Consider the following 72,089-nt stretch of genomic DNA (forward strand, 5'->3'; position numbering starts at 1 on the left):
TGTTGGGAACAGTGGTGATCAGTTATTGGGAATAATGGTGATCAGTGATGGGTGTTGGGAACAGTGGTGATCAGTGATGGTTGTTGGGAACAGTGGTGATCAGTTATTGGGAATAATGGTGATCAGTGATGGTTGTTGGGAACAGTGGTGATCAGTTATTGGGAATAATGGTGATCAGTGATGGGTGTTGGGAACAGTGGTGATCAGTTATTGGGAATAATGGTGATCAGTGATGGGTGTTGGGAACAGTGGTGATCAGTTATTGGGAATAATGGTGATCAGTGATGGTTGTTTGGAATAATGGTGATCAGTGATGGTTGTTGGGAATAATGGTGATCAGTGATGGTTGTTGGGAACAGTGGTGATCAGTTATTGGGAATAATGGTGATCAGTGATGGGTGTTGGGAACAGTGGTGATCAGTGATGGTTGTTGGGAACAGTGGTGATCAGTTATTGGGAATAATGGTGATCAGTGATGGTTGTTGGGAACAGTGGTGATCAGTTATTGGGAATAATGGTGATCAGTGATGGGTGTTGGGAACAGTGGTGATCAGTTATTGGGAACAGTGGTGATCAGTGATGGTTGTTGGGAACAGTGGTGATCAGTTATTGGGAATAATGGTGATCAGTGATGGTTGTTTGGAATAATGGTGATCAGTGATGGTTGTTGGGAATAATGGTGATCAGTGATGGTTGTTGGGAACAGTGGTGATCAGTCATGGTTGTTGGGAACAGTGGTGATCAGTTATTGGGAATAATGGTGATCAGTGATGGGTGTTGGGAACAGTGGTGATCAGTGATGGTTGTTGGGAACAGTGGTGATCAGTTATTGGGAATAATGGTGATCAGTGATGGTTGTTGGGAACAGTGGTGATCAGTTATTGGGAATAATGGTGATCAGTGATGGGTGTTGGGAACAGTGGTGATCAGTTATTGGGAATAATGGTGATCAGTGATGGTTGTTGGGAACAGTGGTGATCAGTGATGGTTGTTGGGAACAGTGGTGATCAGTTATTGGGAATAATGGTGATCAGTGATGGTTGTTTGGAATAATGGTGATCAGTGATGGTTGTTGGGAATAATGGTGATCAGTGATGGTTGTTGGGAACAGTGGTGATCAGTGATGGTTGTTGGGAACAGTGGTGATCAGTTATTGGGAATAATGGTGATCAGTGATGGGTGTTGGGAACAGTGGTGATCAGTGATGGTTGTTGGGAACAGTGGTGATCAGTTATTGGGAATAATGGTGATCAGTGATGGTTGTTGGGAACAGTGGTGATCAGTTATTGGGAATAATGGTGATCAGTGATGGTTGTTGGGAACAGTGGTGATCAGTTATTGGGAATAATGGTGATCAGTGATGGGTGTTGGGAACAGTGGTGATCAGTGATGGTTGTTGGGAACAGTGGTGATCAGTTATTGGGAATAATGGTGATCAGTGATGGGTGTTGGGAACAGTGGTGATCAGTTATTGGGAATAATGGTGATCAGTGATGGGTGTTGGGAACAGTAGTGAGGAGTGATTGGTGGTTGGCTTTACACTATGGTGGTGAGTCGAGTGAACCTGATCTCTCACTCACATAACCAGCAGTTGTAAACTGCCAAAGCTAGTGCCAAAATGACTAAGTTGGAAATACTGCTGCTTAAAGAAAATTACATCAACATATTACAGCCTTCAATGTCGTGATAAATACTAGCAAAAGTATGCTGTGCGGAGTCAGGGTAAAATAATAATAATAATAATATTGGATAATTAATTTTGCCTTGCAGCACATTACAGCGTGAAATGTAATTTCATGCACAGCAAGGCATATAGTGATAAAGATTTTTTCCCCTTTACCTTAATCTGACAAAGAGTTTCTAAAGAATTTTTACTCCTCCCTCCATTGTTACACACACACACACACACACAGAGAGAGAGAGAGAGAGAGAGAGAGAGAGAGAGAGAAGGCTACTCCCCTAAACATGACCACAGTGGCCTGATTAACATTAAGCTCCAACCCAAATCCCTGTAAAGAGTCACAGGGTCACAGCTCTGACGTGTGTAAAACAGCAGGGGATAAATACAGCACAAAAGACTATAACATTTCTGAACTGGTGATTTCTCACATCTGTCTGCTGTAAACAGGCCACACTTAGATTAAACGAGGAAAAAATTTATAACAAAGAAATTCTATTTCCAAACTTTAAAAAAAATCAGGATAGAACCACGTCTACATTTTTTTACTTCCCTTTTTTTCTTTTCTTTCTTAAATGTAGCTTTAAGGTGGCTTAATGCACCCCCTGCTGTTTGCAATGAGAACTGCAGTTGTTATAAGGAACTATGTGGGAGTTTGTTTGTTTTGTTTTGTTTTTGCTGCAGTCCATTGTACTGTACTCAACTCTGAATGTTCTGTGTCAAAGTTCTGAGCTGCTGAAAGCTCAGAAAACATACACGCCCAGACCAAGATCATACTTTTATGGCTCTGAATTTAATACACATAAACAGAAGATCTACATGGACATCCACCTTGGCTGAGTTCTTGGACTGGGAAGTCAAAGTTGAATGACCGTTCCGTTACTCTTTTACACGTGGGAGGTCAGCTGTTTTCCAAGTTTCAGATCGCAGAATTAAGCCTGCTTTATTCTTAACACATGACTGCTTGTGTAGAAACAGCACCTACTCTTAAGTTCAACTTGGCAAAAACAGAGCTTCTTGTCATCCCAACCTGCCCCTCAATCAACCAGAACATCAGCGTATATCTAGGCTCAACCACACTTAAACCAATCAGGACTGGATGAAACCTTGGGGTGACTTCTGATGACCGCTTGAACTTTACAGACCACATTTCAACAACTGCACGGTCCTGCAGGTTCATCCTGTATAACAGCAAGAAAACCAGACCCTATCTCACTGATCATGCCTCACAGCTATTTGTTATCTCAAAACTGGACTACTGCAACATTATACTCCCAGGCCTCCCAGCCAGCTCCAACAAACCCCTTCAGATGATTCAGAATGCAGCAGCACGCCTTGTTCCAACATGCCCAAACGGACCGACGTCACACCCCACTTCGTCTCCCTCCACTGGCTTCCTGAATCCGTCACTTCTTCAAAAAACCAGGTAGAGACCCACCTCTTCTGTGAACACCTAACTAACCCCTAAACTGTCCTCACTAAAAAACAACAACAACAACAAACCCCTGCACTTACTCTGGCCTCCACTCTGTGCACTTTTCTTCTCTAGAACTCAATTAAAAATCATGTACGGTAGCACTACTTGTATTGTTCTCCGCTTGATGTATCACTTTGCTTGTATTTCCTCGTTTGTAAGTAAATGAGTAAATGTAAATGTACACAAGTAGCATTGCTCACATCCTCGCCTGTGTGACTTTTGTACGTACGGAGAATGAATCAGAGCTGAAACGTTCCTGTCCATCAGGTTTCCATGTCAACCTTTTAAACATTTAGAGAGTTCATGCTGCTATTCTGGGACACATAGCTGTCATGAAGCGCTCTATTGTTTCTCTTTAAAACTTTCCACTGCCGTTGTTGTGATTGTTGCCATGAACTGCCCATTCAGTAATGAAATACATGGCGATTTTTATATATGATTTCATAGTTTATTTGAATAAATGTCAAAAATCTTAAAGGTGTGCGTTATAGATGACACCTAGTCGAACACTTTACAGCTGGTTTTATGACTGTAAGTCATTCTCTTCAAATGCTATTGAGCTTTAAATTATGGTATATTTTGTGTAGGAGTCCATACGGCAGGGGTTCCCAAACTTTTCCAGGGCAAGGCCCCCCAAATGGCATTAACATTTGAACGAAGCCCCCCTTTTGCAAGATGTCTTTAAAACACATTAAAAATACAGACTTCTGAATATATCCCCCTTTTTTTTTATTAATAATTACCTCTTTCATCTTTACATTACATTACATTAGGAATTGATTGTGTGTGTGTGTGTGTGTGTGTGTGTGTGTGTGTGTGTGTGTGGTTGTCTGAGAGTGAGAATCATGTATTTATTTATTTTCCACACCAAATTATTGAGAACCCTCGGGCGCCCCCTGGTGGCCCCCACTTTGAAAACCACTGCCATAACGGTATAAAACATCACAATGTTTAGACAGTTTATGAAGTTAAAAACGTGTATACCGATGTCGTATGTAACTTTAGAGACGGTCCCTTAATTTCCGCATATCTGCGAATATCGACCGTCCAACTTCAAGCCAACTTTACACCAGTGTTAATTGTTTGTCAACGGCAGCCATCTTGTGTATGCGTAAACGCAAGTATAATCCCAGCCTTAGGGAAAACATGGCTGAGCTGAGCAGCTTCTCCTGCATTCCACTAAAGCTTGTGACTCAGGATTTCCGAAATCCAGAGAGGACAAAGAACACAAAGAAAATGCCCCCTAAACTTGGAATTCCTACTCGGGAACATCAGAGGCCTGTTTCACAAAGCCGGTTTTGGTGGCTACCCAGGTAAATTTGAGATTAGTTTGAGCAAACGCTTGTTTTTCCCATCAAAGCTTAGTGTTTGTGGCGGTTTTTCCTGATGACCATCTGTACGAAAGATAGGGATTTTGCAGAGATGGTAGAGTTTATCTCTGCCGGCTTTTTGAGCCACGCATTAAAATCCTGACATGCGGAAGCCACGCCCCTTACTGTACCACAAACTGTATGCGGTTCTTTACGAGTGGTACATGACATGCGGTGGCATTATTCCTGTCCTAATATATTTCACAAATTGATATTTATTTCATTCATATTTAATAATAATTTTTTAAAAAAACAACATTTATATTAAATGAAATGAAATTAAACATGTTGGGGTTATAAGCTTTCAATCCGTTTATTCTCATTGTGAGCCTATAAAAGTAAGCTTAGGCATTTACACAATCAGCAGGTTTCCCGAGCTTTGGCTTTTTGCAGTTAATGTAGGTTTAAATTCCTCATCTATCCACTTTCTATAGAGCTTATCCTTTTCAGGGTCACGGGGGAACCTGGAGTCTATCCCAGGGAGCATCGTGCACAAGGCGGGGTTCACCCTGGACGGGGTGCCGATCCATCGCAGGGCACACTCACATACACATTCATACACTACGGACACTTTGGACATGCCGATCAGCCTAACATGCATGTCTTTGGAATGATGGAGGAAACCGGAGTACCCGGAGGAAACCCCCGCAGCACGGGGAGAACATGCAAACTCCGCACATGCAGGGCAGTGGCGGGAATCGAACCCCCGACCCTGGAGGTGTGATTCGAACGTGTTAATCACTAAGCCACCGTGCGGCCTGAAATTCCTCATGTTCCTCACGTCGAACGCTATTGGCTTACCCTGCAACTCTGAGTTTGTTCAACTCGCTTTGTGAAAGAGTGCACTACAGGCCTCTAGTGGTTGAAAATATATATACCTAAATAGGAGTATAAATGTTTTAATGACATGATTATTATTCTTAAACTTTGACTTATCTCAAATTTCTGACTAATTATCCCTAACGCAAGATGTTTTATATATATACGGTAGTGTGCAAAAGTCTTGGGCACATGCAAAGAAATATTGTAGAGCAAAGATGCCTTCAAAAATAAGGAAATGAAATGTTTCTCCATTAAAGAAAATACTATAAAGAGTCATTTAAACTGCAGCGTTACCCTTTGTCCCCCCAATGTCACAAACGACTCGTTCAATGATTCGTGCTGAAGGATTCGTTCTAAACGCCTCCTTTCAGAGAGCATACTCTGCTCCGATTGGTCAGACGTCCCAGTCTTTTGTGATTGGTCCACCGCTGTCAGCGAGCAGCCGATGAAGACCGGAGGCGGGGCTTTTTGTTACAAACCTACAAACGTAGGTTAGTACAGGAAGTAAAGTCTGGAATCACTAACGAGTCATTTCAGCTGTTCAGAATCGGTTCCTTCGTTTGGGTGTCAGTAAGTCCGTTTGTCGTGCGCTTTGATTTTTGAAACTTCGCAGACGTTTTACGTTCACAAACAGCTACGTATATAACACACGACATGAAAGGGAATATCTGAAAAACCATAATAGGTGCACTTTAAGACACACTGAATCAGAGCAACGTGACTGGAAATCCTGTTGTGTGGCTGGTGTGTCAAAAGGAACACGAGTGGTTGTATTATTTTTATTGAAAATGCAAAAGAATCAAAAATTGTACATTCATCGAGCCGGCAACATATTACATATTTTCTTGCAAAACAGAGATAAAAAAGAAAAACACGCACAAGGACGTCACAGTGATGCTCTTATCAGTGATGAAAAACCTGTTTGGATTGTAAGCATTGGACTCGTTGTTCGATTTTAGATTTTATTCCTGTTCCACAGCATGCGTCTTAAAACCTTTAGGAGCCACAGATTAAATGCGTTACTCGCGTACCACCGAATTACCCCGTGGGCCGTGTGATATAACCGTACACGAACATTTTTGACATTATATATAAAATTTTCTGATTTTAAAAGTTAATCCTGTGCACTCTAGCTTTTTGGGGTTTTTTTTATCACATAAAATGTACAGAGGAAGTGCACATGGACTTGGAGGACTGAACAAAGACAGATTTTTATAAATGATTTTATACACACACACACACACACGTATGCACACACACACACACACACACACACACACACACACACACACTTCACATCTTTGTGCCGGAGCAGACGGAATGCAGGACCGTCTATAACGAACTCATCTGCAAAACAAACAAAAATACACAAAATTATATTTAAAAAAAAATGTCACAACACTGACGATAACTCAGATAAAAAGTGTATTACGGAATCGTTTATCATGACATCGATATCACGACTTCATATCGCCCGGTCCTAATGTACACGTTGTGGTTGTTTGGCAACGCGCAAAAAGAAGAGAGAGGTTGACGAGAAAATATTCGACTATTATAACTTGCTAGATATGCAAATGAGAATATTCCACAACATTAAATGTAACTATAAATGGACTTTAAAAAAGTATGACTTCTTGTACTTGTAATGACTAAAAATATTGTTGGGAAATATATGGGATGTGCTGCGATGACTCTGACGTCGCTCCACCCCAAAAGTTGATTATTTTCCAATTGCGGCGTGTCCTGAAGTGTTTTATTACCCCTACACCGCAAGCAGTTTGCCAATGATGATACATTTATATTTATTAATAAATGGCACGTCACACTTTTAATCTGTTTCTTGTCGCATTTCATGTCACGATAGTGAGTGAAGACACGATTTCCATGTCATTTCGATGTGATTTATGTTCCGTTCCAGGAGACGGAGGCTAATAATCCAGGACGGACGAGTAAGAAAACTTACAACGCTTTCGATCTCGTACGGGCTGATGTGCTGGCTGAGCATGTGCGACATTCCCGGGGATAACGGCGGCTCCGGAGACGAGCAAGGAGGAGGAGTGGTGCTGAACAAACACACACACACACACACACACACACACAAACAATTAACACAAGAAGCAACGCACAAGATAACGAGCCAGTGTGCTTTATAATGATCGTGCGTGTTCTGGGACAAAACTCAGACTTACTTCAGAGAGATGGGAATCAAAATAGTTGGGATGTACGGACAAACTGTAAGAGCAGACAGAAAGAGACAGGAAGTCAATGTTTGTTGTGTTTTTGTGTTGTTTTTTTAACCAAAACGTTTGAAACAGCCAACGTTTAGAACTCGCCTCTGTTCGGCTGACTGTTGTAATGTTTCCCGAAAGCGTCGTCTTTAGGAATGTCGGGATAAAGGAACTTCAGCGGGTTCTCAGGGACGATCCCGACCGCAATAACCTTATAATCTCGTATGATATCGGCGATGGGAAGTGCGCTGAGACGGTTTTTGGTATACGGCTCCACAGAGATGAACTTCGCCTCACCTGAGGACATACGCAGTCCGTTAGGACACACGACTATCACAATAACACTTCTGTTATCTGTTCTCCCGTAAACACATTTGATCTGACTGATTTACAACCACACATATGTTTAAATACACACAGTATTCTGTAGAGGTTTATATTTGACTGGTTGCGTGGGAATAACAAATTCATTTTATATTCTTTCTGTCTATTATTTTAAATACCCCGACCTTCAGTGCCCCCTGACCTCACTCGCTCGCTTTGCTGGTCAAGGTCGCGGTGAGTCCGGAGCCAATCCCGGAAACACTGCTCGTGAGGCAGGAATATTCACCCCTGAATTCACACACTCTTTCACACCTGGAGGCAATTTATCTTAACCAATCAACCTACTCGCATGTTTCAGGTAAGTGAGAGGAAACCGGAGAACCTGGAGAACCAGGGAGAATACGTAAAACTCCACAAAGCTCTGTTTTTCTCTACTTTTCTCCGGATGCGACGTTGAAGCGGGAGATCTCATTCTCACCGTTGTCCTGCTCCACCCAGGTGAAGGTGATTCCTCCGAGGTGACTCTCGCTGAAGCGCAACAGGAACGTTCCGGACTCCCGGTCCTTCAGCAGAGCGCGCTCCATCTCCTTACTGACGAACCCCATGATGTATCTGTAGACGCCACAGCACGGCAAGGAGTGGTTATTTATTTATTCATTCATTCATTCATTCATTCAGCAAATACACAGGTACATGTAAAGGCCCCGGCTTTGACGCAAGAGTCACGGCTCGCTAGTGCCACCCGCTGGACAGGTTTAAGCAGAGCCGTGATGTAAAACTTTTATAGTCTGGGATTCTGATTGGTCAGAAGCTGCGACTCACAGGTTTATATTCATATCAATGCGCTCGTTTTAATTCGCTAGCGTTTCTATAGTAACAGCTCGTTCAAAGGGACTTATACGGCGGACGCTCCACGCAAACACGCGTGCAGACTCTTCTGTCACGACGATGTCGGAAAACATCAACGTTACAGCTTTACCTCTGACTGTTACAAAGCGCTGGCACTGGAGACTCCTTCCGTAAACGTTAAATAAACGTCTCCTTACTTACTCAGATCCGGGAGATATATCGATATACGACCGATATCATGATAAACGATTTCTCGATACACTTTTCTGAGATATCGTTGGTACGTCGATGTGTTTTTTACATTTTTAATAATTACACATGAAATGGTATCTTCTTGGTCTTTGTAGGCATAGAAAAGCAAAGAAAGTATTGTCAAACGCATTGTTTTGTTTATTTTACTACTGTTCACGGAATTATAAATCGTGATACGTATCGTGTATCGTAGAAATGTCCTCAAGTTATCGCGATATGATATTTTTGTCGTCTCGCCCAGCCCAACTCCTCACACCTCCGTTTAATATGATAGCGTCGGGGAAAAAAATGTGTCGAAAGGCAACGAGCAACGGCTTTATTAATTCTACCAGGTTCTATCATATAGATTTGTCTTACTGGTAACACACTCTTGTAGCCTGATGTCCCTCTGGTAAGATTTAAAACCGAGCGCTCGCGCTCGCTAAATACTGAAAATGATACACACCCATCAATCCAAACAGGAAGTAAATGTTTCTTAATGAGCTCCAGGATGGAGTCGAGCCACAGCCAGAAACTGAACGACTTCCCTGGAATGTTTTCCTAAACGCAACAACAACAACACCAACAACAACAACAACAACAAAATGTAAACGCAGATCCAGAAAAATAAAAGTACACTTTATTTATACATACATTTAATAGCTCAGGTCTACAGGCTTTTAAAGGTTATTTCCAATTTAAATAAGACCGAGTTTACAGTAATGATAAGAAATCTTAAAAATGCTCTACAAAAATAATAAATAAGAAAAACTCGAATAATATTCATTCCACAGCAAGAAACAAAAACTAGATAATCTGCAGTTGCTTTTAGTTTAGATAATGTACATTTCCTCAGATTGACGTGTCTCTGTGTGTTATTGCTAACTGTGCTAATGCTAGCTGTATTTATTGATTTGTTTGTTTGTTTGTTTGTTCATTCATTCATTCGATTTTTTTTCTTTTCTTTTTTTCCTCCCCAAATTTTTTTATACTTATCAGATTCATCCCACTAGGCAGTCTGAGGACTGACCCGTTCCTCTGGGACGCGTGAACACGACGCAGGGCTAACACTCATCCTTATTTTAACTCACACTCTGCCTCGTGCATGGCCGTGTTTTATCCAACATGTTGTGTGGAAAACACTTCAGAATAGTCTAGAAAGTATTTTTTGAGGACTTTTTAGGATGTCCTGCAGCTAGAAAAGCCAGTGGGAGTCAGACGTGAGGACGTACCTTGCAGAATTTGGACCAGGACACCTGACAGTCGTTATATGAGGCGTGTTGACCTTTAAACAGAACAGTGCATGATTATGAAATACAGTTTACCTTCAGGATATTTCGCATTCACTGACAAAACATTCCTCAACAACAATACCGAAGGGGGGAAACCTCTCGGCTTCATCCCGTGACGTGCCCAGACATGCCCGACTCTCTTTCATTCTCAGCCAGTTCACACATACAGACGTGCAAAAACGTGCAAACAACCCGTGCCAAAAATGATGGAGTCACCACACTTAGACGCTTAGACGACGCGCACCCGTTCTGTTTTGTTTTGTTTTTTAACTTCGTAGCAAATAAACAAATCACAGATATGACACCAAACAACTTTTGTTTAATAGCTGAACATTCTGGCTTCGTGAAACATGCCTCAAACTCATTCAATTGTTTTAATTAATGGGATATTTTTTTAAAAATATATCGTTTTGTGTCCTATCTGTGATTTGTTTATTTGCTACGAAGTAAAAAAAAGCCGGGTGAGCGTCGTCTAAGTGTCTAAGTGTGGTGATTCCATCATTTTTGCCAGTGATGAATTAGATTACACAATGAAAACAGACTCTCTTCTCTCGGAGTCATTACTCACTGCGTGACGTTCATTAATATCAGTAAAGTTCTGACTGATGAACAGAGTGTACGACTGACCCAGAAGTTTATCTCCCAGCATGCTCAGCTGCTCTTTATTAAGTCCACGACCAGCGAAACTGGAGAACTGCCAGCTGATGACCTCTGAGAGTTGGCTCCAGCTGGCTCTGGGTGGATTACTGAAGAACGCCAGGTTCTACAGTACATTCACATCATTGAGAGAGAGAGAGAGAGAGAGAGAGAGAGAGAGAAAACAAGCGATTTAGATTTGTTCTCCAATAAAATTTTAGCACGCTTAACCAGAGGTTCGACAGTTGGCCAGGGCATACTGTCTCCCCTGTCAATCACAGCGACACTAGCCAATCGAGAGCGTCTGCGAGTCACGTATGCAGAAGAGAGCAGATAGCGCTTTCGTCTGAGCGAGTTAGCACGAGCAGCTGTTTGAAAACACGTGGAAGTCCGCTTCACGTGTCTCAGAGGAAGCGTGTGTTTGAGCCTGCACCCTCCCCGGGTGACGTACGATCGGGGAGAGCTGGACGGTGGGTGGGAACTGGCAGGTGACCAAATTTCTATACTTCATTTAATCCGCATTAAAATAAATGACAGCATTATCTGAAAGTTAGCAACTCTGAAGTAGGGTTTAAGCTCCGCCCACTTCCCAATCATGGCATGCCATATATTCCTGAAAAGCTCGTTTCTCACTGTATGAGCTGCATTCATGGTATTCCTAATTCGAAGGATATTACAGAGGTAATAAGTTCTCTCAATGTTGAACATGCGTGGACTTATTTTAGATTTTATACTGAATCGTATAACATTAAACGTTGTGTGTTTTAATGCTTAAACGATAAAGAAATATCCCTTTTTTTGAGCCTCATCACCCGAGGACTAGATTTTTGGTTTTGTTACGTGTTTAATTACATAAAGCCTCATTTGTATAAATGGAAAACGTGGCTTAGGATTAGTTGCGGCATGCATTGTTGTTAAACGTTATTGTATTCGCTCTGAGTGTCTCGCCTCGAGTAACAGAAAGGCTTAATCGGGGAACGTTTAGGTTATAGGGAAGCAGTTAGGGATAGCGGATCCTCATTTGCCTGGCTGTTTCACGCAGCTCGGTTCTATGCAAATGTTCCACGTGATAAGATCAGTGCCCGGGTTCTCCTCGTGTTTCGCTACTGTGTGTTTTCACGTCTCACCTTCGGATCATCTGTCAGCAGGTTATACCACATGACCGAGCCCCAGCCTGCAGGCAGCTGGCTGACGTTGGAGATCACCACCAACGGCAGAGAGCAAGTCTAGATTTTTCAGAAACACACACACACACACACACACACACACACAAATACAATTGCCAGTCAAGTCACCCTTGTGGCCTATAATAAGTTGTTTAGTATCTTTATGTTTTGATATCGTTAAATAGCTTTGCAACGCTTCTATAATGAAATTATATTCTGGTCCTACACGAGGCATCAAGCAAAACAAAGATTTTGGGTGCTACAAATCACAGGTTTATATTAGTTCTAATACGTTTCTATAGTAACGGCTCATTCACAGTGATTGTACAGCACATAAACGGATTTTTTTTAAAAACGCACGTGATCGTATTAATTGTATCGTAAGGTGATGTTATCTTAAAGTAAAGAAAATGTGTATGGAAGGAGTCTCCAGTGCCAGTGCTTTGTAACAGTCAGAGGTAAAGCTGTAACTTTCAGTTTTCCGACATCCCTAAATACAACATCTTTATACCGCCGATATTAACCGCAACTTAAGGTCGAACTGGTTTTGCCACTGACCAGACGTGAGTCTAGAAGTTCACCAACCATCTGATCTGATCTGATCTGATATATAGTGAACATTGTTTTGTCACAAACAGCCACTGAAACACACCTCCAGGTCAATATCCAGCCCCTGCAAACACAGCATGGCCTCAAAGCTGAGCGAGTGGAGCTCCTCCGTCACTGTGAGCGGACCCTGGAACGGACAAACACACTTCCGTCAGCACTTCCTGTGTGCTTTATCACCGCCGTATACTAACGCTTCTGCGCTCTGCTCTTTCGCAGAGACGATGCAGAAGGATAAAGCCGAAGGGACGTTTGAAATCTTCCGTCAGAATTCTTCTCACCTCGTTTCCTTTGGTTCCGTTAGTACATTTCTTCTCTTTCAGCTGCTGTTGAGAAGAGAGACGTTAGCTCATAGCGGCTGAACACGGAACCCACACTTATTCACTGTCACGTCGGCTAGCACTAGCATTACAAGACCTACCGATGGTCAAATTAAAAAAAAATTGGGGGGGGGTCAAAGTGTAAAATTAAGACAACTAACAATCATTAAAACGTTGTGTTTATTTGTATTATACCACAATGCTCGTGAATTATGGATTCGTGGTCAGAAAGTACCGATTAATTTCCTATAACAGCAGCTCGTCAAATCGCAGGTTTATATTCATGCGCTCGTTCTAACATGTTATCGTTTCTATAGTAACGGCTCACTAGCAGGGACCTGTACGACACAAACGGATTGACGCGTTGCTGACGCGGTGACGTCTTCTGTGAGGAGACGTCTATTTAACGTTTATGGAAGGAGTCTCCAGTGCCAGTAAGGAGTCTCCGGTTTCTCGGTAAGAGGCCGATGAAGGAGCGACGGCTCGTAGCTGCTGTAACGTAAGCGAGAACAGGAATTTGTTCCAAGGACGCGCCATGGCGTGTAACTATAAACAGATAAAAAGTACAGCATGTCATTGTTTACTAACTAAAAAAAATGGCTGCGATTGTGATTTGTTGATTTAGGGCGAGTCGAGAGGAAATGGAGGGAGTGGTGAGGCTGTCTGGGGGGGGAGCTGTGTTGGGTCATGGGTAATGGGTTTACAGCAGCAGGCGGAAGTGGACCTGTTTTAATGGACAGGACTACTTTTGGTATACTTTTGGTATTTCAAAAAAAAAAAAAAACTAACCGTGACACAAATTCTTTCAAACTGATCCCGTCCACGTATAACTTTTACAACCTCATCTCGGTCTAAGGTGAACGCTTGTAAGGACAGATTTAGGGGTTAAATACCAGATGTCTGAACTCCACCGATAAACATCCGTTCGACGACTCTTCTACATCCATCACTTTCGTGTTGTTCGTGGGGATGAAGAACTGCCTGGTACTATAGAACAAAAAATACCAGCAAAGTTACCAAAATGGACTGAACACAACACGATCCATCAAAGAGCTGAATGTACAGTAGGTCCATGTATTCAGTGTATTGGTGAATATTTCTAATAAGATTCTATTCAGTTCATTCAGTCTGAATAACTGGTTTCCTCTAAACCACACGTCCTGTAGCTGTGTCAAAACAACGTTCACATTGAGGCTTGGCCTAGAAACGACAGGAAGTCGCTGCTCTCGCTGGTGTTTCGGTGTGTACTCACACTTTGCCGGCTGGGAGGTCCCTGGGTACAGAGAAAACACAGAGAAGTCAACAGAAAAAGAGTTATATTTAGAAAGATTGCATGTGTATCGCTTACATTGCTAAGGGTTAAAGAACAGATTGTGGCTTAAACAACATATTTATGATGGGAGGTGTTAGAGAGTCGTTATATAAATAATGAATCAACAGGAAGTAAAGTTTACGTGAGGACATCAAGCATTTTACATGAGATGAATATTACCGTGGATTATTATTAATATTATTATTATTTTTTTTTTTTAAAAGTCTACACACCCCTTAAAAATGGCTGTTTTTTGTGAAGTGAAAGAATGAAATTAAGATAACGTAGCTGCATACGCGTGCACACCCCTAAACTAATACTTTCTTGAAGCACCTTTTGGTTATATTTAGTTTTTAGATTTTCAGTTGGATTCAGGTCTGGACTGTTTGGTTGTATGCTGTCGGTCATCGTCGTGCTGAAACGTGATATCGGGTGGATGTGCTTCAGGTGCTAGAGCGGTCTGTTCACTAATCGTAGGGTCGGCGTGGTCGATCGCCACGCTGAACCCCAAGTCGTTCCTGATGGCAAGTTAGCGCCCTGCATGGTAGCTGTGCCGCCATATTGATGTGTGAGAATGAGAAACTGCTCAGCTTGAAAAGCGCTATATAAAGCGCAGACTATTCAAATTCTGTTTCCTTTTCAGCTCACCAGCAGACACCTCAAGCGTTTGCACTGAAATCGACTGGTATTCGTAGCCACGATTCCCCATTCCGTCCACCCTGATAAAAAAAAAAACCCCAGTCCTGTCTGAAGAAGCGCAGCGCTAAAGCACGACGCCGATGAACAATAAACTCACTTGTCGAACGTTGTCTTCACTTTAAGCTGATAATCCACTTCAGGTAGTTTAATCAACAATCTGAAAAACAATCAGAAACAGCTTTAAACAGTGTCGGAATTAAAATGTCTTTACATCCAGGCATCAAAATGGGAGAACACGTACAGGAAATACTGTATATAGATGTCAGAGATACGGGGAAATCAAATGTAACCCTATAGCATACCCCCGTAAATGGTAAAAGCTGTCACGGGAATGAATTAAACAATTTTGATGAGGAATTAAATACGTTAATGTGTGTTTTTCATCACAGAACGATTCAAACTTTTCACGAAGGCGACGGTAGAATGTTAACTGTTAATATAAAGCGTAAGCTTATAATACATGCAGTGTATGATATGACGATTGCGAAACACTGGGAATTCCTGAAGAGAACATGGAAGATAACCAAGCCCACACACCTGACCAGGTGTTTATTCACACCTGACCCGCTGGACTTTACTGTCTTGTGAAATCGACGCCGTTTCATACTGCAGGTGAGGTGTGACTCATACATACCTGACTTTAGTGGTGAACTGCACCTGAGTTTTAATGATGAGCGGTTTCTGAGGGTGTGTAGGCATACACGGCTGCTTCTCCACAACAAACGAACTGCAAATCAAGCAAAGAATCCTTAACCTTAAAATGAACTTTAAAAATGAACCGGAATACCGCGGCGCTGTTGAATTCTGGGATTCCGACTGGTCAGAAGGTGTGGATTCATTTTCTGTAACAGCACACTCTTAGACGTAAAAGCTCCAACCAGAGCCAAGAAGGGTTTTCCAACCTGATGCCATAAGAGACCCCTTTTAAATTGAATAAAGAACCCTTTACGTTCAGGTTTTTTATAGAACAGTCTCTTTACTGGTGCTTTAAAGAACCCACAAATGGTTCTTCATGGCAGTGTTACAAGGAACTGTTATCGTAAATTCTCTAAAAAAAAAAAATTGAATTACCAAGTTAAGGTTCTTAAAAGTGATGCCAGGAGAACTTTTTCCAGTCCCACAGAGAACTTTATAGGGTTCACTTAAACCCGTTAAGGGACGATACCTTGAAGAACCTATAATGACCCATTAAGAACTACTTTAATCTAATCCAAACTCAAGAACCATAAGCCTCAATTGCTCAGTTGTATAAATGAAATAAATGTCAGTCTCTCCGGATAAGGGCGTCTGCCAAAAACTGCCATGAATTCAAACTTAAAGCTATAGTTACATCTTGTTGCTAAATTTTATTTATTTAGTTATTTTTACAAAATATCCAACGTGAATTAAACGATAACGTTCGCAGACGTCTTTTGCGTATGATTATATCTAAAGACGTTATTCTTAACAACCGTAGAGCTGTGCTGTGCTTTATTTGGATGCTGCACAATAAGCACAGGGGCCCCGTGTTTCTGTTTTCACTTCTGACTTTTGTCTTTGAGCCTCACTGCGAACGAGTCGAGCGTGTCGTCTGTAGCGTGGGTGCTGTGCTTTACCTCTTGATGAGGTGATATATCAGATATTTGACTTGTTCTTCCATCTGAGGTCTCTGCAGAGGGATGGGGTCACTCTCGTACGTCACTTTCACGATCAGCTCGCCCAGCTTGTCCAGCTGCCGTTTGATCTGGAACAGACTCTGGGCCATCATGGTGAACCTACAGAGACGAAACAAACAACACGCAGGAAAGAGACTGGATAAAGGGCTTTGCCTCCCACTTCTCTCAATTCCTGCTTTTTTATTTATTTATTTTATTCGAATGTTATTTCAACGGCAGTATGACAGCTGTTAGTTATACTGTGAAATGAACCTCCAGGGCTCCGCTTCGATCCTGAGCTCGGGTTAATCTCTGTGCTGGTGGATAAGATATTCGATTACTGTTTGGAAGGTTGTGAGATTAAATCCCAGCACTGCCAAGCTCACACTGCTGGACGCTGGAGCAAGGATCTAAACCCTCAACTGCTCACTTGTATAAATGAGATAAATCTCCCTGGATAAGGGCGTCTGCCAAATTACGTGCCCGTGTGGGTTTTCCTCCACGTTCTCCGGTTTCCTCTCATCTCTCAGAAACATGCCGGTAGATGGACTGGCTACGCAACATCACCCCTGGGTGTGAATCTGGCATCTCATCCATGATTTATTGCCCCCGATAACCAGTGTTCCTCAGACAGACGCCCTAAATAAAACCAAGCCAACGGACATCTACGATACGCCGATGTCACTTCTACCGGATGGATTAAAGAGAGCGGAAAGATATTTGGTAATCTTGTAAAGTGCTTCAAAGGATTTGCTTTTTTTTTTGTGTGTGACTTTCTCCTCGGCGTGGGCTTGTGAACGTAAGGCAGAATCACCTGGGTGTGATTGATTAACGATGCTCTTTTAAAACGCTGTGTGCCTTGCTGTGAAAGGAATCTCTGAGCAGAGAGAGAGAGAGAGAGAGCTGTTGTGTGTGAAAATGGTGGTTTAGTTTTTTGGAGAAGATGCCTGCTCCCTCCTCCTGAGTCCTCATTGTCCTCCCGAAAGCCATGCTGTTACAAGTCATTGTTATTTTAAAAGGTGCGGCCCAGGTTTGCTGGAATCAGATCGACTCTTCTTGTGAGCTTCAGACTAACCCGTATGGAATGTGCGCTGTGGGAACCAGCACACAATGTTTCGCGTAACTCTACCCCGTATTTAATATCTGCTTAGCTGACCCAGGTGTATTAGAAGTTAATATCCGGCAACATCTCGCAGTAGTGTAGAAGAGAAATGTTCCGATTTTCAGAAAGGTCCATACGTACACCTCAAGAAACGTGAATTGAGTAACCATAAACATCATAGTGCTAGTTTCATTAGTGTTGAGTGGTGTGAGGCAGTACCAGTTCTGGAGCTGGTCGAGTCCGGCGAGGACCGGGCCTCCGATGCAGGCGATCTGCTGCCGACGTTTCCACGCCTGCAGCTCAGGCATCAGCTGAGAGACAATCAGGCTGTCTATCTCCTTCAACACGTCTCCCATTTTGGACAAAATCTCCTGTTGAGAGGAAATAAATTCTATTCATTACAGAATTGATTACAGAATTTGAATTTTGATACTAATAACAAAATGACTAAGCTACTCAGGATTAATCAGTCAGGGCCGGCACGGACAGTTTATTCTCATTTCTCTCTCTGTGTATGTTTAAATAGCAGCCGAGACAAGCGTGCATACAGTACATGGCACGCACTTATTCTAGCTAATTCGTTATAATGTTAGCCAGTTGATTTTAAAATAAAAATGAAGTGCATTAGCTAGGTGCATTAGTTAGCTCGGATGGAGTAGGTTGGCAGTGGAGAAAAGCAGGTTTTGTTTCGACTTCTGCACAGCTGGAAATCTGGTTTAGTTTTCGTTGCGTCAGAATCCCTCGTTGCCAATGACGATAGCAGCTGATCATCAACAACATGAACAACGTGCTGGCGATCAGCTGTTCTTCATACTCAACTTGCGTCATCTGTAGGCATTTGTTCCTGCTTAGGGTTAGGGTCAGGGTCGGGGTTAGGGTCGTTTCCGGCTACCAGCGAACTCCTCGTGCTGAGTTTTATATTTAAGATGCTGTAGTTCCTCCTCTTGATATTCTTTGATGTTCATTAACGTGTCAACGTACACTAGGATTACATCACATAATGTCGCCTGGTATACGAGCACGGTAAGGTTCTTTCGAATGGCGTTTCCATGGGGACACATTTTGACACGGTACAGCTCTCAGCATGGTCCCTGAGCATGGCTGGATAAGAAGATACTGATTGGTTGCAACTTTACACCACTTTTATGACATCCTGTTATCACTTCCTGTTGTCAGTGCAGTTTTTCTTAGGGACTTCCTAAGTCACGATTTAACAGCACAAGAGATGGAGAAAAAAACAAAAAACAACCCAACAAACTCTAACCGTTCATACAAATGGCGCTGACGTTTGGGACGTTATCGGTGACCTCAAGTAAAATCTAAGGCAAGCAGGATGGCTTAGTCACCATCTCACCATGCCTGTGGTGTCTCCCCGGAGCTGTAGAGACTTGCTCTGCCGTGAGATTTGTTCAGCTCAGCAATCCGGAGTACATTTTGTCTTGACATTTGACAGGAAATGCTTGGGCAGGCCTTACACTAAGGTGGAGGTGTAAAAACCACAGAGATCATTTCATCTGAACTTGTGTGTTAAAACACCTCGGGTGGGGCAAATTCGAGGCATGATATGAGGAATTAAACGGCTCAGAAGGTTAGATAAAGGCGATGGACGAAAGAAAAACTAAATCGGCGTGTCACTAAAAACTCACCTTCCTTTTGAAGTCCAGACGGTTGAGTATTTCCTGAAGGGTCATGACTTCTTGCTTCATGTTCTGAGAGTTTCTCTCCACTGGGTCTGCAGCAGGGACGCAACCGAGTACGAAAAAATTATTCAGAACGTGGTCTAAACTGACATTCGTTAACGTGGACGACGCACATAGTGTTCCGCAATGCACAGCGTTCGCGCCTTCATCCTCAGTACCTGCCTGGTCAGGGTAGAGGTGGTTTCAATATTTGTTTCTCTTTTGGGAAGTAGGATCAGCTGAATTTGTTGGAAAATATCGCAAGCTGGTACAAATACAGACTCAAATATTAACTGCACATGCAGGATTTAAATAAAAAACAACAACAACAACAACAACAGTCCACGGCACATCGCTTTTTTAAAAACAAAACAAAGCAAAACCACACAATCCTTCCCAATCCTAAGCCATGCCCACTTCGGGTCTAAATCCGGATCCAAATACAGATACAGACAGGGGCTATGTTTACACGCACATCAAATTCAAATTTAAGGTCTATATTCGGGTTGCAGCCATATTCCGAAAACGATGTTTGGAATATTCCTGTATACATGCACGGCTGTTTAAATATGCCCGAGTTGCCGTTCCTAAATACCTAGCCTATAGCTAAGCATCTATAAGTACCCACAATTCCTTGCAGTTTGACCATGCACATAGATCTCATTTCAGTGGAATCAGAATATTGTCTCAATCCGACTCGGGCAATCGGATTGCGGCGTTTACAACATACTAATTCGAATATCGCCAAATTCCGATTCATATCGGAATACCGATATGCATGTAAACGTAGTCAGTGATATTGCTTAACATATCCTACTCTGCCGTCACGAGTAGAAAAGCAAGCAACTCTTATTCGCTCACACAACATCCTGATTACTTTCAATGGAGTTTATGTTCAATCTGTCGATTTGTGGGTTCTCCCCCACTATTTGGTGTTTGGTGTGAAGCTGCTCGGCGATGATATCTATTGTTAAAAGCGCTATACAGGCAAAACTAAACAAACCAAATGGTGAATCGAGAAGGCAAAAGATCATTAAAACTAAAACAACTACAACACACGCACACAAAAGAAAGAAAGAAAGAAAGGTTACCAAAAATCTGCCTAGTCAGATCCAACCTGTAGAGAGCTACTCACTTCCCTATCTGTGTGCTGAACCGAGAAATGACTTCGCATCCATCCAAGTGTGCAAAGCACAGTCTGTACCGGATTTGCCCAGTGACTAATGTAAATATAAATGTGATCAGGCTGTAGTTTCGACCCTACACATACACAAACATTCATTTGCTCGTTAAAATAGCCTACAGACAAGCGCCTACGTGAAACCTGGTCCAGTGGAGCTGTAGATGATCACGTGTGATCACTCACCTCGAAGTTGGAGGGTTTTGTAGCGAAAGTCGAAATCGTCCTGCATGTCCTCCAGATACTTTACAGCTTGGTCCAGAAGCTGAGTACATGTAATGGAAATGTTAAACATTTTCTACAGCTCTCAACATCCCTCTTCGTATACAGTATATACATCATGAGCAGTCATAGCACCACGTTATCACGGAATGGCATGCAGAAACATCTCAAACCCTTTTCTTTTTCTTTTTTTTTTAAAGCATGATCGCTCATGTTTCTAACAGTATTTTTCATTTATGTGGAGTCTTTCTTTCTTTCTTTAGACTGATTGGCCTCACCTGCACACTGCTACGGATCACGGCCACTTTGTTGTCCAGGTTCTTCTGCTTCTCCAAAGCTGCCGAATTTTGCATCGACTTCTCCAGTGGACCCTGACAACAGCATGACGGGCAGGGGATGTTATGTGCTAAGATGGCAAGCTGACACAAAGTAAGAGTGAACTTATATATATATATACATAGGATCCTAACTAGGCTTGTGCGATATAACAATGCTATAATCCCTAAGCACTACACTATTACACTACAAGCATATCCAGTGACGTCTAGGAGCGCTGCAAGTCAACATCACTTAGCTGAGAATTCCAGGAAGCCCCGCCCCCTTTCCCCAATCCTGTTGACGTGTTTGCTTTCTGTGACTGTACATGGAGAAGGTCTTAAATTCATTCATGTGTGCATAATACATATAATAAAACAGATTCAAACAGGCCTACAGCAAAGCGTCTGAAATGCACTGTTATGTAGTATTTTTGATCTGTTTATTGCAAAATCACTAAAAATCCATCATCCAGAGCGTCCTTTATTATTATTATTATTATTATTATTATTATTATTATTATTATTATTATTATTACGTCCTCCTTAAACCTGAAATGGTGAAAATGCACGTCTCCTTGCCTTTTTTTTTTTTTTTTTTTTTTAAAGGCAGTCGGTTCTGGGGTTTTATCACAAGCAGGGAAAAATCAATACCGCACAAGCACGAATCCTAACTAACAGTTTCCATGACTCGTACCTGCTCCTGCATGCTGGCGGCTGATATGATGCGTCTCTCCTCCCGCAGACAGTTGGAGATCACGGCTGACAGGTGCTGAGGGTGGGCTTTGTATTTCAGCTGTGAGACGAATACAGAACGGTTACGGCACTGATTAAAAATTAGCTTTAAAAAAAAAATTTTTTAAAAAATAGCAAAAAACATTCGATCGATGTTCCTGGATGAGTTCCAGATGTTTTTCCATTTAGCAGATGCAAATTTTGACCCAAATGCAGGGAAAGTCCCGTGGACCAGCTTTGAATGAAGACGACTACTGTATAGCTGTGAGCTTGGATCGGCCAAGCCCTCTACTGAATTTAGTTTGGGAATTATATATATATATATATATATATATATATATATATATATATATATATATATATATATATATATATATATATATATATTCACTTTTGAACAGGATGATCAGTGTAAATTGTTATTAGTCTGTCTCCTAGGAAATATCTTATGTAGCTTCCGAAGAGCAGTACTACATAAATTCACACCGATCATCCTGCTAAAAAGTTTACACCCCCCTGGCTCTTAATGTATGGTATTGCCTTCTTGAGCATCAGTGAATGTTTGCACCTTTTGTAATAGTGTATGAGTGTAACTGCTCAGGACAAACGAGGGACTCATGAACAACTACCACGACCCATAAGGACAGTCGTGGACCATCCAGGTAACGACGCACAGCATTAAGAATCGTGCGTGTGTAAACTTTTAAACTGGTTCATTTGTGTAAATTCAGTTAGTGTTGTCTAGTCTTCTGGACTAGATGTTAACGTCTGTTATGGACAGAACTAAATAAATAATAAATTTAAAAAACAACAACAACATGGGATTTTTCTGATCCGTCTTATTATTTTTTAAAATTATTACGATTTTTTAAGATTCTGCAACGTGTATGTAATACGATACAAGTAATCTCTCGTCGAACCTCCAGTGGAGATAACAATTGGATGATATTTTCCTATATGTGGCGGAAACAAGTTTCCATAGAGTCGTTGATTCGTGGCGAAACAAACAAACCCACACCCTGTCTTTCACACGACAGAGCCGTAAAATATCACGATAGATAATCTGTACAGTTTCCTGGAATTGTATTTAATAAGGAATGCAGTATGAGGTAATCCGTTAATGAAAGCAAAACCAAACCGCTAGAGATTCATAATATGTAAAGCTGTGCAGTCATTAACAGACACTTGGGGGGGGGGGGGGGGGGGGGGGGGGGTTGGGGCTAGCGTGGGAGAAAATAAACAGACGAGACAGTCTGGGGGGGGAAAAAATGACCAGACTTCTATTCTTTTTCCAAAATGCACACGGAAAGTTGTGACACAAACAAAAGGAGTATGAAAAGAGAGTGAGAAAAAATAAAAGTGTGGTCGCCCACACGCTTTCCTGTCTGGCGTTTATTTTTATTTTTTAAGGCTGGCATGGCAGTACAACATCCAACGACGAATATTCAAATGATCCTGAGCAAAACCCCTGACATTTGACTCTTGGTAGGTTGTTTTGAGAAATCCCCAAATCCACCCACATGCAGAAAAAAAGCACCTCTGATTCATGTCTCACCCTCCAGCATTTCTGATAAACAGCACGTCTGTTGAGATATCGAATTACCGGGATTTTCAGGAACCATATTCAAGACCTCAGTGAACCCTTCAATTATCAGAAACGCTTAGAAACTGGCAGATGTTCGTAAAGTAAAGGAACGTACAGTACAGTACAGTACAATACAGTACATAAAGTCTTTTACATGACAAACATCCTACATGACATGATGCTCATGTTCATGTTTCGCATGAAAGAAAGAAAGAAAGAAAGAAAGAAAGAAAGAAAGAAAAGAAAAAAAAACCAGGGTTAGATGATAGCAGGAAACCACAAAGTTTATATTCTGCTGAGGTGCATTTCTACTGCAATTACGAGGAAGATCTGAAACGCTGGTGTCAAAAGTACTGGCACTTCAGAATTAATATCCGGTGATGCCTCTGCCCTGCAGACAATAACATCACCGAGTACTCTTCCTGTAAAGCAAGGTCTCGTCTTCACGTTCTGAACCTCGTGAACAGTCGTCTTCCATTCGAACGGGTTTCTGACAGAGTTCAAATCCGTCACTATAACTGATAGATGTTGCGCAAGCGTATACGTTTTGATTTGCACGTATAGCTTGTTGAAATATCCGTCCAAGTATTAACTTACAGCTGGCAGAGGCGGCACGGTTCAATCCGATCCGATTTCATTTGTACTGACCTGAACTGCGTCGAAATTGTACAAATTATCGATGTACATTTGATATGGATTATTTTGGTGCTCAACGTTCACATGATCTGCAAAACTACCCCAAAGCATCGCGAAGCCATTCAAAGAATTGTCACTTGGTCTAGGGGCTTTCCCTTGTATTCGGCCCCGATTTTTTCCGCCTCCAGCAAACATGCCAGTGGTGCGCACGGCCAAGCTCAATTCTGTACGCTCATGCGTTCTTTGAAACTTGTGTTTGAGGCCATTATTTAACCGATCGATTTAGTTTGATTCATTTCATATGCAGCTTGTGAAGGTTTTTGGTTCAATATTTTCTTCAAATTCTTTCAAATTCCATAGGAGTATAAATTAAATTATTATACTTTTTTTTTGGTATTATTTTGGATTTTTTTTAATAGGGGGACCCTCTAGAACCTAGAGTTTCAAATTCCATCCATCCATCCATCCATCCATCTTCTATACCGCTTTATGCTTTTCAGGGTCACGGGGAACCTGGAGTCTATCCCAGGGAGCATGGGGCACAAGGCGGGGTACACCCTGGACAGGGTGCCAGTCCATCGCAGGGCACAATCACATACACACTCACACACCCGTTCATACACTACGGACACTTTAGACACGCCAATCAGCCTACCGTACGTGTCTTTGGACTGGAGGAGGAAACCGGAGTACCCGGAGGAAACCCCCGCAGCACGGGGTTTCAAATTTAGCTCCATTAATACTTAATAATGGGTTCTTCGAGGGTTCTTTAAGAGTTCATTAGCTAACTAAAGGGTTCTACTTCTGATAGAGAACCTTTACTGTTGTATGGTTTTTACACAGAATCTGTAAGTGTCAATGCTTTGTTTTTGTTTTTCAGACACTTTGGTGTCTCTATACAACAGCAGTACAAACCTCAGAGGGCTGGCTGTTTGCACGTACGCTGCCATCTCACTTCCCCCTAATGTGTGTCATACCACCAAGCATAACATATACAAATAGAATACGATCACCCCTCCCCCCAAAGTGTGTAGGAAGTGGTGCGAACGTCTAAACCTAACTGCGACACACTTAGATCCGGGTGCGTACGCACGTTCCACAGAACAGTGTGTCTTAACAGGTCTCTTTAAATACAAGTCACGATCAGTCAAGTGAAGTACAACAACACTGGAATGATTTGTTTACACCTTGAAACCTGCCTCCCCGTACAAGTGTCATTTAGACAAAGCCTTGCCCCATTGAAACTTCGGTAGGGCTCGGCGATATGACGATATTAATACTGATATCGCGATATTTTTACCATTTTTAAATAATTACAAACTGTCTAGAAGCAGCTGATGTGATGTTAAATTTTGGACCGATTTTCCCTCCAGTTTTTGAGTGTTTTCATTTTTAATATAAATAAATATTTTTTTAATATATATATATATTTTAAAAAACCCACTTTCTTATAAATTTGCTTAGTAATAATAATAATAATAATAAACGAATGTATTATTGTTCACGACAGCTTTTTTTTCCCCTATACATCGTGCTGCATATTGTGCATCGTAGAAATATCTTGATCTTCGATATATATAATGATTATTTTTGTCATACTGCCCATATCGTTTAGTTAGAATTAGCAATCATGACATCACTTTCAAGCTTTATTGCTTATTTGGATGTAGATGATAGACATTAGCTGCGATGCGTTCGGGAACATAACATCCCTTCACACTGTATTAGTTGTGTAAAGACGTCCCATTAAAACAGGAGAAACGTCACTAATTCTACATCCTTCCTTGCCAGTAATAAAGTGCCCCCAGCTTGGAAAAGCACTACCGGTACCAGTTTATTCTCATTTGATCATTTCTTGTCAGTAAGTTGTTTTTGGGAAAAGTGCTTTTAGCTCACAGTATGTGGCTGCGCTGGGTGCTTTCCAGAGTCCACCATGTTTCCGAAAAGACTGCGACGGTGGTGGAGTGAAGGGGCGTTAGGGGGCGTGTCTTTACAGGACTGACAGGAGGAGGCCATGTAAACACAGACAAGCACTCTGCACCGGACTCCACCGGGTTTTCTCAGCCACTTGTACTCATGCAAGTGCGTCTTCTTCACAGTACTTTCCAAGATATCTTTTTTTTTTTTCCCCAGTAAGAAATAAATCGACTATCGCATCTTTAAATAACATTATTTCCCACGTTGGATAAATAATGAGCACGTGAAACGTCAAAGGTTTATCACACTCATGATGTAAAAAAATAATGTCAGCAATATGAACTGGTGTCTTAATTAATACAATATGTCCTTGATGAAGTTTCTAGATGAGGCGGAATGGAGTTCCAACATTTCCACACACTCACCCACTGTCACTGTGACCTTTGAGTCCTCAATAATATCTGATTCATTTCCATCACAGAAATAGGAACGCAGGATATTAGTATATAACTACACTACCGGGCAAAAGTTTAGACACACGCGTTCTTTATTTTTATTTTTTTCTCCACATTTTACAATAATAATAATAATAAAGTCATCAAAACTCTGGAGTAACACAAATGGAATTGTGGAAATTATGTTGTGATAAAAAATAAAATCCCAAATAAATCAGAATAATTTCGTATTTTGTCATCTTCAAAGTAGACACGCTTTTTGCAGAGAATTTCCAGAAACGTATGCTCGGCGTTTTCTCGAGCGATTTCTTGAGGAATTTCCCCGAGATGATTTTTAAACAGTGTTAAAAGGAGTTCGCACCGACACCGGACTCTCGTCGGAATATTTCTCTCCGAGTCGTTCCGTTTAAAGAAACAAATCGTAAATGAAATGTCCGTTTTCTAATGAAAGAAACGAACACGTCGGCGCGATTATATTTTTGTCCACGACACCGATTTCACACGTTTAATCGCACGCCTTCAGATCAAAAGGTTTTTAAGATCACGAGAAACATTTCAGTCGAGTGTCCACAAACTTTTGACCGGCAGTGTATATACGCCTATAAATCTATTCTTTGGGGAAAAAAATACATTTTTTTAAGTCCATAAAGAGTTTTTTTGTGCTTTTTTTTTTTTTTTTTTTTGCGGAAAACTACTCGAATCTGCGAGATTTGGAATCGCACGAAATAGTGCACGCTCTTTCACGGTGATGTTTGTCGGTAAACGAGACCTTTTCAGCTGTACTCGTGTTTTCGACGCAGGTGAATCGAAGAGTCTCGGTCCGAATCTGCGGAAAATCTGCGGTCAATTTTTTACAATTTTTTTATTGCAAGCTCCTCCGAATATCGCCGCGTTTCCTCGAATTTTGCGTTCGTTTCCGCGATCGTAAAATCGCAAAATCCTGGAGGACAGATCGTCTTGTGTAAAGAGTCAGCTTAACGCACTTGATCAACGTTGTGTGATTTCCCCCCAGTCTGATCAAGGTGTTGGAATTTTTTTTATCATTCACTTCAATGACTGATAAATCCGTAACTGATATATTATATTTATATTCGTGTTTTCCTGGTTGTTTTGTTATTGCTTGGAGTTGCAGTTGAATCAGACATTTACGTTCCAACGGCAGAAATATCTGAACGACTTGACCAAAACAGTGTATAGGCAGATAGTGTGTAAGTAGACACAAGGTTCAACTGTAAGTGTGTGTAAATAAGTTCCAGAGAAATTTCAGACAAAATAAAAGACATTTGTTTGCACAATTGATGAGGAACTTTTGGACACAAACATCCTGTTTCTATAGAAAGATATGTATGCTACACTTAACCTTTAAGTCTGTATATATGTGTATGTGTGTGTGTGTGTGTATATATATATATATATATATACAGCTGATTTATCAATTTTTAGTAACATGTTGTCATTTATGCTCATTTTTAAAATCTTATATCTCTCCCATAACCTAAAATGAACATCAGAACACTAAGACGTATTCGTTACATTTTCTTTTACGTCACTGCCGTGGTATTAACGCTGAAGTGTGTGCTTTGTCAGTGCTAACTAATGCTAGCGTTAGCAAAGGTGGCTGAATAAACACAGCTTGACGTAAGAGAGTACAAGAGATAAAACTCCATCACGTTTACTCTCACTGTCGCGACACTAGTTTCGAGTAATCGTGATAAAAGTCGGAATTTCAGATATTTTGCTGGCAGGAGTGTGAAACTCAACCTCAAAGTGGAGATAAGTGCTTCTGGTGTGTCCTATCTCAACGTTGGTCTTATTTCCTCAAATCAAGTTTCAAGTCATCGACCTGATCATGCGCTGCTTTCGGGAAATAAAGCGGTTTCATGTCATTCGCGTGAAAGAAGGCATGAAACCACCATTGTTAACGCTTTACACTGCTAGCGCGTTACGGACTATATCAGCATGGGTTTATTTTGACAACTCGGGGAGCATTGTGAGCGTGTTAATTATGGGCCAAAAACTAAGCTAGGTGTTTTTAAAGAGTGCTAACTAACTCCATGCTTACTCCGTCGTATTATGTCTGGTAACCAAAAAGTGCTAGCTAGCATTTAAGTGTTGCGCTGAGCGTGTATCGTCCTAATACTAGAAGTCTGTGAAATCTTTTGTTTTGCACACATCGAAGCAGACCAGAGGCATTACTTACTTCGAGGAGTGATTTATTTAATGGATAAAAAAACGTTTTTTGTTTTTTTTGACGAATGAATTAACTTAACGTGAGCTATAAGCGTAGCAGGTAGCTACTTTACATGACCGCCTGTTGAATTTCCTTCTTTAGTCAGCATTTTCTATCCCTCATTTTTTTTATTTGTCTTTTAAAGGGGTGATCTAGAAGCTATGGAGAAAAAAAAAAAAAAAACCACCATCTTGGATGCTGCTTTTCGACTCGCAGACTTCGGGATTTACGTCTAATAATCTGAAAATCAGCTCAAGCGGCTGCGTAACCTGACTCTGAACTCAAGGAAATTTCCGTGTGTAGAAATTGATGGAACGTTTGGGACTCGAGGCGTCATCTCTGAATACGATCCCATGCTGCTGTTGTTGTTGTTTTAAACGTTGGTGGAGCTTTTAATCCTTTCTTGAGGAAACTAGATCCAGTGCTGCCACCGATATTATCCCAGGAAGAAAACTGCTGCCCAAACGCCAGACTCGTTTTGAACGAGAGCTCGGTATTTTGAAGTGTAATAACAGTTTTGTGTGTCTGACAGCTCAGGTGGTCCGTGCAGGTTTCTCGTACCTGTATCTGCTGGAATATTCTCTTCAGGTTGTGTCGGTGCAGGAAGTTCGGCTCCTGAGTGCAGTGACTCTCTAGCTGGGTCAGGAAGTTGTTGAAGAGCACCATGGCCATGGCCTCATGATTCATCGCTGTTTCCCTAAAAACAGAAACGCATCGAAACATATTTACGTACATATATACTGTGTATATATATATATATATATATATATATATATATATATATATATATATATATATATATACACACACATACTTCAAAATGCTAACACTGGTAACTGATGTCACTCTGTATGAGTCTAAATTAATGATTGTATGTCCATGTAAGTGCTGCAAGCTCCGCCTCTCTCTTTCACTTGTGTGTTTATTTATTTGTTTATTTCTAATGTTGCCATGGAGTTGTTGTTTTTGTTTGTTTTTTTTGCAGTCATCTAATGCCTTAAAACATCCAAAAGGTAGGCATCTTTCATTAATCTCTTACCAATTAATCCCGACTAATTAACGTTTGCCGGCTAGCTTAGCTACTATAGCTAGCGTCGATTGCGTCGGAAACATTAGCTTAGATATGTAAGCGTTACCTAGACTCAAACTTCTATTGTATTTAAAACATTATCAGTGCAGCTGTTGTGCCACAGCTGTTTCCACACTTCGAAGCCAGACCGCTTGATTCGGTCCGATCGGTTGATTTTGAGTTCGTGTCGGCGAGGATTTAAATCATTTCTACGGTTTAAAAAAATAAATAAATAAACGTATTTATTTACATTTTTGTTTTTAAATTGCAGTCACTTTATTCGTTTCTTCCATCTAAAGCTCTTGTTCTATTTCCTCCGCGAGCCATAACATCCTTTCCACGCCGCTGTGAACTAGTCGAACCTATCGTGCCTCACGTGCGTTTACAGTGCTGTTGAATCCTGGCTTCTGATTGGTCAGACGGTGCTGCAATTCGGAGTGTGTGGTGTAGGAGGAATAAAACAGTTCAGGGCCTGCTGTTATAGGAAAGTGATCATCCACAGGGTGGTAACTGGAACCCTGCTTCATCAAACCCCCCCATCATTGATCATTGATTATTTTCCCGTAACAGCATGACACAGAGTGTTAAAATAGAACAGCCAGTCATATACGACTATGAGAGATATAAGATTATTCATGTTTCAATGATCGATGCACGATTTGTTGATGAGCATAGATGCCATTTTCTGTTGTCAAATGATGTATTTTGGTTGAAGTGTCACATCCAGACGGTTTATTATTCCTTACAGCTAATATGTGCTGACTTTGATTAACTTGGGTTTGTTGGTTTATAAGTAACAGTGGTATTTGTTGAATAAATATGGGATCACATTTGCTCTTTTGTTAGCGCTCTAGCTGATAACAGTCTTTCATGCTACATGTCATGCTGCTATCATCTTTGTATATCTGTACACAGATAATCCTCTGATTGTAAGCTACCGGTACTTCTGGTTTGTTTTGTTTTAAGGGTTGTTTTTTTTTTTCACATTTTCTGATCATACTGCTACTGGCATTGTCAAATTTATATTTCTTTATTTCCATTTTTTCTTTATTACGCTTCTTACAAATCCCAAAGAACGATCAATAAAAGTTCTATCTTGGATTATCTCAGATGATCTTATCCAGACCTCTTCTTTTCCATTCGCGCACAGACTAAAACGTGTGCACTTAGGGTTGCGTATATTCGTTTCTTTATTTTGTAATGCTCAATTTGGATTTACTCGAACGATTAATCTGGAGATTTTACATACACTGGAGATCCAACATATGCTCTTAAATATATAAATATAGGTTATTTAACGGTTCTGTACATCACTGTGGGGTCTGCAAATAATTTTCTTCTTGTCGAGAACCATTTTTCATTGAATAGGGTTCTTGACTTAAGCTGTATGGTTCTTTGGGGATTAAAGAAGTTCTTCATGGTTCGTTATAAACCTATTCAGAGCACTGGATTGGTTTTTGAACCCGAGCTTTGGTTCTTTGTGGGACCGGAAAAGGTTCTCCTGGGATCTCTCTTCAGAACCTTACTTTGCTTCCTTAAAGCACTGACTTTAAGGGTTTATTTTATTTATTTATTTATTTATTTATTTTAAGAGAACTTATGATTACATGGTTCATTGTGGCACTGCTGTGAATAATCATTTCTGGGTTCTTTAAAGCACCGGTACATAAATGCTTCTCTGAAGAGCTTGAGAGTAAAACTTAAAAGGGGTCTCATGTGGCATCAGGATTTTAAAAAAAAACAAACTTTTGGTTCTAATTGGAACCATTTTTAAGAGCTCAAGCTAAGACTCGACATGAATCTGATCATCAAATCTGATTGAGTCCCGAAATCATCAGACAGACAAAGCTCTAAAGAGAACTGTACGTACATCTATAGATAGACATAATAGAGGGATGTTTGGAAATCATTTTATTTAGGATCCTACCAGTCCTGACTTTCGATCCAGCTCGCCAGCACCTGTCTCAGCTCCATGGGAAATTTATCATCATAAAAATAATCCACCTGCTCCAAGAACTTCATGTCCAGCTGCTGGATTTGTTTCCATTGACTCATCCTGCTGCTGAGGATGAAGGCGAAGAAGAAAACAAACAAACAAACAAACAAACAAACAAACAAACAAGAAAGAAAGTGCAAAAAAAAAAAAAAAGACTACGAGTTTGTCTTAATACCTGGAGTTAATCAGCTACAAAAGTGCAAAGTCTCCAAGTTTACCTGTCTGAAATTCAATTCAGATTAATCCACAGTTATATCCGGTTTTAATTCCACAGCTGGAGTACTATGCACATCTGCTCAGAACTCAGTACAGAATAAAAACCCAGATTTCACTTTCTGTCACCAAACTAGCTCTCTCTCTCTCTCTCTCTCTCTCTCTCTCTCTCTCTCTCTCTCAATGTACACCTCTTTCACTTCTGAACATTGCAGGGTTGCCAGATTCACGTCAATCCCACCTCGTTGAGGATCCAAAAATGGCTACATACTGTACTTGTACGGTAAATCAAAAAAAAAGTAAATAAAAGTACAAACTTGGTGTTTAAACCTCAATGTCTTACCTGTTTCTGTGCCATGAGCACAAACTACTTCAGTTTAAAACTTCTGCATGTATAGCATCTCTTCTATAGATTAACCAATAGTTAAATAATCTGGGATTTTAGACAGATGTAAATTCCTAATGAGAAAAAAAAAATGATTAACAGAATTTTTGCAAATCTAATTAAAAAAAATATATAATATATATATAATATATAATAGACTTTATTTTTATACGGCGACTTTAAAGCAGCTTCTCGAGGCACTTTACAACAGATAAAAACACAAAACATACAAAAACAAACAAAAAAAACCAGACTTGAATACGAAATGGTCAAAGCCATTAAGAAAATGCTAAGCTAAAAAAATGAGGTTTTAGATTAGATTTAAAAATGCTCAAATTCTGTGCATCTCTAATACGAGATATATTTTCACAAACATTCTCCTTTTTGACATTTCTAGCCGTAAATCATGTTGCCGTATGTGACATACGTTGATGTACTGTGGAGTTCTGGATTCTGGTTGGTCAGGCTACTGTATAACAGCAGCTCTGTATTAATGCGCTCGTACGTCTAATGCGTTATTGTTACTATGGTGACAGCTCGTTCACAGGGACTCGGACTCGGACGCCGATCAGAAGCGTGTGTAATCGGTGATATGGTGAAGGTTTAGTTTAGTGGAACGTTTAGTTGGTGTACGTTAGCGCTTTGTAACAGTCAGAGGTAAACCTGTAAGTTTGCAGTAAGTTTTCAGACATTTTCAAGACAGAGGAATTTATGCTTTGAGGTTTCTAACGTGACAAACTGCGGTTCTTATTTATTTATTCATAAATAAATGATTCATGTCAATAGAGAGAGGAGAGAAAGAGAGAGGTTGCTGGGGAAACGGCTGTTCATTTCTAAACTATTGGAACGGCAAGGCCAATTCAATTTTTCTTTTTTGCTGTAGACTGTAGACATTTGGGTTTGAGATTAAAAGGTAAATATGTTGTTAAAAAGGATAAGCCAACATGAAGAGCAGAGAGCTGTCTATGGGAGAAAAGCGAGCCATTTTGAAGCTGAGAAAAGCAGGAAAATCAATCAGCGGCATTTCACAAACATTGGGCGTAGCCAACATAACAATTTGGAATGCTCTGAAAAAGAAAGAACGCAACAGACACCGAAAGGGCCGGCCAAGGAAAACAACAGCTGCTGATGACAGAAACATTGTGAGAGCTGTGAAGGAAAACCCCCAAAACGACAGTCAGTGACATCACCAGCAACCTCCACGGGGCAGCGTGAGGTATCACAATCCAACGTTCGAAGGAGCCGTACAACAAGATGCAAACTGTTCATCAGCTGTAAGAATCAGAAAGCCAGATTGGAATTCACAAAGAAATACAGAAACCAAGATGAACCTCTACCAAAGTGTGGAGAAAGAAAGGATCTGCTCATGATCCAGAACATACAAGCTCATCTGTGGAACATGGTGGAGGTAGCGTCATGGCTTGGGCTTGAATGGCTGCTTCTGGAACATTCTCACTGATCTTTATCGATGATGAACTCATGATGTAGCAGCAGAACGAATTCAGAAGTTCACAGGAACATTTTATCTGCAGATTTACAGAGAAATGCGTCCGAATGAATCAGGAGGAACTTCATCATGCAGCAAGACAACGATCCAAAACACACTGAGAACTCAACACACAGCTCGTTCTCCATACAAGTCCCTGATCAAAAAATTCCTAAAAGATATTTTACTTTTAAACTTCACTTTCACGTAGGCAAAGGGGGTGATCAAAGTTCGTAGTCGTTAAGGCAGGCAGAGGTGAGGCGATCGGCGAACAAAACAATAGCGGTAAGGCAGAATACGTAGTCGGAACGGAAGATAAGATCGACGAAACTAAACGAACAAACACAGTGAATCAACGGCTTGGAAGACGACAGAGAACAAGTCTACTGAACGTGTACGTCGCAAAGTCATTGTGGTGAAAGCGTCTCTGTATGCCGTGGTGTGAGCGTGCGTGAGATTGGTGACAGGTGCGTGATTAGAACTCCGGGGAAGGTGAGCGCATGCGTGTGTAACGGGTGTGTGTTGCTTCTTGGGAAATTGAGTCATGGCTGGACTGGGATATGACATTCACGATCTCAAGTAGCTCATAAAAAAAAAACAACAACAAGATTTCACCATGACATCCCGCTGTAAAACATTTCACAGTAATGAATTACGTAAAGAACATAGAGAACCACAAACACGTCTTACACACCTACTCGCTCACCTTCAGAACGCGGTTACGCTGGAAAGTTCCGGGTCGTAATTAAGCACAAGTCTGTAATCTCAGTTAATCTCAGTAATACATTCATTCTCAGTAATATTTTTTTGCTAATCATTTCATTTGATCTGATGTCAACCACAATATTTATAATAATAATAATAAAAAAAATATATATTATTCAAAATAAAGATAAAAATGAATCATGTTTGTTGCGTCTCTGTCCTGATGGGATCTAATCTCAAACTCATCTCTTTACATTAACGCGTTATCTGTTCAGTCCAAATGATGTTTTCATACTGGGTTACAGTTCTTATTTGCTAGTTTAGAGATAGAACTACAATAATAATGTAATAATAATAATAATAATAATAATAATAATAATAATAATAATATATTATTAACATAATAATATGTTTTTTATTACACCAAAAACTTTGCCAATAATGAAAATGAACGCTACAGGAGAATAAAGAATAAAGAATACCCTAGGGATGTGGTTAAGTCATTTTGTTTGTGTTGCCAGATTGAATGTTTTCCCTCGTTCGCGCTTGTATTTGAGTATTTGTATCTCGCATGAGAAATAGCCATGCAGTCCCCTCCAAAACTAATTCATTTGTTTGTGGTATACAACAAAAACTTTTGGGATTGAGGTCAAAAGATGGAGATGGGACGAGAGTAATGAAAGTAAATAACACCAAATAAATATCCTTTACTGGCAATAACTGCATCAAGCCTGTGACTCAGTGACATCACTGAATTATTGGTTTCTTTCTTCTTTTGTGATGTTTTTTTCCAGGCTTTTACAGTAGTCTCTTTCAGTTGTTCTTCTTCAGTAGGTGTTAAGGTCCAACCCTCAGTCGGGTGAAGGTCTGGTGATTGACTCGTCCAGTCTAGAACCTTCCACTTTTCCCCCTGATGAAGTCCTGTGTTGAGGTGGAAGTGTGTTTTGGATCGTTGTCTTGCTGCATGATGAAGTTCCTTCTGATTCGTTCGGATGCATTTCTCTGTAAATTGTCAGACAGGACGTTCCTGTAAACTTCAGAATTCGTTCTGCTGCTCCCATCATGAGTTCATCATCGATAAAGGTTAGTGAGAATGTTCCAGAAGCAGCCGTGCGAGCCCAAGCCATGACGCTACCTCCACCATGTTTCACATGGTGATGAGCTGGTATGTTCTGGATCATGAGCAGATCCTTTCTTTCTCCATCACTTTGGTAGAGGTTCATTTTGGTTCCTAGAACTTTTGTGAATCGTCTCTGTATTTATTTGCGAATTCAAATCTGGCTTTCCTGATTCTTACAGCTGAGGAATGGTTTGCATCTTGTGATATGGTCTCTATATTTCTGCTCTCGAAAATATACCATGTTAGTTTTTCTGATCATGAAATAGATCGTTTAGATGAGTTTGAGAAGAGAAATGCGGAATCTGGCAACAGCCGTGACGCCTGGTTTTCTAGAAACGGACAAAAAAACATGCACTGAGGTGTGGAGTCTCACACGGGTCAGACACAGACAAAGGAATTTGGAAGTGTTTTTTTTTTTTTAATCCTGTGTTTGGTCTTCACCTGGCAACTGGGCCTTACCGTGGACCAGGAACTCACCAGGTCTGGTGTAGTACAAGGAAGCGGCTCCATCAACAAGGAAACACATGAATTAATTTTTTTCTATAGGGAATTCCCCTCTGATTTTAAAGCTGTAATGCTTCATAATCTAACTACCACAGTGAAAAACACCAGATATTCTCACATTATATTCTGCAGTCCGATCAAGCAAGGTTTAGACTCCTAAAAAGGAATTAAATAAATACATAAAGAAATAAACATTTTAAAAAGATGAATTATTCATGAGTGTTATGCCACTAACCCTAACAATTTAGGTATGTACAATATTAATATTTCTGACCAACTGTCTTTCTTTATATAATATACTAACACATATGCTACGTTATTCAGTGGTCTATTTATAACCGGCATTCCTTGTTTAGTTTGCACAAAAAATATAGTTGTGTTATCAAACATGAAACAATGCAGCGACATGAGTGATAAAAAGTGAAAATGAAATCAGCAGCACTCTCGGCTTACGCCGCGATAACGCGGGGTTTTTTTTTACTTAATTATTTGTTGTACTTTCTGACCGTTGAAATATTTCAGTTTTAATACTTTCGGAAAAGATACGCGCATAGACTGATGAGTCGTTGTGCAAAAACTCAGAAATGTAAACATTTCGGGGAAAGGTTGTGGGGGGAAAATACATAGATATACATTCATTTTAGAAAAATACAAATATGCATTTATTTCACAAATATGGTTTGTGACAATATTTCATAAAAATTCAAAATATTGTTTATGGGCGCACGGTGGATTAGTAGCACGCTTGCCTCACGCCGCCAGGGTCGGGGGTTCGATTCCCACCACTGCTCTGTGTGTGTGTGTGTGCGGAGTTTGCGTGTTCTCTCCGTGCTGCAGGGGTTTCCTCCGGGTACTCTGGTTTCCTCTCCCAGTCCAAAAACATACACAGTAAAAAAAAAAGAAAAAAAAAAGACCTGATTGGCATGTGTGAGTGTGCCCTGCGATGGACTAGCGTCCTGTCCAGGGTGTACCCCGCCTTGCGCCCCATGCTCCCCGGGGATAGACTCCAGGTTCCCCTCGACCCTGTAGGATAAGTGGTATAGAAGATGGATGGATGGATGGATAAATAAATAAATAAATAAATATTCACAGACTTTCCAAAATACACACGTTGGGTTTGAATAAAGAAATGACCCAGCGTGTGTATTTGGGTCATTTTAGGACCCAACGTGTTGTTATCTACACAAAAGAAAACCACCAGCAAAAAAGCAACAAAAAGCATATACTCTGGAGTTTTATATATTTCTTTCCATCTTTCACCACCAGATGGCGCCGGTGAGCTTATTTCTCCCATCGTGTCGCAAACGTTGAACAACCAATCCGATCGCAGGAGGCGGGACCTGTCGGAATACGGGTGCGAAGAAAGCGATGGCGCGGCGGAAGTCACGTGACGGTGGAGTTCAGGGGTCAGCGTTGTACGTCACCGCGGAGAAAGATGGTGGAGCAGGGTGAGATCCGCGTGGTTCGCTGCGGCGGCAGTAAAATAAGTTTCAGGGCGCCGATCATCAGCATCGACTCCAGGTCAGGACATGAAACACATCCCCGGTGCGGTGTTTATACCGCTGTGCGTTCACATGCGTTCACGTGCGTTCGTTTGGCTGCTGTTTATGTGTGTGTTTGGATGCCACGAGCTCGTACAAAAACATGCATTTACCTGCATGGAGGAGTGAACTTTCCATGCTGAGTGCTTTTAAACGAATCCCTGATGTATTTCGGGGTTTAAGCTGCTTTATAATATCAAAGCCTCATTAGAGCACCCTGTCGGTGATGATTTTCCTCTAACAGTGCAAGGTGTACATCACAGGTTTGTATGTTTATAAGGTTGACATGCTGAAGATTTGTGTAAGGAGATGATTATGGAAGGAGTCTCCAGTGTCAGCGCGTTGTAACAGACAGAGGTGAAGCCCCGGGGAGGTTCCATAACATTAAGTGTACTGAAGTGTAATCGTTGTTGTGGTGTAAGAGGAATGAAACACTTTGAGGTGTGCCGTTGTAGGAAGAGAATCCGCGTCATAACACTGAGTACTGCGATGTTTCTAACCCGGACGTGTTTCTGCACAGGTTCCTGTTGTGTGCTTCTGGAGACTCGGTGAAAGTTTTCAGCACCAGTACAGAGGAGTGTGTTCATGTCCTGGAGGGTCACACTGATCAGATCAGCGGCATCGCCTTAAACCCGGCCAACCACCTGCAGGTCTCTGTCACTCTCCCTCTATCCTACACAGACACGAATGTTAATCTGTCCGTCTGTGATCGATTGGAGCTTCTTCCTAAAATGTTTCCACTGAACAGAACGGTACCGTACCGAACAGCGGTGTCTGTTCCTGTACCTGTGAGAGTAGGAGTTGTTGTTGTTGTCTTGTTTGTGTGTGTGTGTGTTTTTTTTTTGTAGGTTACTAAAGTACTAATTCGTATTCATGAATCTATTTTCCTCGAATAAAACATTATACAGGTGCAATCGAAATGATTCGACCCCCACTGCAAATCAGATTTATCGTCCGAGTTTGCAAACTTTCAGCAGTGGGAATTCACCTCTTTTCACATTCGAACCTTTCTGAGCGCTTATCTGGTGACTTCTAGGCGGTTTTTGTTTATCAGCTGCTTAAATAATTTGTTAGAATGAATGAAAAGAGAACCCCTTACCCCTACACACATTTCTGTGACCTCATTCTCATGTAAAATCTCTCTCTCGCTCTGTCTTTCTCACGCGCAGGTCTTCTCCTGTTCACTAGATGGCACTGTGCGTCTTTGGGACTTCACTGATGGAATCCTCATCAAGGTAAAGTTTTAATCAGCGGTGTCATGGGTCAGCGCTGCTCCTGTGCATTAGGAAACCATTCTCATTCCTCGAATTTATTTATTTATTTATTTCCCCCCTCAAGACATACGTTATTGGATATCCGACATTCTCCATGTACGTCTCGGAGAAACACGTCGGAGTCGTTTTTGTCATCGTTCCCATGGCCAGTGAGAAAAGCACCGGTAATCAGCAGCGCTACACTGTTACTGAAATATTATCATGGTGTGTGTGTGTGTGTGTTTAACGTGTGTTTTTACGTGCACAGGGTGTTTCCAATTGGTGGCTGTTCATCTGCCCAAGAGTCTGGAGCAGGAAGTGGAGGTGACGGAGTTGTCCGCGGTGTTGTCTGATATTTCTCCTAATCCCAGCCGTACAGCTCTCGGCCGTGAGGTAGGACACGGGTCAGAGGACGTTTGTGTTAACGCTGAGAAGTCTTTCATGAGTATTATGGTAGAAATTTGTCGAAAACAGCTTAACAAGTGCAGGTCTTAGAAATCTTAAAAACAGCTTGAAAAGTGCGAGAGCGGTTGGTAACATTGGCAGGTGAGAAACTGGTCCTGAACAGCTGTGGTGTTAAACCCCGCAGACCGGCGGTGGAAAAACACACGTCAGCGAAAACGAGGCCGAAGTTTCCGTCTGAGAAACACTCTCGCGCCGCCAAACTGCCGACCGTTCGAAGGGCAGATTGATGCACCTTCAAATTTTATAGGGAATGTAAATACAGAACGAAAGAAAGAGAGAAAGAAGTGTGTGTGTGTGTGTGTGTGTGTGTGTGTGTGTGTGTGTGTGTGTGCATACACACCCACTGTGGCAAGAACAAGTATGTGGCCCTTTTGGAATTTCCTGGTTTTCTGCATAAATTTGTCATAAAATGTCATCTGATCTTCATCTAAGTCAGGAGTATTGACAAATATAAACAAAAAAACCTCATAGTGCTTGTGGGAAAAAGTATGTGAACCCTTGACTTAATGACCGTAAACGTAAAAAAGCTAATTGGAGTGGGGTTTTAGCACGCCTGGAGTCCCGTTAAGAAAATGAGTGTGGAGGTGTGGACTACGGCTGCTTTGACTGATTAAAAACCCATCAAACTTTCGGAGTTTGCTCTTCACAAGAAGCACACGCTTATGTGAGCCGTGCCTCGCCAAAAAGAGCTTTCAGAGGCTCTACGATGAAGAATTGTTGATTTACATAAAGCTGGCAAGGGTCACAAAGTGACTTCAAAGACTTTAGAAACAGTTGGGCAAACATTCTACAAATGGAGACACTTTGGGACTGTTGCTACTCTACCAAGACGTGGACGCCCGGTCCAAATGACACCAAGAGCACAAGGAAGACTCATCAATGAGGTAAAGAAACAACCCCGAACGACAGCTGAAGATTTGGAGGCATCATTGGAACTGGCGAACATCTCTGTTCATGAGTCTACAATACGTAGAACATTGAACAAGCAGGGTATCTCCGGCAGGACACCACGAAGGAAGCCACTGCTTACTGAAAGAACATTGCTGCAACCCTGAAGTTTCCAAAAGAGCATGTTGACACTCCACAGCGGTATTAGCAAAATGTTTCCTGGACTGATGAAACTAAGATTGAACTATTTGGGAAAAACCACACAGCACTACATCCGGTGTTGAAAGGTCACGGCATTTCATCATGAAAACATCATCCCGACCGTAGAGTACGGTGGAGGAAACATCATGATCTGGGCCTGCTCTGCTGCATCAGGGCCCGGCCAGCTTGCAGTCACTGAGGGGAAGATGAACTCCCAAGTATATCAGACAATTCTTCAGGATAATGTGAGAACGTCTGTACGTCTGCTGAAACTGTGTAGACGTTGGGTGATGCGACAGGACAACGACCCAAAACACGGAGCAAGTCCACAACAGAATGGCTTCAGAAAAACAACATCCGCCTTTCGGAGGGGCGGAGTCAGAGCCCAGACCTCAACCCAATAGAGATGCTGTGGAATGACTTGAAGAAAGCCAGACACATGAGACGTCCCAAGAATATGACGGAGCTAAAGCAGTTCTGCAGGAAGAACGGGCTAAAATTCCTCCTGAACCATGTGCAGGTCTGATCCACAGCTACAGGAAGCGCCTGGTTGAGGTTACTGCTGCCGGGGGGTCAACCAGTTATTAATTCTAAGGGTTCACTTACTTTTTCCACGGCCATTTTGAATGTTGAATGAGTGTGTTCAATAAAGACACGAGGGATCAGAATTTATTTTGTGATATTCTTTTAGACACATTATATTTGTCAACACCCCTGACGTAGATGAAGATCAGATCACGTTTTATGACAAATTTATGCAGAAAACCATGAAATTCCAAAAGGTTCACATACTTTCTCTTGCCACTGTATACATATATATATATATATATATATATATATATATATATATATATATATATATATATATATATATATGATAAATCTGTGTTGTGTTTGCAATAGCTCGATATCCATGAGCAGAGAATTTTTGTGAATTTTTTGAGCAAAAGATCAAACGGCGAATTTTCCACAGCCTTCTTTGCCCACCGAGGGTGCCGATATTAGTGGGCGGCATTGTACTTTACAAGTACATCAATGATTTATAATAAACATTACCTTAGAATGTCTTTTTAGAAATAAGTTTGAGAGTAGCCGACTTGAATAAGGACGTAATTTAATCGAAATCCTCGATTTCGTGATTGACAGGTTCATTCCCATCCTGCCCCGTAGAGAGACACGCCCCTCAAGGCGCTGGCGAAGGCAGAGGAGGGAGATGTACGCGCCATGAGTAGCGGACACGTACGGTTACGGTCCAAATAACGATGCAACGTCACTTTTTTTTTTTTTTTTTTTTTTTTTTTTTTTTTTAACCGTGCTCTGGTACACTGAGAGTTTATGAAACAGATTCCAGGAAGAGTTCGACTTGACTCCGCCCACAAACCTCGTCTTGCAGTTCGGTTACATTTTTGTGTCTTCGCTTTGTCCTGTCATGTGTACTTTTACACTCGATGATTTATCTCAGTTTTCTGTAAAGGTTATAAACTCTTCCTGCTTCTGTTCTCTCTGTGTGTGTGTGTGTGTGTGTGTGTGTGTGTGTGTGTGTGTAGGGTGAATATCTGGCCTCTGTTAAGTGTCTGCAGCTGCAGGTGTTTTTCTTCAGGAATCAGCAGACGTTCAGGTAAAATGCGTGCTGGTGCACACACACACACACACACACACACACGTACTGTGTGCAGATGTTCACAGTAAGCGTGACTCAGCGGCTTCTGTAATAGATCCTGTGAGGTTTAGGGCATGCTGAAACAGGCCCAGTCGATAAGTAAATAATCGTGACTCAGCTGCGTTTTCGCTCGTATGCGGTTTCTGTTTACAATAGTAGCCTTATCGTGTTTCATTTATCTTTAATGTAGGTTCTCCCTGAAGGCCACGGATAAGAAAGGTGCCAGAAACGCCTTCACGTGTGTGGCCTGTCACCCTAAAGACGACTGCATCGCTACCGGACACGAAGACGGCAAGATCCGCCTCTGGTGAGGAGCATTCACACCTGCACAGTTTTACACCGGCCGTAGGAGTAATAATAATAATAATAATAATAATGTGAGTTTGCTAAAGCACGACAACACTGAACACGAGTACTCCAGCGTTCATGTTTCGGGGGGCGGCGGGGTTGACGAAATGCAGAGTGCTTACAAAGAGATGGAGGGATTGAAGGAAAGAACGGGGGGAAAATTAAGGAAGGAAGGAAAGAAAGAAGCTAGATGAAGGAAGACTGAAACAAAGAAAAAAGACGACATGAATAAAAGTGGAACAGGAGACGACGATGAAACGAGAAACGAAGTGATGAGTGGAAATGGAACACGGGAGGAAGAAGGAAGGAAAGAAAGAAAGAAGCTGAGGAAAAGAAGTAAGGTGAAGAGATGTTTATTGGGAGGAGGTGGGGAAAAAAAAAAGAAGTGAATATAGATGACAACGTTTTAAGGAAGTAAGATGAAGAACGGCAGGAAAAAGAGAGGGATGTGAAGAAGGAAAACGGAACGTGGAAAGATAGATAAAAATAAAGCAAGAAGAAAGGTGAATAAACGTGGAAGCGGAGCGAGAAAGAAAGGAGGATGAAGTGAGATGAAGAATAAGCGTGGAAAGCGAGGGAGAAAGAAAGGAAGGTGGGGACTACTGGAATGGGGCGAAGGAAAGGTATATGAATAAAAGTGGATCGAGCGGAACGGAAGAAGGGAAGAACGATGGACAGATCGGATGGGGACGGAAGATAGAAGGATGAGGCGGATGCAGGAGCGTGGAATGCGGGGGGGAACGGATGAAGGATAAAGGGTGGATAATAATCGACCATGGAACAGGAGAAAGAAAGAGAACGGTAGAAACAGAAAGCAAAATAAAAGTTTAAATGAAACGTGGATGGTTTTTTTTTTCTTTTCTGTTTCACAGGAGAAACTTCATTCATAAGAAAGAGTACACGTATTCCACTCAACACTGGCACCACAACGCCGTGAACAGCCTGTGTTTCACTCCGGAGGGTAAGACACGCCCGTGTCCGCTCAGATCGGTGTGGTATCAGAGGAATAAATCACTGTAGGGAGTGCTGATGAAATGTACTGTAGGAAATCAGCTCATTCGGTAAATTTCCGTGTCTGAGCAGTGTCTCGTTTCAGTCTCTTTGGCTTCTGATGTACCGAAGAAGCGCGAAAGAAACGTTGCTGTATTTGTTATTTAAATGTCGATCGTCATCGATCTTGACCGGCATAAGCCTTCTCGTTATTTCAGTCCCTCCTATTTTATTGGAATATTCCCTGTAGGGACGCACCTGCTGAGTGGAGGGGTGGAGTCTGTGCTCGTCCAATGGCATTATTTCAAGGTCAACCAGAAGGATTTCCTCCCCCGTCTGGGCGGAGCCATAACTCACATCTCCGTGTCTGCAGACGGACAGATGTACAGCACCAGCCACACGGACAACAGTACGAGACCGCATACACGCGTGCCCGGAAAAACAAGCTCATTTTAATCATACTAATAATAACAATGATGATCTTTATTTATTAAGCATCGTGAGTCTTGCAGAGAAGGTTTTTAAAAATAGACAGGGAATAAAACAATGAACCGTACATATAAGTATAAATGAATGTTTTAAAAAATATTATACCTTTTTTTTTTTTTTTTTTTAAAGTTAAAATGAATTTTAAAAAATTATATTACATAAAATTAATTTTTAAAAAATGTTCTATTATTATTTCGGTATATATTTTGCAGCTTAAATCCTGTGTGTGTCTTTTTTTTTTTTGTTAGTTTTATTCTTTATTTTATTGTCTTTCCTGTAATCCTTACAGAGATCACCGTCATCCACTGCAGCTTCAAAGTATTGTCAGTGATTCAAGGCCTCGTACACGGTACACACACACACACACACGTACATACAGCCTTTGTTACTTCACCATGATTCAGCGAGAAGGTCGAGACTTGATCTGTAACTCAAGATCTGCCCCGTTGCCTTTCAGGAGATGCCGTTCGCACGGATCTGCTGATTGATCCACGCAGCAAAGCGCTGGTGCTGAACGGAATACCCGGCCACCTTCAGTTTTACTCCCTACAGCGTGATAAGCAGCTTTACAGCGTACGTGCACGTTTCTCACTTTCAGAACTCTCTTGTAATGCAAGTGTAAATGTCACCACTTTATCAGCGCTAATTCAATTCGGCACGCAGTGAAAGTGTGAGGTTGAGACCGACATGAGAGAAAGTCCAGTTGCTTTGCGATATCGACTCAGTCCAGGAGGTTTACGTATTGGCCGGAGCACGTATATATATATTTTCCCATGTTGCTATGGCGATATGAAATATACACAGGAAAACAGCACTTTTCTGTAGTTAAAAGCCAGCAGAACCATGGTTTTTTTTTTGGTTTTTTCTTTTTTCCTTCTTCTCTCGGGTCCTTTCAGAGAAGCAGAACTACTTTTTGCAGTTATACAGTATATGTTTGTTTATACCGGTATAATCTATATGTTCAGTAATACATCAGTTCTATTTTACACAAAAAAAAAAAGCGTTTTATGGTACAACTGGTTATCACCTGCCCCAAGAGCTGCCTTTAGACTTTCATTAGTAGAGAAACATCTTTTCTATAATCCTTGTCAATAATAGTAATGCATACGCTTACAGATGCGGTGAAGATAGCTTAGATTGAAAAACTCACCAAAATAATGTTGAAGCAGGCTAAATCTAAAGAGAGTCATTTAGACAATGTTATTTAGCTATAGCGAGTCATTTAATCGCAGGGAGTCAATTAGACTACAAAGAGAGTTGTTTAGGCCAGAAAGTGAGTCGTTGACTCCACGAGAGGGAGTCGTTTAGGCCAGAAAGTGAGTCGTTGACTCCACGAGAGGGAGTCGTTTAGGCCAGAAAGTGAGTCATTGACTCCACGAGAGGGAGTCGTTTAGGCCAGAAAGTGAGTCATTGACTCCACGAGAGGGAGTCGTTTAGGCCAGAAAGGGAGTCGTTGACTCCACGAGAGGGAGTCGTTTAGGCCAGAAAGTGAGTCGTTGACTCCACGAGAGGGAGTCGTTTAGGCCAGAAAGGGAGTCGTTGACTCCACGAGAGGGAGTCGTTTAGGCCAGAAAGGGAGTCGTTGACTCCACGAGAGGGAGTCGTTTAGGCCAGAAAGGGAGTCGTTGACTCCACGAGAGGGAATCGTTTAGGCCAGAAAGGGAGTCGTTGACTCCACGAAAGGGAGTCGTTTAGGCCAGAAAGTGAGTCGTTGACTCCACGAAAGGGAGTCGTTTAGGCCAGAGAGTGAGTCATTTAGTCAGTGCAATGTTATTTAGTTATAGCAAGTCATTTAGTCACAAAGAGTCAATTAGACTAGAGTTATTTAGGCCACAAAGAATCGTTTAGGCTGTAAAATGAGTTAATTAGGCACCAATGGCAAGTCATTATTCGGCCACAAACTTTGGCCACAGCGAGTCTATAAAGAGTCTGGCATAATTTACTACATAATTACTGACATGAACATCAGTTTTTCAGGTGTAGCCCATTGTTTTGGAATGTTTTCTTTATGGTGCATATCAAAAATTCATTTTATCTTTTCTGCATGTAAAACCTTGTTTACTGTTATTCTGGGCACTAACACAGCCTCGCTTCGCTGACTCGACTGATTTAAAAAAAAAAAAAGAACCCGTGTAACATGTCACACACGTTGCCCCGCGTGTGTATCGTGACCGATCACATGGTACAGTCCGTGTTGTGCAGGTTTCCACTGGAAAGGGGAATATAGTGTAAGCATCTTTCACATGAAATCACATGAGCTACAGAGATTTTCTTCTTTTTCTTTTATTTTCTTTGAAACATGAAACCGCCTAGTCATGCCTCTGCTGGGCTTTTGAGGGGTGTGGGGATTAAAGAGTTATATAAAATCTGGAGAACAGAACACCACCCTCTCAGACCGCTCGCACACGCTGTAATCTTCAGACTCAATTTATACGTTCTAAAAAAAACCTATTTTAAATTGTGCATCAAGCATTGATGTTTTCTGGAGGAAAAAAAAAACACAAAACAAAAATCCACTCGACCATGATGCATCACGGCTTCACCGGTTTGCTTTGACGTGTTCCCGTTGTAATGTAAAGCAGTAAAGAAAAAAAATGACATTTTAATTAATCAATTATTACTTTCCCTCTAGATTTGTCATTTTCTTGAACGAGGACGTCACTGTACTGCTCCAGTGGAATAGAAACATGGCAAACTTGGCTTTTTGGTTATTTTCAGATTATTTCTATGTATCATTTTTTAAAGAGTTTTCTTGTTGCACGATGCACTCGTGTTTCATTTTGAACTTCTTAAAAAAAAATTTTGGCACCCCCTTGCCCTATTTAACCCTACATTCACACTAGCAAGTGTCAACGTGACTGGTGATGATTCTCTTTTTTTTTTTTCATCCAGCTTGACATAGTGCAGCAGGAGTACATCTACCAGGAAGGACTGGACCAGTTTGACGTGGTGAAGGCAGCGCTTGACGTCCGTGGCTCGTGGTTGGCTACGGTGGAAGAGAGAGGCAGCAAAGGCTCCAATCTCGAGTTTTCTCTTAAACTTTGGGGCTATGACGAGAAGGCGCAAAGGTACATGATTAAAGTACCGTACTTGTATGTCAAGACCTGACTTGGATGTTTGTTTAAAATTCTTTTAAATTCCCAGACAGCCATATTTCCCTGTTAAAACTTTTTTTTTTTTTTTTGGTCAGTAGCTCTAACCTTTCTCCTCTTCCTCAGCTTTGAACTGAACACCACCATAACGGCTGCCCACAACGATGGGATTACAGCCATGTGCTTTAGCCCTGCCACAGAGACCACCCTGCTGGTGACCGCCGCCAAAGACGGCCAGTTTAAAGTCTGGCTGCTCGGGTCAGACTCGGACACGCAGGGTGAGTTCCACCTCCCGCCTCCCCATTTATTTTATACACCGCGTCTGTATTTAATAAAGAGCTCCAGAATGAAAAGCTTGTAATGGTCTTTGCTGTAGGCATAATCTGTAGTGATGGCCGTTATACAGTCAGACGCTTTTATCCAAAGCGACTTACAAATGAGCAAGCAAGTACAAGCAAAGCAATATATGTGTGTTACATACACACAGCACTGGTGTGTTTTTTGCAGAAGCGGAAAAAGGACTGTCTTTAAGCTGCTGTTAGGTCAAAATATAATTAATAAATAGAGACAATTATGAGACAGTAAGTTGTCAAAATAACAAGGCAATCGATATAATGAGATATTAAGTCGAAAATAATGACATACCTTGCTTTCTATTGAGTTAGTATTAAGTTGAAATAGTGAGATTTGTTGTAATAATTAAATAATTTTAAATAAATTATTGTTGTTATAATGAGAGTAGAAATAAGGTATGAAAAATAAGTTGCTATAACAAGATGTCAAAATTTTAAAAAGTATATAATCAGGAGATAACTTGAAATAAGTTGAAATAAATGAGTCATTTAGGCCAACGGGAGAGTCATTTAGGCCAACGGGAGAGTCATTTAGGCCAACGGGAGAGTCATTTAGGCCAATGGGAGAGTCATTTAGCCATGTAGAGAGTCATTTAGGCCAACAGGAGAGTCATTTAGCCATGAAGAGAGTCATTTAGGCCAAAGGGAGAGAGTTGTTTAGGCCAACGGGAGAGAGTTGTTTAGGCCACCGGGAGAGAGTCGTTTAGGCCACCGGGAGAGAGTCGTTTAGGCCAACGGGAGAGTCATTTAGGCCAACGGGAGAGTCATTTAGGCCAACGGGAGAGTCATTTAGCCATGTAGAGAGTCATTTAGGCCAACAGGAGAGTCATTTAGCCATGAAGAGAGTCATTTAGGCCAACGGGAGAGAGTCGTTTAGGCCAACGGGAGAGAGTCGTTTAGGCCAACGGGAGAGAGTCGTTTAGGCCAACGGGAGAGAGTCGTTTAGGCCAACGGGAGAGTCATTTAGGCCAACGGGAGAGTCATTTAGGCCAACGGGAGAGTCATTTAGGCCAACGGGAGAGTCATTTAGCCATGTAGAGAGTCGTTTAGGCCAACGGGAGAGAGTCGTTTAGGCCAACGGGAGAGAGTCGTTTAGGCCAGCGGGAGAGAGTCGTTTAGGCCAGCGGGAGAGAGTCGTTTAGGCCACCGGGAGAGAGTCGTTTAGGCCACCGGGAGAGAGTCGTTTAGGCCACCGGGAGAGAGTCGTTTAGGCCAGCGGGAGAGAGTCGTTTAGGCCACCGGGAGAGAGTCGTTTAGGCCACCGGGAGAGAGTCGTTTAGGCCACCGGGAGAGAGTCGTTTAGGCCACCGGGAGAGAGTCGTTTAGGCCACCGGGAGAGAGTCATTTAGGCCAGCGGGAGAGAGTCATTTAGGCCAACGGGAGAGTCATTTAGCCATGAAGAGAGTCATTTAGCCATGAAGGGTCATTTAGGCCAACAGTCATTTAGCATTAGAGAGTCATCTAGGCCACAAGGAGAGTCATGTATCCAAAAAGCCAAAAAACAAAGGTTTTTAGGTAAAGCAGTGTTGTTTAGGCAATCAAAGCATCATTGAGTTTTTTTTCTCATTCTAATAAATAAATATTAATAATATAATAATAATGGTAAGGTGAAATTTGTTTAGACTGCTGTGGTTCTACCTTTTTTAAGCTTTGGGAATGCAGCCCTGATCATGATGGATGATCATGAAGGTCTTTAGGGTTGAAGTGAAAACAAGGGCTTTTTCACTTCCTCTGCTCCGTTGGGTTTTTTTTTCCCCCCTTTTCAAAAGAACACTGAAACAGCAATAAAACATTTGGTCTCGCTTTTTTTTTTTTTAAATCACAAGACTAATGTCCACTGGCTCGTGAACATCAATCACAGACTTAATGGAGTAAATAAATCGAAAAGCTCCCTGAGGAAGTATTACTTTTCCAAGAAGAAGAATGAGAAGGTTTTATTTTTTCCGAACTGGAATTGTGCCTAACGTGTCCTGGCCTGTTTCTTCCTGTCCTCAACATAGCCTTTGTGTGTGTTTCTGCAGAGGAACAGGCCTCCTGGTCATGTGACTTTGTGGGCAGCTACCACGGCCTGCAACCAACCAACTGCTGCTTCTCGGCTGATGGCTCTCTGCTGGCCGTGTGCTTTGGAGAAGTGGTGACGGTGTGGAGCGTGGACACGTGGGGGCTTTTGACCACACTGTGCCAGCCACCAGGGACCATCAGGTGGGCCCTATAGTTCAAACAAGCCATAATCATGGTATCCATAAGGTTTTGGAGTGGCTATAATGTATTGCCATGTATAAAGAAAATGCATTTTCAGTTATCAAAGTGATGGTGTATTTATTTAGACTGTATATTCTCATCAAAAATCGAAAATCTCAGCATTTTCACTAGAGATTTATGGCACATTTAGATTTCTGCTGATTTTATAATTTGCTGCTTTGTGCTGGACTTGGTTCAGTGTAAAAGTTGCATGTGTTGTCCTCATCGATCATTGCTGTCACTTGTGGACGTCCCTGATTTTAACCCTGTCTAAAGGTCCAGATCTGATTGAATTTCAATAGCTTTTTATTGAATTTGGCTGGATTTAGAGATCAGATTAGCTTTGGAGGAAGGTTCACTGGACAGTTTCTTTACTAATGAGGAGCCTGATGTTATATCTGGGGGTTATCTTTGTAATCACTTTACTTTGTAATTTGGGAGTTTTCAGATCTCCAAGTCAGCTCCATAGGGTACTGTTTCTACTATTGGTTTGTTTTTAAAGTTGCCATATACCTGAGTAATTGTCATGTACCTGTATTAGCCTGTTTGCAACCGTTCATTTTAAGCCATGTGAAATTAGCCTTCATTTTTACTTAAAAACTAGTTCCGTTTGAATGTGTACTCATTTGCCCATGCAACCACAAGATGCTCACACCGATGTAATGAAATGTTCATTTGCTTCCAGTAACGCAAAAGAACGTGAACGTCTCGGATTAGCAGTTGATTTGAAGGTGAAATCCGAGTCAGATGTTTTCAATCAATGGGATGATGATCCGGTGTGAGTTAGCGCTATGTTTTATTTAAAGAACTGGGATCTGTCAGTCTATTCTTCACAACACGTGTTTGCGGAAGTGTTTGATGGCACGGACAAAGGAGATTTCTGAGGACCTCAGAAAAATAGTTGATGGAAAAGGTTATAAAATCACCTCTAAAGAGTTTGGACTCCACCAACCTACAGTCAGGCAGATTGTGTACAAATGGAGGAAATTCAAGACTATTGATACCCTCCCAGGAATGGAGACCAACAAAGATCACTCCGAGAGCGAGACGTGTAATAGTCCACGAGCTCACAGAGGAACCCAGGGGAACTTCTAAGCATCTACAGGCCTCTCTCACATTGGCTAATGTTCATGAGTCCACCATCAGGAGAACACTGAACTGAACACTGATGGTGTGCATGGCAGGGCTGCAAGGAGAAAACCACGACTCGCCAAAAAGAACATTTACTGCCCATGTGTTATTCGCTAAGATCACGTGGACGAGCCAGACGGCTGTTGGAAAAATATTTTGTGGACGGATGAAACCAAAATAGAACTTTTTGGTTTAAATGAGAAGCGTTATGTTTGGAGAAAGGAAAACACTGCATTCCAGCATAAGAACCTTCTCCCATCTGTGAAACATGCTGGTGGTGGTGGTGGTGGTAGTGTCATGGTTTGGGGCTAGGGTTAGGGGCTAGGGTTTTGCTGCATCTGGACCAGGACGGCTTGCTATCATTGAGTGAACAATGAATTCTGAATTATACCAGCGAACTCTAAAGGAAAATGTCAGGACATCTGTCTCTGAACTGAATCTGAAGAGAAAGTGGAGCAAGACAACAACTCTAAACACACGAGTCGCTCTACTAAAGAACGGTTAAAGAAGAATAAGGTTAACGTTTTGAGAATAATCTGAGTATTGTGTAAGTCTTGCTGTAAGTCATGATGGGGGGGAAAAAAAAAGTCAGGAATGTATGAACATGAATGTCGGGTTAAAAAATGCTGATCTCCGACTGCGTTCATCCGACAGGGATCTCTGCTTTGGGCGTCTGAGCAGCTCCAAATACCTGCTCGGGACCACCAGTAAAAATCTGCTGTGCTGCTGGAACCTTCTCACCTGCTCACGTAAGTATTCTGTGTGTGTGTGTGTGTGTGTGTGTTGCCAAAGGGGACACCTGTCTCAACAAACCTGACTTTGAGCAGGACTTTGATCAGTAGAGTGTTTGTGGACAGTCTGTGGTATTTTCGTGTGTGTGGGTGTCTGTGTGGTCAGCTGTATTGACTGAACCGGTGGTTTCTTCACAGTGGAATGGAGCACGTCGATGGATGTGTGTCTACTGCGGTCAGACCCTCTGTCTGAAAACGTGGCTGCATTTTGCTACCACTCTGGAAACACTGACTGTAAGTATATAAACACGGATTTGAGGTGTGTGTTCACTCATTCATCAGCATCATCCTCCTGTCTAGTTCTCACCTGAGAAACATTTCACATAAACTACTAATAATTTATAGTTTGCCTGTTTTGTCCTCCATACAAGTTCTGTACCCTGGTGCAGAAGGTGCTTCTTGGTCTGGTGGTTTAGGGAAGTGGGGCCAAGGGATTAGAGGAGTGGGATTGGGGTTATGGGGAAGCCAGACCGGGCGGTTATGGGGAAGCAGGATTGAGGTTATGGGACGTGAGATCAGGGTAAGGGTTTTGGGAAGCAGGATTGGGGCTATAGGGAAGAGAGATTGCGATTATGGGGCTGCAAAATCGAGGGGTTAGGGAGAAGTGGGATTGGGGTTAGGGAAGCAGGGCCAGAGGTTTCAGGATGTCGTACCCAGGGGTTTGGGGAGCAGGACCGAAGATAGGAAAGATGGACCAAAACGTGAATGGAACACCGTGAAACCCAGTGTCTGTTCTCTGTGCAGTGTTTGTTTTCAAACCCAGCGAGCCGAGGCCCCTGTTTACCCAGAAGGCCGTGTGCTCGGGAAAAGTTCAGCGCTCTGTGTTTGCTCCGAGAGACGAGCCGCTGGACAGCTGTGACGAGAGGACGCAGTGGCTCAACAGATCTCGCCTCTACTTCCTCACCAAAAACATGGTACGAGTTTCAAACTCGGCAGTACAGTTTTCATTTACACGCTTTTATATGTATCCCGCACGGGATTACTTTAGTAAACGTAAACATGATGAGAATTTGAGTGAAAATTCATTCTGGCATGTTTCATGGTGGATGAAATGAATATTTTAGAAGCAGCAAGTGGCCATAGCGATTTCAGACGGTGAATTGTAGACTGTTGGACGGAGTACACTGTGGATCAACTGTGTGTGCATGTTGTCCCCACCTTGACTTTCCCACAGGACTTACTGACCTTCAGCACCAGAACAGAGGATGAGCGAATACTGAACTCGAGGAAACAGGTCAGTGTTGTATCAACACACTCCATGAGTCCTGCTATTCAGGTGACCTCTAAACATCTCGGTATCTCAGTATTGCTGTGTTTACAGGAACGCTTGGTACCAGAGCTACGATGCAAATGTAGCCAAGAAGTTATGTAAATCTGCCCCGCGCAAATATCTAAATGTCTTCATGGCTAAATTATAGACTAGTACTGTGAATGATGATAACATTCCTTGCTATTTTCAAAGTTGTCTGTCTAAATATGACATCATGGAGCATACTGATACCTTTTAAAACAAATAGCTGAAGCTTTAAGCTCGTATTTACAAGGGATTTGGTGGGGGGACGACAATTGCTTGATTCATCAGACTCGCGAGCAATTCTGTATTGATGCATAAATGTCGTCAAATTTTGTTTACTTAAACAATTTAATATTCAGATTCATTTGATTCGGTATTTGCATTCATTTGAATATCTGATTCGGTATTTGCATTCGTTTGCATATCTGATTCGGTATTTGCATTCAAGTATCTGATTCGGTATTTTCATTCATTTTAATATCTGATTCGGTATTTTCATTCATTTTAATATCTGATTCGGTATTTTCATTCATTTGAGTGTCTGATTCGGTATTTTCATTCGAGTATCTGATTCGGTATTTTCATTCGAGTATCTGATTCGGTATCTTCATTCATTTGAGTATCTGATTCGGTATCTTCATTCATTCGAGTATCTGATTCGGTATTTTCATTCATTTGAATATCTGATTCGGTATCTTCATTCATTTGAATATCTGATTCGGTATCTTCATTCATTTGAGTATCTGATTCGGTATTTTCATTCATTTGAGTATCTGATTCGGTATCTTCATTCATCTGAGTATCTGATTCGGTATCTTCATTCATTTGAGTATCTGATTCGGTATCTTCATTCATTTGAATATCTGATTCGGTATCTTCATTCATTTGAGTATCTGATTCGGTATCTTCATTCATTTGAGTATCTGATTCGGTATCTTCATTCATTTGAGTATCTGATTCGGTATCTTCATTCATTTGAGTATCTGATTCGGTATTTTCATTTGAGTATCTGATTCGGTATTTTCATTCATTCGAGTATCTGATTCAGTATTTTCATCCATTTGAATATCTGATTCGGTATTTGAATTCATTTGAGTATCTGATTCGGTATTTGAATTCATTCGAATATTCGATTCGGTATTCAAATTCTTTTGAATATTTGACTGTTGGAATATTTGTATTCAGATTGATTTTGAATATTTATTAGTACTCGTTTACTGCTGCATACAGAAGCTAGAAGATACATTTAAGTGTTTTATGGTTGTTGTTTTTTTTTTTTTTGTTTCAAATATGTAGATAGTGTAGAATATATTACAGAAAAGCGTCATTTTTCACAGTGAACTAAAACGGTAAGTTTATAATCACATCACGGTACCGAGATGTCTTGACTGGTTCACTGTATTTGTGGAAATATAATCAGTCGAGAACTGTGCGAGTTCATTTGTGTAAACGTGTGTCCCGTAGCTGCTGGTGGCTGACAGTGTGGCTGTTACGCCGTTTTACCTGTTGCTGGGGAAACACAACCCGGCGCAGGAGAAGAAGGACTCGGCTTCCGGGCAGACCTCCGACGGAGTGCAGCTTCCTCAGGGATCAGCCACCGTTAAAGAGGTCAGCAGTACACTCATCATGTTTTGTGTCGCATTGTAAACGTGTGTGTTTCACATTATCCGATATGTGTGCGTGCTCCTCCTGACCTGCTCGTCCTTTGTCGATCCGATACCTGTAGTTGCTGCACACTCCGGCTCACGTGCTTCCTGCAGCCTCGGTCCTGTGCTCAATGTTCGTCAAATCTCTACTCATCTCCAACAGGAGCAGGTACGACACCCTTCCTTTCCTCAGCATCATGGAGGAGTGACTGCCGAGCGAGGGCAGGTGAAATTCCTGACATGATGTTTTTAAGACATCTGCACACAGACCCGTCATTAGAAGCGATTGTTTGAGGTGTCACGGCAACGCCATGCACGTTGTTTGCGTGTCGCTAACGAAAACGTTATAATCTCGTCCATATTAAGAGCGTGAAATGGCTTTAGGATTCATGCTCTGTGTTTTGTATCATCGTTGATGCCATTTTCACACCTTAATGTTTGTGCACAGAGAGGAGAAGGAGCCACTCGAACAGGAAGAAGAAAGCGAGAAAGAGGAAGACGATTCAGAAGAGGAAATGGAAACGAGCGATCGTCAACAGGAAGTTCGAACTCTGGGCTCCGCCCTGGAGCCGACGCTGCAGCTCTCCAAAGAGGAGGAAAGGGAACTGAGGAGTGTGAGGAAAACGGACTTCAGCTGGATTTCGAGTTATGTCAACTCGTAGTTGAACACCAACCAGAACACACACACCTCATCCACTGTGGCTCTAATGCTAGATCTTATTTGGCATATAAATATTATATATATATATATATGATATTTGTGCCATTGATTTTGAATTTCGTAAATGTGTTTTATTTTGAGATTATGGCTCTAGTGTGAATTTCGAGCGACAGCAGGTGACGATGCCGTCTCACAGCTCCAGGGTTCAATCCAGAGCTCGGTTTCACACGTTCACCGCGTTCATGTCCGGGTTCTCCGGTTTTCTCCCATAAATCCTGAATTCGGCATGAAATCCCTTTTTAAAACTCATCAGATGTACAAAATTTGCTGCTGCGACGCGGTTTAAACTCGGTCGGTGCCGCTTCAGCCAATCATCAAATTAGAATTTTGTGCATGTGATTATTTTTAAATTGACTTTATTTACTCTTGCTGTTCAGCAGTCCAGAAAACCTGATGCACGATTTTAAAACGAAGCATAAAAATCGGGTTAAAATTCAAATCCAAATGGCACGAGCCTCATCTACAAATAATGGCGAGGAAAACATATAATAGAAATGTGTTTACCATGAACTCATGATCATAAACGTGGGTTTAGCTGGGTGAAATCTGTGGCCGTTTTATCGGATGTTCTGGAGCCAGTTTTATCCAGTTAGATGTTACCGTAAAAATATAAAGGAACAAAGGAGGACATTGTATGAAATGTGGTCTGGATTATGTGAATTGCACCAACATGTTTGTGAAAAATGAAGATTTGAGCTTGTCTATTGTGTTTCAAAATTAGCCATGTTTAAAGCCTTTTTTTTTTTTTTTGGTACCAAAAATGTTTATTCGGTTCTTTCGTAATCTCTTCCAGTTCCTTAAACGCTCACGTTTTCTAATTTCCCTTTCTCAGCCGAGTTCATCGAGTTCAAGGTCTTAGACAAAAAAAAAAGAGAGAGAAAAAATAGCTGAGTCACTGCACAATCTTGGGTGGCCACAACTTTTTATGCTAGAACTATGGCTCGTTTCAGTGAGTCATATAATGTGGCTCAGTTCACTGATAAGAATTGACTGTTTTGGCTCATTGCCAGGTGTTGTGTTTTTTTTGTTGTTGTTGTTTTTTATAAACAGGCAAAAAGCTTGCACTGTTGATTGAAGTTCTTTTCCTTAAATGTGTGTGATTATTTTTTCCCATGAAATCTTACTCTATCAGTTGCTTAACAAAATAACATTGTGTTACATAGAATCTATTTAAACTGTTCAGAAGAAGCCTTTATTTCTCACATAAACATTACAACATATCCCAGCTTGTTAGGAATTTGGGGTCAGAGCACCATGTTACGGCACCCTGGAGCTATCTGCTCTCTCTGGGTTAAGGGCCTTCCTCAAGGGCCAAATAGTGGCAGCTTGGTGGTGCTGGGGCTTGAACCCCCGACCTTCTGATCAGTAACCCAGAGCCTCAACCGTTGAGGCACCACTGTCCTGTTTTGTTTTGTTTTTTTTTTAAAAGAGGGATGATAAATGCATTGTTTATTTAGTACTGCCCAGAATGAGCTATTTCACATAACATATGTTTACATATAGTCCTCAAGATACAAATGAACCGGTTCAAAAGTTTACTGTCCCTTGTTTGTCCTGAGCAGTTTAACCACCCACTGTTCTTCAAAAAAAAAAAATCCTCCAGGTCCTGCACATTCTCTGCTTTTCCAGCATCTTCTGCATAATTGACCCCATTCCAACAGCGTCTATATGATGTCGAGATGCGTCTCGTCACACCGAGGACGACCGAGGGACTCGTACGCGACTATTACAAACGTCGCAAACGTTCACTGATGCTCAAGAAGAGAACATGATATAGTGGGGTGTAAACTTTTGAACAGGATGATCGGTGTCAATTATTAAATGTATATTTTTTCGATTATTAACATTTTGCAGATTCTGCAAGGTAAACTCGTGCCTCTTATGTGCAGTTGCGGTCATAAGTGGACATAATTTACTACTTTATCCTGTGTTTATACTTCACAACATGAGGAAGGTAAAATATCAGCAAGTGGTGGTTCAGTAGTTGCTATTAGTATTGCTAAAAAGTTCAAGTATTACATAGAGATCAAATGTTGCACAGCACAGGGTAAGTGAGACTGAAGAGAACATTAAGGCCCTTGATTAAGGTGAGTGCGTCGAAGCGTTGACAGCTAGTGGAAAATTCTGTTCTTGTGTCCGGATGTCTGAGCGCATGCCAGAGAGGACAAGCTTGAGCAGGCTGTGTAAAGGGTAGAAAGGTTCCTCTGTGAATATCTTGGACAAGTGAAGGTTCTGGAGGGAGGCCGGGTTGGTGCAGATGATCCACTTAGCTGTCTTGATTATCTTTCTTAGTCTGAACTAACTAAAGAACCGATGGTACTTTACGATGGAAACTACAACCAGACCGTGGTGGATGTGTAGAGGATAGACTCAAAGACAGCTCTGCAGAGTTGGTGCAGCAATTCCTCAGCTGGTGCGAGATGTACATCATTTGTTGCGCCACCTTTACAATGGAAACTACGTTGGTTTCCCACTTCCTGGCAGACGGTGATTCTGAGAAAACTTCAGGATTCCGTGACCGACACAGTGTCGTTGAGAACGGTGAAGGAGGATCGTGATGGTGGGTTCTTCCTGAAGTCCACCATTTGGAGGGTGTTCCACTCAAGGTCGTTGCGACTGCACCAGAGCGTAAGCCGGCTAACCGCCTGTGTGTATGCAGACTCGTCGTGGATGAGGCCGATGACAGTCATGTAGTCTGCAAATTTCAGGATCTTGACGGAGGAGTCGGCAGAGGTGCAGACATTGGTGTAGATGGGGAAGAGCACACGCCATTGGGAGTGCCAGTGCTGAGAGTGCTGGATGTGATTTCGCCCAGCTTCACCCGTGCTTCCCTCACGGACATCAGAGCAATTCATTCAATTCGGTTTTCATTCTTTACTTTGCTGCTGGGTTTGTTTGTTTGTTTGTTTGTTTTGTTTTTTTGGTTTGGGGGGGGGGGGTGGTATTGAGATGGTTGGTTGTGTGATCTGCTCTTGACTTTCAGACAGGAGGGCGAAAACTTATCGGATCCTGGAACCTTCCTTCATTCTATAAAGAGGAAGGAAGGAAGTGCTTTTGGCTACTCTGATTTCCTTTGCCAGTGTTGTAGCAGATCCTGTATTCCCTTCTGCAGGTCTCTTGCTTTTCCTGCCTTATGTAAGTTTTGCAGTGAACCATGGTTTGGTTTGTCATTGTTGAATTTTCTTCACATTCTCATGGGGACATGCATGTTCTTGTAAAAGCTGACGTATGTTCTCACAGAGAGAGTGAGCTCCTCTACATCAGCTACAGTTTCAAACACAATCCAGTCCATGCAGGCGAAGCTCTCCTGTAATTCCAACTTATACTTCATAGTCCATCTCTGTGACTACAGGCTTAGCAGATTTCTGCTTACAGGTGGGAACAGGACAATCCACTAGATAGCAGTCAGAGTGACCTGGACCTGGGGGGGTGGGGAGCAGTCAGCATTCTTTTAAAACAGTGTAGCAATGGTCTAGATTGGACTTTTCCCTGGTGCGACACATTTATATACTATATATTGCCTGTAATTGTTGCGATTTGCTCGGTTAAAGTCCCCCAAGATGATGAGGTGAGAGGCTGGGTACTTCTGCTCCATACACTTGGGCAGTTCCTAAGAAGAGGAAGAGCCTCTCATACAGATTTGTGGTGGAATGTAAACAGAATCTTTGTCTCTTGTGTAATTGAGTGAATCAGCGTGGCAGTGAAAAAGACAAACAGAGCACCCAACCGAGGCAGCCAGCCTTGGTGACATCTTAGATTTAGCAATGTCTTAACATTTGGTGTTCAAAACCTACCTTTTTGTTAAATCAGCATTGATTCATTTCAGTTTTCCCTGATATCTGACCCTCTCAATACACAGTATGCATACAGTACACTTTTGACTAAATCATATTTAATGATTAATATTTAATTTAAATTATGCTACCAACAACTACAAACAAAAACCGCTCGTATAGGCCAGCGAGCTCTCAATGTTCATCCAAACATGCCGGTTTGTTCACTGACACTTTGATGACCTCAAAGAGTGACTCGTTCTAAAAACGCACCAATAACCTAAAAAAAACCCAACTTCTTCACCTTATTGATCACTCACTAATCACCATTGTTCCCGACAACCAATCACGGTTTGTCCCACCTACACACTACTTTGTTCTTTGTTTTACAAGCTAGTTATTCCACCACATAACCATTTCCTTCGTGTATAGTTCCAGTCTAAATCTGTGCTCTTTCTAGAAATTGTACTATTTTGTAAATACTGTACACAAGTAGTTAGTAGACCAAATATGACTTCTTTTATGAGAAATATTAGAATCTATTCTGATTCTGAAAATTTTTTCTTCAGAAAAACTTCCTTCTTTTCGTCGTGTCTAAACACGACTAAAGAAGACAAAATCAGGTTAGAAATCGTTTAGCGAATATGCAAATTATACAACAAAGAATATGCAGATTAGTGACTTTCCCCTAAGACATAATGGCGTATACTGGCGTTATAGGAGCATGAGGAAGCGTGCATTTGTTGCCGCCATGTTGTTACAGATGAAACACCTGGAACTGTTGTCGTGTAGTGCTCGGCTGTAATTTGTGAATTTTTTTTAAAGGCTAGGACGTTTTAGTTACGAGACACAGCTGGGACTCGAACATCACGTTACATAAACCGAGGCAGAGTCACTGCTGTGTGGCACTTCTCATGTTTTTGCCCCTTCAGGGATTCATGGAGTTCATCTTGAACCAGTTCCAGCTGTGAACTTTGTACGAGTACAGTAGACTTGGAATTTAGGTTGCTGAATTATCGTTAGAGACGTGTCAGACGTGTTTTTCAGCCACTTCACATAATATGGACTTTTTTTCCCCTCGTTGTTATTATTTGCTGCTGTTGTAGGTAACGCCATGACACTTGCAGTCTGATTTACCCAAATATTTCCATGGAAACCTCTCCAACAGCTGAGCTGTTGATTAGTATGATTGCATTCATCTTTAATAAGAGCTTTATCTGGCAAGGGTCCTAGTGACATTTGATTCATTTGCATTCGTTAATTAAAAAATGAATAAATAACCTGTGACTGTGTCATCATTTTGTCCTGTTCTCACAGGACAAAATATCTCAACGTTGTCGAATTTTGGACAAAACGGGTATGAGCCTTTTGTGAGCCAAAAAATAGCCAGAATTTCCATCACAGTCCATTTAACCTTGTTTGTTTACATTCTGTGGCTTTGTGTTCAATTTAAAGAAAGCAAATCATTTGAATTCGAACAGTTTTCTGTCCCCACTGAGGATCCTTGTCACCATTTTATTGCGGATTATAAAAGGAAGGTTCATCATCATTGCCCTAAGGTTTCTTGGAACAAAGATTCATGGTCAAAAGAGCAGAATTTCAATTTCATACTTACGTCAATAAAACAGGTTCTTTTAATAAACCCTCATGTTCATGCTATACTTCCTGTTCATGCTACTTCCTGTAATCCCAGCGTTTTATTTAATCTAATAAACCCTTTATTTTATGGCTGAACAGACCGTAATGATCACTTTTTCCAGGTCACGTCATTGAGAAATTATATGGAGAAAGACAATTAGTGTGTTTATCTTATCTCATTATGTTTATCTCAAGATTAAGCTCATGTGAGTGGACCTTGAAATGATGATACCTTCCTCTGCAGCATAAAAACAAAGAAAAACAAAGACCACTGCTGGCCTGTCTAAACGAATATTACAAATATGGGTAAAACAGAGTCTAGTGGTCATCAAATCGAGTTTTTTTCCCATCTACGACGTTTTATATATATATATATATATATATATATATATATATATATACACACACACACACACACACACACACACACACATATGTATGTATATGGCTGCCATATATATATATATATATATATATATATATATATATACATACATATATATATACATACATATATATATATGTATATAATGTGTATACGTATGTATATTTGTGTATATATATGTGTGTGTGTATATATATATATATATATATATATATATATACACACACACACATATGTATGTATGTGTATATATGTATATATACATATATACATACATTATATACATTTATATTTATATATATGTATATATATATGTGTGTGTGTATTTTTTATATATATAGATAGATAGATAGATAGATAAAAGGGATGTCATAGGAACCAACATTCTTAAAACGTATTGTTTTTCTGCAGTAGGGTAGGTACTATGAGTAATGTAGGTACCGTGGTTGCAAGTCCTCCGGAACTGTAGGGGGCAGCGCGTAAGTGTTTAAGTCGTTTAGTGTTTTAATCCACAAGTGGTAAAGAAGAAGAAGAACGCTTACAAGCACACGGGAAACAACTACAGAAGATGGCGACGGCCACGGCGACAAGTTTAGCTCCGCCTCGACTCGTTGAGAGAAAAGGTGGTAAGTGTCAAACATGTGAATACTTCACATTCGAGGCGGATGACGACAGACATAACCGATGCTAGCGTTCATTTCAAACAAATCGGGGAAACGCCTGGAATTTGGCGACACTCCTTAAAGACGGTCCTGTATTATATTTGTTTGAGGCAGCTGCATTGTGGCGTGAAACCAGCTAACGTTATGCTCCGTGTAATGTTAGCGATAGCGGGTTAGTTGGTAACGACGCTAACGCATTGCAGTGTTATAAACTACCTCCTAATGGTCCACCATGCACCGCCATTCAGCCCGGGTCCTGTCAGATACATGTAGTAATGTCACTAATAATTATTCACATGTTCATGCTTTAAATAAACCTTTTTCAGCCTGCCACCATATCACTGAATTTTTTTTTGTTCGTCAGTTTCTTTTTAAATCATTATTTATTATATTTTTATTTAATTATAAGGCTGCCTTCTTTTTCGTTAATTTTTTTTTTCTTCCTTTTTTTTTTTATTTTTAATTTTTTCTTCTTAAAGCTCAACCCAAATCTCAGTTCGAAGCCCAGGGATTTTTATTAAATTATTTATTAATGTTACTTTTATACCAGAGCATAAGGGGTGCGCGTGTGCGCATGCGCGATTAGAAGTGCACTTTGTAGCCTCCATTGTTTTATTAATCATTGTCAGACAGTGAAAACTAAAATCTCTCTCTGTGTGTCTCTCTGTCTCTCTCTCTCTCTGCGAGTATCAGCCAGAGGAGGATGTCCTCCAGGAGAACATTATTTTTAAAAATCAATTTTATACCACACAGTGGTATCGACTTTGGTATCATTACCGACTACTAGATTTTTGGTATTGTGACACCCCTATACACACACACACACACACACATATATATATACCCCGGAATTCAAGGATATTTTATTTCTCAGACGTTAAAACGAACCGTGGGGCGTTCAGGACGACAATCCGAAACGTTCAACAAAATCATCTTGAGAGCGTCCGAGTAAACAGGGAACATGGTGAACTCCCTTATTTTTGGCGCTAAACTGTCGCTTTAATGCTTTGGCTTCTTTCACAGTGAGAGGCCAGTTTGAATGAATGAGAGCAGGAATGTGACCCTGAACAACGAATGGTGGACACAAGCCAGGGGGAAACTTTCGCAAGATCAGCTCTTTAGTTTTTGTATGCTGGCAGAAAACACACCGTCGCTGTGCATGGGTAAAAAAAAAAAAGTCTTTATTGCAAATTTTTAAAGCAAGTATGTGAAACACATGACTCCCGAGCTGTTTGCTGTTCCTCCATCAGAGTGGAGTGTCTCTGTTGTCACATGTCTGTGGATTCTGTGTGTCGTACAGCACGTTACAGTGATGTTTCATTACAACGCTACAATACTATGAGGATTAACTAGAACACTACACTAGAACATATATTTATATTTTTTTATATGTATGCGTGTATATGTATATATATAAAAACACTTTACAGATGTACACAAAAAAAAAAAAATATCAAAGATAGAGACATCATATTTTGTCACAAACATTCAGCAGAGTCGTAAATACAGAAGAATCTAATCTAGTCCTGAAAGAAGAATATAATCTTTAACAGTGTCCCGTTGCTGGCTATGTGCTCGTATTTCTGGGGCGAAAACGTAAAAATAAAAAGAACTATCGCCATTTGTTAACACCTGCGTGTGCACACGGAGACCAGCTGCCCTTCGGCAGTCTTCAGCGCTGACTCAGCGTTCAGCTGAAGAACACCAGACGTCCTCTACAGCTGACCCGTGCTCCTCTCTAACCTCCGTTATTACACACAAACGCCCCACAGAAAAGCGTCTCTGCCGTCTGCACTTTCTGGTTTGGCAGGTCGTTAGACACGTCCCTCGAAACCCACACTGAAATAATAAATATGCCGTGTTTACTTTGTACTTGAGCAAGACCAATGAATTCTGGACCGAGCCTGAGATTTTATTCCCTTGTAAAAGCTGACGTTTTCTTTTCCTTCTTCTTCTTCGGCGGATCGTTAAAGCTGGATTTGTGCAGCTGGTACTCTGCTACGGCGGGAAATTGTGCAAAATGTTAAACAGACCTGAATGTGCATTGATGCGCTTATGTCTTAATCACGTAAAGTGCTCGTGTTTGGAAAAAATGGTGGATGGGTGGTGGTGGGTTGGTAAGAAAGAAAAATCTTTTGTATTTATTTTGTGCTATTTAAATTTAAAATCAAAGGGCGTCGTGTTGATTTGAACGTGCAGGTTCACACACTGGGCCAATTTTCTCTGATTGAGATCAATTAAAATGGGCAACAAAAAAAAAAAACCCTTGATAAGTTGCTATCGAGGTTGCCATGTACAACAGACTTAAAAAAGCAGAAATCACTATTTTAACATGTATACTATAATATAATATTTCGCAGTTTAATGCAATGCTTTGAGTGAAGTAAAAAAAACAAAAACTCTGAAGTCAAGTTGCCATTGGATTGTTTAAAAAGTAGAAATGCCTATTTAATATATTGTATTATATTATATTCACATAACTCCTGGAATGTATAATAAAGGCAGACGGATGTTTTCCCCTCACTCCTTCCTCCTGAAGCAATTTTTAGTTCCACTTCGGATTTATTAAAAAAAAAAAAAAAAAAAAAAACCATGTGAGTGCATAGCTTTTGCAGTAACACATTAGCACCACCAAAGCTGACAAATATGTCAAAAATGACTATAGATCAGACGTAATGTCAGATTGTAGCTCGTATGCATTCCTGAATGTGGCTCTTTACCCCTGAATTGCGAGAGGGGGAAAAAAACGATAACGAGAAATGAATCGTTAAGTAACAATACACTGCTAAAATAGTACTGAATTAAGCATGCACTAGCTAAGCTGAATAAATACAGGTCACATGCAGCACGGTAAAGGGAACTGAAGAGTGATGGCGTTTGGTTTTTTTTTCTCTTTGCGTCCTTACTGCGGCACCTCGGAGGTGAACGGTGCTAACTATGAGTATGAGTAGATACACTGGCTGTGCAAGCGTGGTTAGTACGATCGCGCAGCGTTTCAGAGTAATACACGTCGTCGTGGCAGGGATCAGCGTCCCTCTAAACGGCTTACACGGACGGGAGTGAGGGAGAGTCGGCGTCCGTTTTCTGCTCGGGCGAACAGCAGAGGAACAGCCGAGTCCCGAGGCTCCTGAAGGCGAACCTGAAGTACATCATGTGACCCATGGCGACGAAGGAGACGGAGATGATGACGAGCAGACCGAAAGCTTCGGGGTTGGGCGCCAGGATGACCATGATGAAGTGCAGCAGGTCCAAGAGGTAGTTCATGGAGTTCTGGACGCCGTTGACGATCCCTCGCTCCACCTCGGCAACATTCTCCTGGATGAGCTGGGTCACGGTCAAGTCGAAAGACCAAAGACCTGAGAGAGAGAGCGGAGGAAATAACGAGTCAGCTGATGGCTGCCACATGAACACGATTGATGATTGGCCTCAAAGGTTGACTTTACAGCTCCTGTGTCACACCGACAGCTGACTACTGTTTCTCTTTTTCCGTTAACCCAGTGATCCAGTAAAACACCTCGACTACGCATGTAGATTCTTTGGATCTGATATTAAATGCCATACATCATCGTTTCTATAGTAACGGCTCATATGTACGACGGATGCTGCACAAAAGTGTTGATGGAGAGATGTTTTCTTAAAGTAAGCAGGGGACGCTTATTTGACGTTTATGGAAGGAGTCTCCGGCGTCGGCGCTTTCTAACAGTCAGAGGTAAAGCTGTAGCTTTTCAGGGGAGTTTACGGTTTTTTTTGCAGGGGTTCAGACATGACGAGCTGCGTTTGTTTGTTTTTAGGGGAAAACGCCTTTTTAAAGGGGAAAAAAAGTTATTAATTAAAAGGTGTTCAAAGCACACGCATTCAGCATACTTCTAGTGCGGTTAATGTAACCGTGTTCTTTAATGATGCATTGTGGTTTTTATCTCATTTTTATCTAAATGAGCTCAAATCACATGTCTACATCATTAATAGTGACGTTAACTAATGTGTTCTGTCCTTAAATGAAAATAGCAACCGACCAGAATAAATATTTGAATGAACTGAACACCCAGGCTTGGTATAATTCATCTTCATGTTATCCAACCTTTCGCACTAGTGTTTGGGGTGGTGGGGGGGGAAGTCAGCTCGTGTATTTGATTTAAATGAAACACGTCTACGTACCCACTCTAGCAGCAATAACTCCAGCGAAGAGAAGACTGACGGACAGATAGGACTCGACATACGGGACTTCCTCGGCCTGCATGGTGGAGATGTTGAGCGCCGCCTGGGCTTCGGTGATCCTGCTGGCCATGGTGGGAGCCTCGGGCAGCGGCACGTTGTCCCCCAGAAGATGGCTTATCATGCTCTGGAAGGGAGAGACGCTCAGGTCGAAGGGGCTTCCGGGAACGAAGACGGACACGACACAGAGCAAGAGGCAGGACAGCTGAGCCACGCCGGCGAGGAAACCGGTGCGGATGAGGCCGCACTTCTTGCGCACCCAGGTGAAGGCCACGGTGCCGCAGATACCCGACACGGCCGAGGCTCCCATGAGCATGCTGAGGATGGAGCCGTTCAGGCCCTGCGTGTAGGCGTAACCTGTGGTGATGCAGTCGAAGCCCAGGACGGTCATGTACAGGAAGGCTAGCGACATGCCGGCGAAGAAGATGGACTGGTTGTAGTAGGCGACCCAGCCGTCACGGAAAGTGCGCAGGGGTTCGGACATCTGATAACAGCAGCTCTTCTTCTCCTCTGTACTCTCCTCCGACTTCCCCGCAGCACTCTCGTTCATCAGCTGTGAACCTTCAGCCAGGCCTTCGCTGTTCTCCAGTTCTGAGAGAAAGTCACAAGAGAAAGTGTATGAAATGATAAAATGGTAAAAAAAAAAAAAAAACGTCTTTCGTGAAACTGTGCCTCTCCTATAAAATTCTCACCTCTTTGAACGTTCAGCTGCTTCATCTCTTGGTTCCCGAAGTCTTTCTGTCCTGCCTTGATGGTCAGCGCTGGCGTTTTCTGGTACACCTTCCACAGGATGAAGTACTCCAGACACATGGAGCAGAGGTTCCAGCCCGAGATGAAACCACAGCCCATGAAATGGGAACCGAACGCCATGATCTGTCCCACCAGCATCGGGGCCAGGATGTTGGTCAGCTGGTCGATGATTCTCACCGTGGCGTTCATGTCTAGAACAGGAAGTGAATCGAAAAAAAAATTATTTCTCACTCGTTGCTTAAAGAAGCAAGCGGAGAAAATGGAGTCTAAACTTTCGGTTTAGAGTTATTTTATCAAATTTAAACTCGACAAAAAGATCGGGTTCGTGTCAGTCAGTTGAAATAAAACACCGTGTCATGCTGTATCAGGAAAAATAAACTCCAATGATAAGTTATTCTATAACTTTTTATAACCCTTATTTCCTCTGGTGAATTAAATTTCCGATTACGATTCCGAATTCGGCGTTTCCTGTTTTTTAACGTGCTGTCTGTGTGACCCTGTTAAAATGCAGCCGTAAATTCCAGCGGATCAGCAGGTTTATGACGCTCAAAGAAAGTAATTAACATGCCGCAGGTGAACTTGATGTAATTACCCTGAGATTTTATAAAGCTATAAGCAGTCTGACGGTTGCAGATGATGGCGATCAGATTACTTTCTGGGTTTATTAAGCGTTTAAAGTCCGTTTTTCATGAAAAATATGGGACGCTGGGAGCTGTTATAACGCAAGTAAGAACAGGAACTAACATTCTGCGGACGTTCCACAACATTAAACCTAACTACAAACGTATCTCGCGTCCCCTTCTTCAATAAATGAAAAGTTATAACACACATCGTCGCTCAAGTGACACTACAATACTAAAAAGAGTGTTTGTGTAGCATGGATGACGGAGAATGTGTAGAGAAACCGTGTTGATGTCTGACCTGCCAGGCTGCTGCGGTCATCTCCAGCCACCACCACCACCCAGTCCCTCTGAATGGTGATGGACATGGCAGTGCTGGCCAGGTTCGCAATGTTAGCGATGCTGATGACCATAATGTAGCAAAACGTCTGTAAAACAACAACAACGACGGCGGCAAAAGTGTGACACATCTGTGCACATCGACAGCAGCCAACACACATTCAACATTATTATTATTATTTATTTATTTTTTAAAAAATACTGCCAAATTTATGAAGAACACGTCACACTGGAGTTTGATAAAGCAACACAAGTTCCAACTCATCTAATAAAACAACACACTGTACATTTCGAGTTTCTTACTTCAGTATATACACTCCTTTACCATTTTACACGTCCCGCTAACATATAGCTCACTTTGTAGGTGTACATTTACACACTGGAGTCCAGCTGTTGCTCTGTACAAAGTATTGGCACCTCTCTACCCCATCCGTCAATGTAGCATGACCACCACTGAGCCAGATACTGTATTGTTAAACCCCAAAAACACCCTGCACTCGTGAGGAATATCTAAATGAATAAGCTGAGTAACGTGGGAGGTTGTCACGTGACCAGATAGGTTAATCTTGCACAGGCAGTGAGACACCTTTTCAGTCGAAATTTGACTTTGTCTGCTCTAAAGATCATCATTAATAATAATACTAAGGTTAGAATGTGGATAAATGCCTACATTCAGGCGCAGACCAGAAAAACAGCAACCTCATTTATCTAAAAGGACACGCGCTATCTGCGGTATGTTAACCCTTCACAGCCCGGTTTACAGTCAGAAACAAGTCTCTGTTTCTTTTTTTTTTTTAGCTGTGTTGTCAGGTTACAGCTGTGTAATACAGGGACGTGTGCTAATACCAGCTCTAAAACACGCCTCGTTTGCACACGTCGAGGCACCTGTTTTTTGCTGACAGCTCAGTGACGAGTCCCTCCCCAACCTCGGCTTTAACCCCGTTCAACTCTCGGAACATTCCTCACACCCATATCACTGCCGTTACCATAGTTATGCTTTTATAAGAATAACTAATTAACAAGCAAAGAATATAAGGGGATAAAAAAGGGCTGGACATAACACTAGCAGTTCCTTTATGTAAAGATAAGGTGTCAGTGACCCAGAATCCCTTGTGTTCCCTTATCGTTTCCAGGTGAAAGAGAGCTGCTACTTGCCCTTTAACCTATAAACTCGTCTACAAGAAACTGACTTTCTTTAAGCAGTCATTTTAACTCCTGTGTAGTTTAAAAAGAAGGAACGGGTCTTTTTTTGTTTCTGAACTTTGCATTTAACTGTATCCTCGAAAGGGTAAATATAAAATACAGAGTACTATAGATTACAAAGACACAGAGTCCTAAGTCCATACAACTTTAACAGCATAACATCGAATTTCGGCGATGCTTTAACATTAAAAATCATGAACTTTAGGTTTAATAAACCATCAGTAACCAAGTTAGTCAACACAAGTTATTCATCAATTTACTGAGGTTTGTTTCACCTAAAGATTTACAGAAATGCACCAAAATTTTATTATACTGTTTTAAAAGCTGTACAAAACTGTTGCTAAAAACTGCTAAAACCCTGACAACTGTAGTTAATAAATTAAGACCGAAAACTGTAACAATTTTTAGCTAAAAAAAACTACTAGAACCCCAAAAACTGTAGCTAAAAAAACCTACTACAACCCAGAAAATTAACTAAAAAACTACTAAAACCCAGAAAACTAACTAAAAAACTACTAAAACCCAGAAAATTAACTAAAAAACTACCAAACTGCAGAAAACTGTAGCTAAAAAACTACTAAAACCCGAAACTGTAGCTAAATAAAAATACAAATAAAAATACTAAAACCCCAAAATCTATACAAACCTTGAATTTTAACCAAAGGGAGCTCTTACTATATTTTTAAAATCATACATAACCTGTATATGGCAAGAACTACAGTACTGAACCTACTACCACTTTAAACCAGAATTAATCAAACACTCACCAGCAGCCATCCGTTATAGAGGTGTGTGAGTGATTCTTTAAAGTGGAACACCAGCATCAGCAGGACACCACACACGATAACTGAACAGTTCTGGACGAGCAGAGACGTCTGGGCCACTGACAACAAACACAAATCAACAGCTTGAAACCGTAAAGTCTGTAATTACTGTAGGATTGGATATTAGATACAAATGACATGCTGCTTATTATTCCAGAGCTGGAGTGTATGCACACAATAGAACAGTAAACAAGAGGAACTTTTACCTTTGAGTCGAGGGTTTTTGTCCACCCAGTCCCCAATGATGGCCCCAAGCAGCAGCACCGATCCCGCCATCACCAAGCCGTACACAGCGGTCAGGAGCAAACTGTTTCCGTACAGCTCGACCAGAAACACAGCCACGGCAAAGTTCCACATGCGGTCCCCCTGCAAGACAAAACAACAGCAATGTACACACACACAAACTCATGGGGTGCCAATACTTCTAGATCTCCATTATGAATAACTATCAAATTTATTTACGTTATTTTTTTTTTTTTTTTTTTGCCTAATTGTTTCATTTTCCCCATCTTTCATTTCAGGAAATCCTCACGTTTCTAATTAATTAATTAATGCTATATTAATAATAAAATGCGCCACTAATTTGTTGGCGCGTTGCCAATGAGGGAATATTACAGCACAAAATAATCACTACGATTTCTTACATATAATTAATACCGAGACCTGCTCAGGCTGCATGAAAATAAAAATGTATTCCTCACAATCACAGTAACTTAACACCTCAGATATACTTTTATAACAACACACACACACAAAAAAAAAAAAGTTTGGTTACATTTTATAACAGTATCCATATTTTATAAATAAAATCAATATATATTTTTTAAATAATGCATTCTTTTTGTTTATAAATATAAAATGATGAAAAACAACTCATAACCATGCATGTATGCTTTTTGCGTGTACATATACCGAGAAGATAAATATCTGCAAATGTAAAACACGCACAATTAATGTGCATAATTATATGCATGCATAATTAATGACTTATATGCATAATTATATGCATGCATAATTAATGTGTTATTCGCATACATTGTTATTTATAGTTAAAATTACAATAAACTCACCCAGGTTGATAAAGCATGTCCGACATAGATGAGAAACTTCGCAGAATTGAAAAAGTCACGCGTAGAATCTGGAAAGAAAGAAAAAATATACCAATTTAAATAAATGAAAAAGGAAAGAGAAAGCCCAGTATACGTCAACACTTGTTATTGACTTTTATGTCGGTTGTATTTTATCTAAACGCACTTACCACAACAGCCCTTTTTAGATGTTGAGCCTTTCATTTCGACTTCACTTTATAGTTTTTTTTTGTGCAATGAAAGAAATAAAAAAATATATGTATATTCCTTCGTAGCGGTTGTCAATTCGCAGCAAAACATACAACATAAAACCTTAATCTCTTGCAAAAAAAAGCCCGTCTACGTCTACCTTTCCTCTCCTTTCCAAACTTAGCTATCACTGTAGCTGAAGTCGGAAAGAAATAAAACCTCTTGTTCGAGGTTTTATTGCCTGAAAAAAGGCGAATTAAAGAATTCCCGATATACCACGGGAGCCCCTCGAAAAGCTTTTACTCTTATGCGCGCCGCCGACGCGCTTTATGAACGCGCACGGCGCACGGGCTCGACACGTGACGCAACACCAGCCAATCAGATCGCGCGCTCTGCAGTGTGCTTTGTTTACCAAGGTATGCTTTGTCAGAAGGGGGGCGGGGGACGCGCTCTGTCATTGTCTTGTTTCCTAGCGCTATGCTTATTTTTTTGCACAATAATTCGATTTAAGAAAACTTTAAACGCTTTGTAGGTGTTCATATTAGAGGTCTGGGGCCATAAAGAGGCCTTGTGAACGCCATAATTATTGGCACCCTTCACGAAATGAATAGAAATCAATATCACGGACAAAGAGGTCATTTTTCCAGCCTAAACACTATGGACACTATTTTAATATTAAGTATAGGCACCGTTTCTTTAACGTTACAGACTTAAAATTTCCTGTTGTGCTTACACACACATATCTATTACCTGACTTGTGCACGGAAACAATCTGTTATGTTGAAAGCTCTGTGGTGATGAAGGACAACGTTTACATGTCTGCGTTTATTTCAAATATATTTTGTCACCATTGTTTTTTTGTTGTATTTTTTTTTGGGAGGAAATCTAATCGTTCTCGGTGCAAATTTGTACGTTTAAATTGCAAAGGAAGGAAGCTATTGAAGAAAAAAACTCTTTCAGACATTTGATCTTGCTGCGACCTTGACCCTATTTGAATCGCTTCTGATGTCGAATCCATTCATCTGCTGGCTACGATGACAGTTGCATATAAATCCGACAAACCGTTCGTTCTTGAGATATCGCGCTAAAGAGAATCTCAGATGGAATCGCAGGTCGACGGACGGA

At 41.3% G+C, this 72,089-nt stretch overlaps 3 protein-coding genes across 7 annotated transcripts; 1 reads left to right on the forward strand and 2 right to left on the reverse strand.

The window, feature by feature from the left end:
- Positions 1-6,112: 6,112 nt before the first annotated feature.
- On the reverse strand, positions 6,113-32,264 carry stat4 (signal transducer and activator of transcription 4). Of its 5 annotated transcripts, none has more exons than XM_053626181.1 (24): positions 31,983-32,262; positions 31,696-31,827; positions 29,261-29,396; positions 21,839-21,937; positions 21,106-21,246; positions 20,792-20,870; positions 19,393-19,478; positions 17,966-18,117; positions 16,606-16,764; positions 15,645-15,737; positions 15,108-15,167; positions 14,252-14,272; positions 13,893-13,986; positions 12,961-13,005; positions 12,726-12,809; positions 12,035-12,133; positions 10,899-11,034; positions 10,212-10,264; positions 9,446-9,540; positions 8,378-8,511; positions 7,681-7,872; positions 7,537-7,579; positions 7,311-7,410; positions 6,113-6,694 (listed from the first exon to the last, which is right to left on the reverse strand). In XM_053626181.1, the coding sequence occupies exons 2-24, from the start codon at positions 31,821-31,823 to the stop codon at positions 6,680-6,682; spliced, it is 2,244 nt and encodes a 747-aa protein (XP_053482156.1). In that variant the 5' UTR covers positions 31,824-31,827; positions 31,983-32,262; the 3' UTR covers positions 6,113-6,679. The 5 variants fall into 5 exon arrangements, with proteins under 5 accessions (XP_053482156.1, XP_053482155.1, XP_053482157.1 ...); XM_053626180.1 differs by having other exon boundaries at positions 31,696-31,830; XM_053626182.1 differs by having other exon boundaries at positions 12,961-13,002; positions 31,696-32,264.
- A 5,179-nt stretch (positions 32,265-37,443) lies between these two features.
- wdr75 (WD repeat domain 75) lies at positions 37,444-56,345 on the forward strand. The gene is made up of 21 exons (XM_053626179.1): positions 37,444-37,698; positions 38,239-38,368; positions 38,888-38,953; positions 39,057-39,156; positions 39,240-39,364; positions 42,073-42,143; positions 42,376-42,492; positions 43,406-43,494; positions 43,774-43,932; positions 44,302-44,361; positions 44,470-44,585; positions 46,905-47,080; positions 47,231-47,382; positions 49,479-49,659; positions 51,484-51,578; positions 51,759-51,854; positions 52,365-52,534; positions 52,795-52,854; positions 54,379-54,522; positions 54,641-54,729; positions 55,009-56,345. The coding sequence occupies exons 1-21, from the start codon at positions 37,613-37,615 to the stop codon at positions 55,220-55,222; spliced, it is 2,496 nt and encodes an 831-aa protein (XP_053482154.1). The 5' UTR covers positions 37,444-37,612; the 3' UTR covers positions 55,223-56,345.
- Positions 56,346-62,905: 6,560 nt separating this feature from the next.
- Positions 62,906-71,288, reverse strand: slc40a1 (solute carrier family 40 member 1). Its single transcript, XM_053626185.1, has 8 exons — positions 70,946-71,288; positions 70,758-70,825; positions 69,894-70,053; positions 69,631-69,746; positions 67,623-67,749; positions 66,644-66,892; positions 65,895-66,542; positions 62,906-65,095 (listed from the first exon to the last, which is right to left on the reverse strand). Exons 1-8 carry the CDS (start codon positions 70,977-70,979, stop codon positions 64,785-64,787), a joined length of 1,713 nt encoding a protein of 570 aa, XP_053482160.1. The 5' UTR covers positions 70,980-71,288; the 3' UTR covers positions 62,906-64,784.
- Positions 71,289-72,089: the final 801 nt, after the last annotated feature.

Source organism: Ictalurus furcatus, chromosome 6, assembly GCF_023375685.1.
Source record: "Ictalurus furcatus strain D&B chromosome 6, Billie_1.0, whole genome shotgun sequence".
In the NCBI taxonomy this organism is placed as follows: domain Eukaryota; kingdom Metazoa; phylum Chordata; class Actinopteri; order Siluriformes; family Ictaluridae; genus Ictalurus; species Ictalurus furcatus.

Coding starts and splice junctions, on each gene's coding strand:
- stat4 (XM_053626181.1), bottom strand. CDS start 31,823: ATGAGTCAATGGAAACAAATCCAGCAGCTGGACATGAAGTTCTTGGAG. Junction 12,134..12,725: donor GGCTGGATATTGACCTGGAG/GTGTGTTTCAGT, acceptor TGAAAAATCTAG/ACTTGCTCTCTGCCGTTGGT. Junction 7,873..8,377: donor CTGGGTGGAGCAGGACAACG/GTGAGAATGAGA, acceptor GTATGTCCTCAG/GTGAGGCGAAGTTCATCTCT.
- wdr75 (XM_053626179.1), top strand. CDS start 37,613: ATGGTGGAGCAGGGTGAGATCCGCGTGGTTCGCTGCGGCGGCAGTAAA. Junction 38,369..38,887: donor ACCCGGCCAACCACCTGCAG/GTCTCTGTCACT, acceptor TCTCACGCGCAG/GTCTTCTCCTGTTCACTAGA. Junction 49,660..51,483: donor CAGCCACCAGGGACCATCAG/GTGGGCCCTATA, acceptor TTCATCCGACAG/GGATCTCTGCTTTGGGCGTC.
- slc40a1 (XM_053626185.1), bottom strand. CDS start 70,979: ATGAAAGGCTCAACATCTAAAAAGGGCTGTTGTG. Junction 67,750..69,630: donor TCTATAACGGATGGCTGCTG/GTGAGTGTTTGA, acceptor GTTGTTTTACAG/ACGTTTTGCTACATTATGGT. Junction 65,096..65,894: donor AGTTATTGCTGCTAGAGTGG/GTACGTAGACGT, acceptor TCTCTCTCTCAG/GTCTTTGGTCTTTCGACTTG.